General features: G+C 47.6%; 1 protein-coding gene across 1 annotated transcript; it reads left to right on the top strand.

Annotated features, from left to right (window-relative positions):
- The first annotated feature begins 27,457 nt into the window (after positions 1 to 27,457).
- Positions 27,458 to 60,400, top strand: GYPC (glycophorin C (Gerbich blood group)). The gene is made up of 3 exons (XM_072962081.1): positions 27,458 to 27,652; positions 58,457 to 58,528; positions 60,068 to 60,400. The coding sequence occupies exons 1-3, from the start codon at positions 27,616 to 27,618 to the stop codon at positions 60,262 to 60,264; spliced, it is 306 nt and encodes a 101-aa protein (XP_072818182.1). The 5' UTR covers positions 27,458 to 27,615; the 3' UTR covers positions 60,265 to 60,400.
- The last annotated feature ends 11,689 nt before the right edge of the window (positions 60,401 to 72,089 follow it).

Raw genomic sequence — 72,089 nt, 5'->3', positions numbered from 1 at the left:
CTTTTAAATAATGCCTGCAGAGAGATGCGAAGGCGTCAGCAACCTCCCTCACCCGCCTCCAAGTTGTAATTCCTCCTCATTGTCACCAAAATCCTAAGTTCTGCAGGGATTTCATTTAACTTTATGGCCTGGCTCCTCCAGCCTTCCGAGTCCGATAAGCAGGTTTGGCAGCACTGGGGACAACACAGCAATGATTTGCAGTGTTGGGAGCAGTGTATAAACCAGCCATTTCCACAGTGTAGGTGAGTGGAGGGAATCAATTTACCTCTAGAGATGAGGGCCAGACCTCCTTCCAAGTGACATGAGCAGGTGGGTGTGGTTGAGGCCCGCCAGATGGGGATGGATGCTGCGTTCATACGGACAGGCGTATGGACAGGCTCCAGGTTATCTCAGGCACAGAGAAGGACAGCAGCATCCAGGGAGAACCATGGACCAGTTCCTCCCTGGGAGAGCCCCACGGTGCCCGAGCCCAAGAGCAGGGAAGGGTAGGGCAGTGAGGGGCGGCGTAGGGGATGGTCAGTGATGACCATTATGTGTGGAAGGAGGCTTCCACTTCCTTGGGCAAGTTACTTGACTTCCTTGAGCCCAGTTTCCCACCAAGGAGGAGGGGACAATAGTAACAATCACCAGGGTTGTCATCAGTGTGATATTGCTACCAAGTCCAAACTCGTTCTGCTCACTGCACGACAGGCCAGTAAATTAGGAGACAAGGTGTTAGGACAAGCAATGATGACTTTATTCAAAAAGCAAGAAGACTGAGAAGACGGGGGACTAATGTCCTGGAGAACCACCTTCCTCAAGTCAGAATTCAGGCTCCGTTTATACTAAAAGGGGGAGAGGGTGCAGTTGGTTGTTGCAAACGTCTTGGTGTAGGAATTCTTTCTTCTTGGAATCCTTTGTTCTTGCAGCTGTCCACGTGGGTCAGGTCATGGTGTTCCTGTAAACCTTCAGCAAGACAAATGTTACTCTGTGTTCTGCAACTCTTTATGTCTCTGTGACTGGAAATATGCTATACCCTTAAAGATCAGAGCCTTGAGAATGCTCTCTCCTGTATATTCCAGGCCCTAGGCAACATTCTTTTACAAAAGATGTAGAACCAACATGACTGAGCCCAGGAAACAAAGCACAGGGTCAGAGCCAAAGGAGCAGATCTCATATGCAGTCAGATGCATCCCTCTCTTTTACACTATTCGTGTGGAAGGGCAGTGCTACACCCAGCACGGTAGCAGTGCACATGAGACAGCATCCTCAGCCCAGATCCCAGACGTTTGGCCAGCAGAGGAGGCCTCCTGGTTGAGCTGTGTGTTCATCTTGTCTGTGAGTTTCCTGTGGGCAAACATCATGTATGTCTTACTTTGCCTTGTATCTCCAGTGTAGAGCAAAGGGCCTGACCAGGAAGGCCCAGGGCACATTTGAGGGGGCTGGGGGTGCCCATGGCACCAGGGGGTCCCAGAAGCACTGCAGACCGGGAGTGGGAAGGAGGCACCCAGATCCCCTAAGAGACCCAGCCCACAGAGGCTCTCAAGCGATTCAGTGCCAACCTGCCCTGCTCCCATCAAGCTGGATTCTAAAGGGGAGTTAATCAGTGGGTCAAGGTTAAACTCATAGAAGTCCAACTCCAACTGGCCAGGTGAGTTTGAAATGCAAATTGTGGGACAGAGGAAAGAGGATATTCAGAGGGTGTTGCAGACACAGGCAGCATGACTGGGGTGCAGCGGAGTGGCTGTTGTGTGGAGAATGGTCAGAGGGACTTGAAGACCCTAAACTCCACCTGGGGCTTCACTCTGGGTCCAGCAAACAGTCACTGACCCCCTGCCCACCAGGCATTGTTCTAAGCTCTTTGCATGCATTAACTCATTTCATCCCCACAGCAGCCAGGACGTAGGTGCTCTTGAGAACCATGTCATAGACAAAGATGTCAGCACAGAGAAGGTAAGAAACCTGCTTGGGGTGCATAACTCGTAAACAGAGAGGAGCAGATTGATCACAGAGGTCCTCCACTTCTGCACTACTGGCATTTGGGGCCAGATCGTCCCTGGTTGCAGGGCTGTGTTTCGTGTTATAGGATACTCAGCAGCATTCCTGGCCTCCACCTATTGGATGCCAGTAGCACCCCTTTCCCAGCTGCGACAGCCAGAATGTCACCAGACACCATCAGATGTCCCATGAGGTGCAGAATGGCCCCCAGTGGAGAACCACTGTCCTAGAAAGTGGCCGAGATCAACAAAGAAACAGGTGATTTCAATGTCCAGTTTATCACCTGCTGAGATGGAAACTAGAATTTGAGGTTGGGGTGCCTCACTGAAAGAGCACAGAGCAAGGACACAGAGCTCAATCCAGCAGTCAGCTGGAGCGGGGAGCCAACCTGGGGATGAGGAGGAATCAGCGGGGGCAAGGGAGTGTTGGGAAGTGTCCCGGACAGAAGGAAAATGTTGGGAGTGGGAACAGGTGGTATTTGAGAGCATCTCATAGATACAGTTATCCAGAGATGCCCAGACCCCATGCCCACTGGGTCAGATGCCTCAGGGTGGGGCCCTGGAATTTCCATGTTAAGGGGCATCCCAGGTAATCTGTGTGCATCCAGCCAGTCCTGAGGTTTGGGAATCACACACATTTGTTACAGCTGATGCTTAAAGTGTGAGCAGGGGCTTTGAGGAGCCTCAGAGGACGCTGTGAGTGGACACTCAGTAGGATCAGGATGGAGGGGCCCTGAGCTGTGGGCGGGGCCCTGATCTACTCCTGTTACCCCTGTGCAACAGGCTGCCCCTTACCTGAAACCTAGTTAAACCTGGGCTCACTCCTCTGACCAGGCAGCTTTATCACAGCCTTTGCATGGTGTAGGAAAAAAAGCATAGATTTTGGAGTGAGACAGAACTGAGTTGGAATCCACTATTTAAAGTTTATCACCGTTGGCCTTTTCGAGACTCAGTTTTCTCATCTGTAATATAAAGCATAATACATGCTGTTTTTTAGCTGATTCTGTAATTTGAGAAAGAGCCCGTCAAGAATGTGAAAGAAAAGGCAGTATTTGAGGCAGCTTTGAAAATGACACCAGTAGGTTTACTTTCCAATGTAAACCCATTTGGGAGACGAAGAAGCAGAATCGAGGAGTTGATTGTCTGTTCCAAGCCCAGTAAATCTCTCCTTCCACAATCATGAGTAGAAAGGTTCTCCTCAAAATGGAGAGGGATGGGAGACAGAACTGATCTTGAAGATGAAGGATGTGGAGGTTGGGAAGGTAGCGACACTGACACCATTGAACAGGTGCCCAGACAGGGCACTGCGGGAAGACCTGGAACACATGCTAGTCGATGCCTGCTGCAGCCTCTCTCGACCGAGATGACTTTACACCCCAGGGGACAGCTGCCAATCCCTGAAGATAGTTTAGTTGTCACAATTCAGGGCAAGCGGGGTGTGCTTCTGGCATTTAATGGGTAGACACCAGGGACACTGCTAAACATTCTACAGAGGAACATGCCCCCACACACACCGCCCCACTGCCCACAAGAAAGAATTATCCAGTCCAAATATCAATAATGTCAAGATGGAGAAAATCTGGCTTGCAAAGTATCCTTGTTTTCTAGATGGGGAAACTGAGGCTCAGAGAGACTGAATCACGTCCTGAAGATCAGTAGGCGAAGGAAGCAGGATTCCATCTGAGGTCAATGTGACCTCACAGCTTCATAGGCACTGTTTTAGCACAGGGGATTCCTGCATCCAACAAAAAGATGTTTACATGGCCTTTTCCAGCACTTTCTCAAGCTGTGAAATTAACCACACACTGGAGGAAAACACAAATGAACAAATGGGCACATGGACACACACGGTATTTAAAGCTAAGAAGCACTGGTTACACAGCTCTGTTATCAAATTGTCAAGTGGCATTAGTCAAATCACTTAACTTCTCTAAACTGCACTTTCCTCATTTAAAGAAAACGAATCACAGGGAAGTTATAATTACTGAGAACTACTTAGTATTGCCACGGTTGTCTGCAATTTCTCCAGCCAGTTAATCAATGTGAAAGTATATGAGTCCAATCTAAATTTTTGATCTGCATGCTAAGAAGGAACCACACCTTAACCCAAAGCAATGAAAGGTAAATGATGGCATTTCAGGAAATATAGCAAAATGGCAATAGAGATATTGTTGAGTGGAAGATACCCTGTATATTTGTCCTGGAACCACTTCATCCATCCCTGGGTCAATTGGAAACCAGCGCGAGGACAACGCTGATGCAGTTGAAGAAAGCAGAGTTTCCCAAGACAGAGGTAAACCTCAGGACCTAGACCTTGGTCAGTAGTCAGCTTCACTTCTGCACCTGCTCCAGGGGCAACACACTGTAACAGGGCATCTTACTCTGTGGATTCTTCTCTTTCTGATATGGAGGCCAATGCTGCCAGGCCAAAGAGTTCGGGCTTACTTAGATAGGCAACAGAAGGCTCTTGAGGTCTTGTGTGTGGAGGGCTGACATTGTCACTTTGTTTTAGAATGAAATTATTTAGAACCTATTTGAGGCACATAACACAAACCCCCTTCTATCTATGGTGGGACATTTAGAAGAACTGGGGAAGGCTATAAGCAGACAGATGGGGGCCTACCCAAAGAGCAAACTTCATTTTCAGAATTGTGTGAAGAGGAAGTTGGCTTCTTCAGTCATTCATAAGTTTCCCATCACCAGCGAGGTTCAAACAGAAGGTAGAGGGTTTCTCACCTTGTATCTACTAGCTCCTGCCCTCCCTTCTTGTGTACTAACTGAGTTGTAGCTGTAGATATGGCCATCTGGCCAGTGACCACTTTTCTCAGGCCCCCTTGTAGCTGGATGTGGGCATAGGATTGGGACCCACCAACAGAAGGTGGGTGTTTGCCACTTGATGGCAAGTGCCCTCTCCTGCCTTTGCCCCCCTTCCTGTGAGCAGGAACCTGGAGGCACCAAGACCCAGATCACCATGAGGATAATAGTGATGGAATAAAGAGGGAAGACCTAAATGGTTGTTTCAATAGGTGCAGAAAAACTTGACCAAATTCAACTTCCATTCCTGAGAAAAACTCAAAAACTATGAAGAGAACTTCTAACTTTAATCAAGAACTTCTAAAAACCAATAGCCAACATCATACTCAGTTGTGAAGGGCTCCATGCTTTCTGTCTAATGTCAGGATGAAGCAAATATATTAGTTCCCATCTTAACACTTTAACACTTTGCTGGAGCTCCTAGCCAGTGCAATAAGGCACTAAAAAGGAATAAGAGCCATATAACTGGAAAGAAAAAAGTTAAACTGCCCTTATTTACAGATAACATGACTGTTTATGTAGAAAACCCCAATGAAACCACAAAATAAAAGCTATAACACATTTGCATCCATCAGAAATGAATTTGAGAGTGATGCAAGATAAAAGCTCATATGCAAAAAGAAGTTTCTATAATTAACAATAAAAAAAGAAAAAATTTAAACTTCATTTACAACAGCATCAAAATTATTTAAATACTTAAAGATAAAAGATGTTTAAGACCTCTCCACTGGAAACTGCAGAACGATCTTGAGAGATATTAAATACTCACTAAATAAATGGAGAGATGTACCATGTTAATGGATGAAAAGTTTCAATATTTTAATTTAATTCCTCTCAAACCAATCTACAGATTTCAAACCACCTCAAAAAAATTCTAACAAACGCTTTGAAGAAATTGGTTAGCTGATTCTAAAACATATGAAAATGCAAAGAACCTAGAATATCCAAAGCAATATTGTAAAAGAAGAAAAGATTCAGAGCATTAGCATTTCTTGATGTCGAGACTTTCTATTAAAAAAAAACCAACAATGTTCAAGAAAGCATGGTGTCTCCATAGGGACTGAGGGCTAAGTCAATGAAACAGAATAAAGGACCAGGAATAAACCCCTATTTATAAGGACATCTGATTTTCTACAACACTGTGAAAAAACTAGTACTGTAATACTTTATTAGTAGAAGTGTAAAATGTTCAACCAATTTGGGAAAAGTTTCAACCATTTCTTACAAAACTAAATATATTCCTACACTACAACCCACTAATTTCAATTCTAGTTATACCAATTCCTATGATTTGGGTGACATTGTTCAGAGCAGCTTTATTCATATTTACAAAAACTGGAAAACACATATCCATTGATAGAAGAATAGAAACATAAAATGTGGCATATTCATGCAGTGTATTATTATTCACGTGTAAAAATGAATGAGCTACTGCTATACAAAATGACACAGGTAAATCTCACGGCATTATACTGTGTGAGAGAAGCTTTACACAAAAGAGAACATGTATTATTTTAGTCATAAGAATTCTAGAATAGAAAAATCTAATCTATATGAGGGAAAGTCAGAGCAGTGGTTTCCTCTGGAAGGCTGGAGAGGAGGGTAAATGTGAAAGGATCACAGGAAATTTTCATGATAATGGTCTATGTCTCAGTAGGTGTTTGAGCTACACAGACTATATGGGTAGACATTTATCAAAACTCAGAGAATATACTGTACACTGAAATTACGTGCAGCTCATTGTATATAAATTGTCTATCAAAAGAAAAATAACAGTTTGGGATTAGCAGATACACACTACTATATATAAAATAGACAAACAATAAGTACCTACTGTACATCACAGGGAACTATATTCAGTTTCTTGTAATAAGCTATAGTAGAAAAGAATACATATATATGTGTGTGTGTGTGTATATATAATATATATGTATATATATATGAATTGCTTTGCTATACACCTTAAACTAACATTGTAAATCAACTATATGTCAATAAAAAATAAGAATTTAAATATAAAATTAAGAAAAATATCAGATAAAATATTGAACTCTAATGATATGCATGCTGAAGCATTTAGGATGAAGTGCAATTTACTTTGAAGTGCATCAAAAAACTAAAACAGAATGATGAATGGATCAAAGAATGGATAATGATTACATTTTGATAGAGCAAGTATCGTAAAATATTAAGGGTAGCTCCATTCTATATGGTAGATATACAGGTGTTTACTGTAAAGTACTTCAATATTTGTTTCAATATTGTCAATAAGAACCTTATTACAAAATCATGCCTGTGCAACTTCAATGCCCCTCCTTCTCAACATTTCCTAGAATAAGGAAAGTTTTCTATGGTGGATTTCTATTATTATTATTATTACCATTATTATTATTATTATTATTATTACTATTATTATTATTATTATTATTATTATTATTATTATTATTTTGCCTAACCCTCTGCTTATTCCTTTCACTAACAGGTGGTCATATACTTCAAGGAAAATGAGGTCCCTTTCCAGAGACAGAGAGTGATATTTTATTAATCTGGTCCAGTCTATAAGGTTCCATTCTTCTCATCACTAATTAGTTAAGAGCTTCTAGACAAAGGTATACAAAGAAAAGCCTTGTTTAGGGGTTCGAGGAAAATGTTCCATATTCCAAAAGGGGAACTGGGGAAGGAGCATTCTTTTTTCTGGTCTGTGAACATTGATGCTTGACCTGAGAGTCTTGGAGCTGCTGCTGCCGTCTTTCAACCATGAGGGGACAAGCTTAAGGTCAAAGGCGAACACCCTGAAAAGGTAGAGCAGATAGAAGAACACAAGCTGGGTTCATGATGACATCAACCAGCCCAGACCCACCTTTCCTCGGGATATCTAATAAGGAATGCACGGGGATTGACAGGCACTGCATGACTTGTCTTGCCATGAGGTGATAAGCAAGAAAACAAAAAGCAAATATGCAAAGGATAGTAGAGCAAAGAGATAAAAGAGCTTGGCTTTTCCATATCACTATCGAGATGCTTACACTCCCACCTGACTACCTCCAGACCTCTTGTTAAATAAACAATAAACCTCTGTGTGACTTAATTCTGTATTATGTTACTTGCAGCTGAGAGCATTTTGAGTATATCCAGCCTTGAGAACACGCTTAAAGCCACGAGAAAATGGTGTACAAGTTTATCATTTGAAGCTATCTTGTCTGCTGCAATTCTGCAGTGACTTCATAAGGACAGTTTGTAGTCATCTGGAGTCATAAGGAAAAACTTTGCAAGGTGAGGAATCCGACTGAAGATCTGAGGAAGGAGTAGAATCTCATAGTTGGGAGAAGTCAGCAATGAGGAAAGGCCGAAATAGAGGTCAAGATATCAGGATTCAGGTCAAGTGACCAGTTGAAATCCCTGCCTTACCTTCTCTTCAGAGACAACTCAAAGTGGTTTCTCAGGGTAGAGGAAATCTCCCCACTAAGTATCTGAAGGAAGAAAATGCTCTTACTAAACGAAATGGTCACATAGAATGATAACAACTCTATTTGAATAGTAACAGGGAGGTTGCTATAGTCTCTAAGTAATTGGGAAAACCCAAGAAAAATACCTTACTGAATGAAGAAACTTATTAGCTTATAAAACAGGAAGTCCATTGATAGGATAAGTTTCAGGATGAATTGGCCATCTCAGGTGTCTGCAAGAAGTCAAAAATTTTTCCATTTTTCTATTCTCTATTCTTGGTGTATTGATTTTCTCATCAGGCAGGATCCCCCTCATGATTTCAAGGTGGCTGCAGGGTGGCTCTGGTGTTCAGTCATTTCACTTTCCCTCCCTCCTCTTGAGTTATCACAACTGTGTCAGTCTCCCTTTCAGCATGCAAGTTCCGCCTGCTGCCCAATTTTCCCAGTGAAATGTGGCAGAACAGCATTTCTAGGTTCCCTATTGCCAGTTCTGCATTGCTTACTCTCTCATGGTCCCAACACATTTCCTGAAGAGGAGCTCTAACTGGGAGACATTGGATGTTGTGGCCAGTAGACTGCTCAGGGCTGAGGAAAGAATCAGTGAACTTGAAGATATGTTAGAGGAACTTCTAAAACTGATATGCAAAGAGAATCGGGAAAAAGGAAGCAGAATATCAAGAACTGTGAGACAATCACAAAAGGTAGGGATACCAGAAGCAGAAGGAAGAGAGACAAGCAGAAAAAATGTTTGAATTAATACTGGCATAGAATCTTCCAAAATTAATGACAGGCAGAAAATCACAGATTTGGGAATCTCTGAGAACATGAAGCCGAAAAAAATTAACAAAATCCAAACATACCTAGACCATCATGTTCCAACTGGAGAAAACCAAGACAAAGAGAAACATTTTAAATAAGCCAGGGTGGGAGAGTTGCCTTCAGAGGGTCAAGAATAAGAATTACATAAGAATCCTCTTCAGAAACCATGCAAGCAAGAAGAGGATGGAGTGAAATATTTAAAGCACTGAAAGAGGAAACCCACCAACCTAGACTTCTGAATCCAGTGAAATTATCCTTCAAACGTGAAGAATAAATGAACATTATTTAAGAAAAATAAAAACTGAGACAAGACAATATGTCACCAGTAGTCCTGCCTTGCAAAAAAAAAAAAAATATTAAAAGAAGTCCTTTGGAAAGAAGGAAAATTTCAAAGGTCAGAAGTGTGGGATTTATATATAGGAAGGAAGAGTTTCAGAGAAGGAGTAAAAGAGGTAAATAAAAATAAAATATTTTGTTTTTCCTATTCTTAATTGATCTAATAGAAAGCTGTTTGTTCAAAGTAACAGCAACAATGTATTGGGTTATATAGCTTATGAATAAGTGAAGTAAATGGCAGAAATATAGGGGAAAGGAGAGAAGAACTGGGAATATTCTGTCATAAGTTACCTGTACGAACCAGGAAGCAGATTAGTATTATTTGAAAATGAACTTGAACTAGTTGTAAATCTAATTACAAACCTCAGGGGAACCACTTTAAAAGTTTTTGAGACGTTTAATTGATACTGTAAGAGAAGAAAATGATGGAATAATATAAAATATTCAATTAAAACCAGAGAAGGCAGAAAAAGAGTACAAGGCAAAAATAAGAACAGAGAACAAGGGCAACAAATAGAAAACAATCACAAATCTGGTAGATATTTATGAACTAGATCAATAATCACCTTAAATATGAATGGCCTAAACATACAAATTAAAAAACATAGACTTTCAGAGAGAATTCTTTTCAAAAACTCAATTATATGTCATCTACAAGAAACATACATTAAATATAAAGACATAGATCAAAAGTAAAGGGATAGAGACAGACATACTAATCTAACACTAATCAAAAGAATGCTACAGTAGCTATATTAATTTCAGACTAAGCAGACTTCCGGACAGAAAGTTATCACGGATAAAGAGAAGCATCACAGAATGATTAAAAGCTTAATTTTCCAAGAATACATAAAAATCTTTAACAGATATACACCTGATTACGGAGCATCAAAATACAGAGACAAAAAACTGATAAAACTGCAAAGAGAAAATTCACTATCATAGCTTAAGAGCTCAATACCTCTCCAACATTAATGGACAAATCTAACAGGCAGAAAATCAATAAGAACAGCACCATGAATCTACTGTATCTAATAGACATTCATACAATACTTCTTCCAACAACAGCAAAATATACATGCTTCTAAAGCTCAAGTGGAATATTCATAAAGGTGAATCACATTTGGGGACATAAAACATAGACTGTAACAAATTTAAAAGAATAAGAAATCATATGACGTCTGTTCTCAGACCATTATGGAATTAAACTAGAAACTGATCATCATAGAGAGCTGGAAAATCTCACAATACTTGGAGGTTAAAGAACATACTTCTAAATAACACACGGGTTAAAATACAAGTCCCAAGAGAAATTGTTAAATATTTTGAAATAAATGAAAATTAAAATATAGCTTATCAAAATTTGTGGAAAGCAATGCTTAGAAGGAAATGTATAGTATTGAATGTATCTGTTAGAAAAGAAGATATACCTCAAATCAATAAGCTAACCTTTCACATTAGAAAAATAGATTTTGAAAAGAGCAATGTAAACCTAAAGCAAGGGAAAGAAAGTAAATAATAAAATTAGGGCAGAAACCAATAGAATGGAAAATAGGAAATACTAGAGAAAAAACAAAAAAAATCAAAGTCCGGTTTTTCAATAAACCTGATAAACTTCTAACCAGGATAACTAAGAAAAAAAAGAGAGAATACCTAAATTGGTCATATTTAGCATATTTAATATTTATGAAAGAGGGACTATCACTACTGATCCCATGGATATTTAAAGGATAATAAAGAAAATTCTGAACATCTGTGTTCCCACAAATTTGATAGCTTGTATGACATGAACCAATTCCTTGAAAGATATAACCTACCCATACTCAGGAAAGAAAATACATATGATCTGAATTACCCTATATCTATTAAATAAATTGAATAAATAATTAACAAACTTCCAAAAAAGGAAGTATCAGGCCCAGGTGGTTTCCCTGGTGAGTTCTACCAAACATTTAAAGGTTATCTTCCAGAAAATATCTTCTACAATATATTCCAGAAAATAGAAGATATGGGGTCATCATTATTGTAATGTTGAAACCAGGTACAGACCTTGCAAGAAATGAAAAATTCAGGCCAATATCTCTCATGAACAAAGAAATCCTCAACAGAATATTAACAAATCAAATTTAACAATATATAAACAAAATTATACACCACAGCCAAGTAGGTTTTATTTTAAGTATGGAAAGATGGTTCAACATTCAAAAAATATCAACTAATATAATCCATCACATCAATAGGCTAAAGAAGAAAAATCATGATTATATAAATAGAAGCAGGAAAAGATTTTTTAAAGATCCAACACCCTTTCATGATGGGGAAAAATAATCTCTCAGCATACTTAGAGGGAACTTCTTCAACTTCATAAAGAACATCTACCAAAAAACTACTCATAACATTATATTTAATGTTGAGAAGCTAGAGGCTTTCCCCTTGAGAATGGGAAAAAGATAAAAAAAGAGGGGAAAAGATTTCCCTCTCCCTACTTGTATTAAACAATGTACTGGTAGCTAATGCAATGAGACAAGAAAATTAAATGAAAGGTATACAAATTGAGAAGAAATAAAATTGTCTTTGTTTGCAGATGACATGATTACTTATGTAGAAAATCTCAAAAATCAACCAAAAACTCTTGAAACTAAGTGAAGATAGTAAGTTTTCAGATACAGAGTTAATATACAAGTCAATTATTTTCCTGTATATCAGCATTGAACAATTGGATTTGAAATAAAAAAACATAATACTATTTATATTAGCCTCTAAAATTGAAATGTTTAGATATAAATGTTATACACACACACAGACACACACAGACACACACACACACAAAATCTATATGAGGAAACCTACAAAATTCAGATGAGACAAATCAAAGAAAATCTACATGGAGAGGCTTAGTATTATTAGGGTGTTACGTCTTCCCAACTTGATCTATAAATTCAGTGCAATCCCAATAAAAATCCCGGCAAGTTATTTTGTAGATATTGACCAACTGATCCTAAAGTTTCTTTGGAGAGACATAAGACCCAGAATAGCCAACACAATACTGAAGGAAAAGGGCAAAGCTGGAGAACTGATATTACCCAACTTCAAATAGTGTCTATTGGTGAAAAGTAGACAAACTGATCAATGGAACAGAATAAGGAGCCCAGAAATAGAGCCACACAAATATGGTCATTGATCTTTGATGAAAAACGAAAGACAATTAGGTGGAGAAAAGAGAGTCTATTCAACAAGTAGTGCTGGAACTACTGGACATCCAAATACAAAAAAAAAATCAAGGTTCAGACCTTACATTTTTCATTTAAAAAGTAAAAATGGATCATAAACCTATTTAAAATATATCAAATGTATTTAAAATATACAAAATGTATTTAAAACACAAAACCATAAAACTTCTAGATGATAAGATAGAAGAAATTCATAGTTTCCTTGTTTTGGCAATGAGATTTTAGATACAACACTAGTCATGACTCATGAAAGTAAAAACTGCTAAGTTGGACTTTACTAAAATGAAAAACTTATGCTCTGTGGCACTTACTAAAAAATAATAAAATAATACCATTTGCAGCAACATGGATGGACCTGGAGATTGTCATTCTAAGTGAAGTAAGCCAGAAAGAGAAAGAAAAATACCATATGATATGACTCATATATGGAATCTAAAAAAAAAAAAAGACAAACAAACTTACTTACGAAACAGAAACAGACTCACAGACATAGAAAACAAACTTATGACTACTGGCAGAGTAGGTAAAGCGGGTCGGAAGGGATAAATTGGGAGTTCAAGATTTGTGGATACTAACTAATATATATACAATAGCTAAACAAGTTCATATTGTATAGCACAGGGAACTATATTAAATATCTTCTAGTAACTTATGGTGAAAAAGAATATGAAAATGAATATATGTGTGTTCATGTATGACTGAAGCATTGTGCTGTGCACCAGAAATCAACACAACATTGTAAACTGACTATACTTCAATAAAAAAAATACATATAGATGCTAAAAAATAAAACTTACAGTCTGTGAAACACACTGTGAAAATAGCAAAAAGATAAACCACAGATTGGGAGAAAATCTTTGCAAAACATGTCTGATAAAGGACTTGTATCCAAAATACAAAAAACTCTTAAAACTCAACAATAATAAAACAAACAACCCAATTAAAAAGTGAGCAAAGCATGTGATGATGTCTCATCAATGAAACTCTGCAGGTATCACATTTGTATATAAACAGATACTCAACATCCTATATTATTAATGAATTGTAACTTAGAACAATGATGAAATACCACTATGCAACCTTTTAAGACATTGTTTTGAAACAACAATGAAATATCACTTTTAGTGAAATAATCAAACAATCTTTTAAGATTGCTAAAATTAAAAAAAAACTTGACAGTAACAAATGCTGGTAAAAAAAATGGAGCAAAGCAATTCTCATCCTCTTCTGCTGGAAATGTAAAATCCTATAGCCAGTTTAGAAGACAGTTTAGCCAGTTTAGCAGTTTCTTACAAAACTAAACATAGCCTTACCATATAATCTCACTCTCCTAGTACTGACCATTTGAGTTTGAAAACTCATACCCACACAAACTGCACACAAGTGTTTATAGCATCGTATTCTTAACTGCCAAAATTAAGAAGCAACTAAGATACTCTTCAATAGGAGCATGGATACCCAGGTACATCCATACAATGGAGTATTACTCAACAAGAAAAAGGAATGAGCTATCAAGCCACAGAAAGACATGGTAGGGGCTTAAGTGCATTTTGCCAAGAGAAAGAAGCCAATCGGAAAAGGCTACCTGCTGTATGATTCTAACCATATGACATCCTGGAAAAGAGAAAACTACAGAGACGAAAAATTACCAGTAGTTGCCAGGAATTCATGGGTGATGATTAGGTGGACAACAGGATTTTTAGGGCAGTGAAACTATTCTGTATGATAATGTAATGGTGGGCAGAACATTACTCATTTGTCAAAACCCATAGAACTGTAAAACACAGAGTGAAATTTTATGTAAACTATGGACTTCGTTAATTAAAATGCATCAATATTGGTTCACTGATTGTATCAAATGTACCACACTAAGGCAAGAGGTGAATAATAGGGGAAACTGTGTGTGTAGGGGAAGTGTTTCTAGAACTCCCTCTACTATCTGCTTAACTTCTCTGTAAATCTGTAACTGCTTTAAAAAATAAAGTCTATTAATTTTTAAATGACTTTTTAAAATTGAAGTACAGTCAGTTAAAATATGTCGATCTTTGATGTACAGCACAATGTCCCAGTCATACACATACATGCATATATTCGAAAAATCACTTTTTCTTATCTCACATTATAAAATTTATGTCCAAATAAGCAAATTTTTTTCCTTTAAAAGAGTTGCCTGTGAAGCTCGACACTTACACTCATGTTCCCATGAGCTGCTGTCAGACTAAACGGGGCGTCCTGTCACTTCTGGCGTTTACATGTCTCCTGGGAGGCTTTTTCTTTACAGAGCAGCAGCCAGTTTTTCTGAATCAATACTAACAAATAGCATGGATCATCACATACATTTGCTTTTTTAATAAAGAAAAAGAGGCTTGATTTTCTTAGGTGACTTAGATATAAATTAAATCTACAGAAAATCTGCGAAGTTGAGATGACATGGAAAATCATTTCCAAGAAGAGCCTGGAATACATGTCACTGCAATATGGGTCTAGCCTCTATACTTGGATTTTCCCCTAAATAGTAGCTTTGTGTTACCTTCTGTTGATCATTTCAAATGTATGCAGACAAAAAGAAAATCTAGTTTAATCCCACTGCCAAAGGAAAAAAAAGGCAGTTTTCAGTCTACTCATTGCTCAGTTGAAGGTAACATGTTCTTTTTCTCTAGTGGCCTTTAGAATTCTCTTTTGTTCTTACCAGTCTTCCTGTGATGTGTGTAGAAATAGGTTTATTTAGTGCATTTATTTTGCTTAAGATTTATAGCACTTCTTGAAATTGTGACTTGCTGTCTTTTGTTATTTGGGGAAAATTATCAGCCATGATTTTTAAAGTACATCTTCTATACCATTTAATTTTCTTATCTCTCTAGGACTCCAGTTATAATTCTGTTATATATTTTCACCATGTCTCATATTCTTTTTATGGTTTTTGCATCTTTTTTTTTCTGTCCATGCCTCAGACTATTCATTTTCTACTGACCTAATTTCCAGCCTACTAATTCTATTGTAAGTTTATCCAATTTGCTGTGAAACTCATCTGTTGAGTTCTTTAATATAGGTTACTGTATTTTTATTTGTAATGTTCATTTAGTCTTTTTTTATGGTTTCCTGATAAAAATCGCCATTTCAGCTGATTCCTTGAACATATTATTATTGATTTCATGCCTAACAAACCCAATACCTGAGTTTTCTGCAGGTCTATTTCTGTCTGATTTTCTATCTTAAAAATGTTTAAGTGGATTATGACTAACATACAGTAAAGTGCACAAATCTTAAGTGTACATCTCTTTGGGTGCTTACATATGTATACTTTCCTGTAACCCCCACCATATATCAAGATATAACAGTTGTTAACAAATATAAAGAGTTCTAACAAATCAGTAAGAATAGAATCACCACAAAGGAAAAATGGACAAAGGATCTAAACAGACAATTCATAAAGAACACAAATAGGCTACACAAGAGTAGATCTGAAAGACGTGCAGGCTTGCTTTTAATCAAGAAAATGCACATTAAAGCAGCAATGAGATGCTATGTTACCAATTAATACACCACTGATCTATGGTGGTGAAACTGGGACTTTCATATCCCAAGGACATGGGGATGAAAAATGTTAATTGGTAGGTATCTCTCTGGATTCCAAACTTATTCTTTGCTTCAGCAATTCCATTCTTAAGACTGTGTCATTCAGAAAGTTTTGTAAAAGCACACAGAAAAATTAGCTAATAATAACATCAACATTTTTGAGAGCTGTTTGCCAGATTCCCTTCTTAGTGCTTTGCATGTATTAACTCATATAGGTCTCAAAATGACATAGAGGCAATAGATCTATCTCAGTCTGGATGGGAGTTGAAGTAGGAAACTAAAGCTAAAAAAAGGAATACACTGCTTGCTTTTGCCTCAAATAGTAGGTAAAAGAGGCAAATATTTTTTAAAAAATGGCTAAAGGGAGGAGACCAAGCATAGACCAGAAAGCGTTGCCCTGGGGGAGGGTATAGCTCAGTGATAGAATGCATGCTTAGTATGCACAAGCTGCTGGATTTAAGCCCCAGTACCTCCACTGAAAAACCAAATAAGTAAACCTAATTACCTCCCCCTCCAAAAAACAAATTTTTCTTAATTCAAAAAAGGAAAAAAAAAAAAAAAAGAAAGCATTGCCCAGGTGAGTCAAGGGTCGTTAACATGGAACCAGGTAGATAAAACCAGGTGGGCTGTGCTCGTCGATCTAATATTTGATAACTGTGGGAGAGGATTTCACCATGTTCACACCAAAGGTCTTCAGTCACCTGCCATCTCTGAGTGCTCCAATGTGCCAGTTGCCCTGGGGCTGAGGGAAGGATGACAAGGCTTCGTTTCTGGGGGTCTGGACATGGTGTGGAAACTCTGTCCATTCTGCTCTGGCCTCGCAAAGATGGAGCCCTGCTCAGCTGTCTAGGCAGCCTCTACACCACGTTGTGGGAACTTCCTGTCTAGTGTTTCTCTCTGCTTTTATCCTTGCTTTTCTCAACAACTCCTCAGAGTCATCTATGTAGCCTCCACCCCCAGTATGGTGTCTGACACACCATGGACAACCAGGGGATGGCTGCAGAATAAATGAAGTGTTGACTCCATAGATGAACACGAGACTGGGTAGGGAGATGTGTGAATGGCTGGCTCTGGTATTAACCCTTTCCTCATTATACGCAGAGGAGAGGGTTGCACTAGCTGATGTCTAGAGCTCGCTGTTCTGCAAGTGCTCCTATGCTCTAATCTAGCTTATTTCCATCCTTTAAGAGTTTAGTTTTGTGGAACTTACTTCTACTCCATCAGCTTCACCAGGACTGAGAAAACGATCACTAAAATGGTGCTGTTTACTTCAGCTGTGCTTTTTCTCTGTCCTAAGCAGACAGATCATTTGTACTTATTGTTTCATGTCTCTGAGAAAACTAGCATGACCAGCTTCAGACGTAAATGTCAGAGTAGCTGTCCACTGTCATATTAATTTCTATCTGTAAGGAGAATTTCATTTGTGTTCATTATTTTTTATTATTGCCAAATACAATGAAGTCCTGGTATGTTTCCGACTGCCATCATTGCCAGCAATTCCCAGTAATCCTACACAGCCGCATCAAGGCATTGAGGCGGCATAGTAAGAGCTAGTTAGATTTCTAGAAGCATGGCTCAGAGCAAAGAAAAGGCAGCTGCCCGGAGCATTCCAGCCTCTGCCGGGATGTGACTGAGGTCATGTTCACTCACACACCATTGGCCTAGAAACCTCACAGCCATGCCCAGTATGCATAGGTCAGGGCAACACCCTGCTTGTGCTGGGGAAGGGATAACAGTGCAGGCTATCCTGGGGTCATTCAGAAGTTAACTCTGAAGGCCCCTGTGCCTCCTCACAGCCCCTTCCCTGCTGCCTGCTTTTTATGTGTCAGTGGCTTTTATCACCCAATGAGTAATGACAATTAAAAAAAAGGAGTCATCATTTACTGAAAACCTAAAGTCCCAGCCACTTTATATAGATGGATTGTTTTCAGTTCTCACCACAGGTCTGTCAGGTAGGAGTTGTTAGGCCCACAGGACAGACAAGAAAGCTACAGATCAAAGGAGAAAGTATCTAGTCCAGTGTCATGAAGTCCATGCCAGAGATGGAGGTCAAGTCCTGTTCCAGCATCTCATTTATGCCCACGAGTCCCTTCCAGCTTCTAAGGATACTCAGATTCACTGGTCATCTTATCTGAGTGACTGATTGATTGATTGATTGATGCCAATTGAGACCACAATGGAACACTCCTACCCACCAAACTGAATAACTAAATTTGAAAGACTCAAAATACAAGTGTTTAGAAGAACTCAAGAACTCTACATAGTGATGGTGGCAATAGAAATTGGCACTTTGGAAAGCACTCCTCTTAAGTAGAGGTGACACATAAAGATGGAGATGGAGATGATGTAGATACAGATATAGGTACAATCCTGACTTGAGGGGAAAGCCAGGCTCCTGAAAGACCAAGAACATAAAGGTAACATTTAACAAAACGTTACACAATACAGGGAATTTTGCTGGTGGAACTGTGAGGCTTGAGAGAATCTGGAAGAATGGACAATAGAGCCCATTAAAGATTAAGAGCTGGGATTCCTTAAAAAACTAAAAATGATCCAGCACTCCCACTCCTGGACATCTATTCAGAGAAAGCTATAATTTGAAAAGACACATGCACCCCAGTGTTCACAGAAGCCCTATTTACAATAGCCAAGACATGGAAGCAACCTAAATGTCCATTGACAGATGACTGGATAAGGGAGATGTGGTAGATACATACAATGGAATACTACTCAACCATAAAAAAGAATGAAATAATGCCATTTGCAGCAACATGGATGGACCTACTGATTATCACAGTAAGTGAAGTAAGTTAGACAGAGAAAGACAAATATCATAGGATATCAGTTACATGTGGAATCTAAAAAAAAAAAGGACACAAATAAACTTAGTTAGAAAACATACCACAGACATAGAAAACAAACTTATGGTTATCAAAGGGGAAAGAGGTTGGGGGGATAAATTGGGAGTTTGGAATTAGCAGATATAAACTACTATATACAAAATAGATAAACAACAAAGTTCTGCTGTATAGCACAGGGAACTACATTCAATAGCTTGTGGTAACCCAAAATGGAAAAGAATATGAAAAAGAATATATGTATATGTATAACTAAATCACTCTGTTGCACACCAGAAAGTAACAGAACGTTGTAAATCGACTACACTTCAATTAAATAAATAAATAAGTAAAAATAACATACTCAAATATTATTACTAAACAAAAAAAGCTGGATGGGATGGAGAGCCCGGGAAGCTTGACCTCTGGGTGATGACTCAGGTAAGCAGGCGTGACAGTGGTATTAATCTGGATGGTACACTTGGAGAAGTTGGGTTACCGTTTCTACTCCGAGCTTCAGTTGGAATTGCTTAGGGGGCAGGGAGACTCAGGACCAGTCCTTCAAGGAGATCCCAGAGACTGAGACCCCTCCCTTGTCACACACTCCTTAAATCATACAGCATGGAGGCTGGAGGCTAAGCTAAGCCTTGCCTCCTTGGTCTCCTTGTGCATTTTCTAGCAACAAGTTCAGGGCTTCAAACTGCTGCAAAGTTTCATCTGGCTAAATCACGCCCATCCTCTCAGCCCGCTGAAGCATTTTTATGATATTTTAGATTTTCCCAAGTGCTCTTCAAAAAGAACAAGAAAAAGGAAAACATAGTTCAGATTGTAAGAGGGCTCTTGTTTTAAAAGCAACCCTCTCCCACCACACACGCCCCCACCCACAGGCCTGCTCTCAAGAGGCTCTTTTTACCAGCTCTGGTGGGAGGTCTGCAGGGGATTCTTCATTTTTCTAGAGAATATGCTAATTATCTGAGTTTTTGACTTGCCAACTTCAGACAACGTGAATTGATATCTCACGCCAGGTTCTTCTCATACACCCCTGTCCCAGATTCATTCTCCCCTGCTCATGTCCAGAGGAAGGAGACGGCTGGTAAGGCGCCACAAGTGGAGAGTCCACATAGGTCAGGCCAAGGAAGGCCCCCATACGGGGAAGGTGGAGAGAGATGTGGGGTGACCACGTAGGGCTGGATACCTCTGAAGCAACCAGGGATGGCAGGCCCCCCACACGAGGCCCCTGCCCAGGCCCCTCTCTCACAATGTTGCAGAAACTCGGCCTCTGTTCCCTGCTTGCCGAATTGAGACTCGAGGACAGAGTTTTGGATGAAGCGGAAAAGGTAGCTTTATTTCTTTGCCAGGCCAAGGAGGTCACAGTGGGCTAAGCCTCTAAGACTGTGAGCCTGCTGGGGAGGGAAGGCAGAGAGTTTTATAGTAAAAGTTCAAGAATTCAAGGGGCGGAGCTGGTGTCCATAGAGGTCACACACAAGGTAACAAACTGTTGCAAAGTTCTTCCTGTTCTTGCAGATGCAGTGGTCCCCTTCTCTCCGCTGGGTATGAAGTTCACCTCTGGCCTCGGGACTCTCTTAATATTCTTGTACCTGGAACAAAGGATGCCTAGGCAGGGGCCCCATGGAAAAGAGCTGTAAAGAAGAACTTGTGCAGTTTAAAGTTGGGTGGATGAATGCTTTTTCCCCACCACCCACTGGTCTCTGAAGCTTTTAAGAGTCTTCTCTTCATCACTGGTGCTCTGAAATGATATAATGTAGAGATATGTGCATTTTTTTTGAAATTCAGCCCTTCCAGCTGGAAGACCTATATTCTTTTTTAGCTCTTGAACTACTTCTCCCTCCTCCTTTCTCTCCTTCATGTAATTGATGTGTAACCTTCCTCCCTTCCTTGTTCTCTGTTCTCTCTTTGAGAAATTCATACTAATTGGACCTCCGACATCATCTCTCATCTTTTCTCTTTTGTTCTGCTCCGAGTCCTTAGCTTGAACTCTCAACCCGTATACTGAATGTTTACTTTGGCCATTGTGCTGTCAATTTTGGAGAATTCTTTGTGATGATTTGCTTTCCCTTTTTCAGAGCACACTGCTCTTACTGGGTGGTTTTAATTTTTTCCCAAATCTCTGAGTATATTAACAATCTGCCTCGTTTCTTCATTTTAAGTTCTTTCCTTATTTGTATCTGTTTCTTTAACTGAGATTAGTTGTGTTTTTTTTTTCTTTTTGTTCAACTTGGACTTCTTCTTCCATGTTCTGGTTGTTGTATATAACCTGGCTGTCACATGTAATTGTCTACCAACATTTCAAAGTGAACAACCAGGCTGATTCTTCCAAAAGTTATTAAGAACTTCCTCTTCTGTTGTCTGAATCCATCTGTTTCCTGATCACCCTTTTTTGAGGGGAGGAAAAATCTGGCCGGAAAGCCTATGTTTCTGAATTATATGGTCTCTGCTTTAGGGGGTGTGGAGGAGGAGCTATGGGCCCCCAAATCCCCCAAAAAGGAGGGTTTTACTGAAAAAAGCTCCTTCCCACACTAGCAGCCTTGGTTCACTTACACCTTAAGTTTCTTAATTTTCTTAAATGCATCCACACATTTTTAGCCCTGGGGCAGACTTTTGTGGAGGAACTGACAGTTTGCACCCAAAGGTCAGGAGGAGGGAGGAGTTGCCTCCACCTGAAACAGACCTTCAACAAACCCCTTTGTCTCTATCCCCACTTCCAACCTGCCAGCTCTGAGCCCAGCCCCTGTGTCTCCGAAGGCATATGTACCCCAACGCCCACCCCACCACAGCCACCCTGAAGTCCATCTCCCTCCTTCCTCCCCTCAACATGCTTCACACCCCATCCACCTTCCCAGAATTCTTGAAATCTCATACACCCTGAAGGGTCCTCTGAAAAGCCCTTCACTTTGGAAGAAAACCTCTTTGATTATCCCTTTAATATGATTGTGATGGGCCACCGCAAGTGAGAGGTACAAGATACAATGTTCCTTGTCGTGAGCCATCCACCTGGAGAAACTTACAAAGGGGAGAAAGTGATGAGCAGGTGCCCACGTCCCCGCGGCCTCGCCGTGACCATTCCCATCTGGAGGTGGACGGGTTACATCTCACTGTGATCCTGGGCCACTGACGTCAGTGTGTGTGCATTTCCCAGGATATGTTCAAACGTTTTCTGCTGTGCTGTGAAGCCTCTGTCTTACTCATCTGGAGCCAGCACCAGCCCCTTCAGAGCACATCAGGTGGAGGCATCAACCACATTTTGCACCTGAGATTTGGAGGCAGAGTCACTTAGCAAAGTGGCCAGTGGTAAGCCATGAATGAGAATCCATGTCTGCCACCTTCCCAGTCCTGGATTTTCCTTACTTATGAGATTGCCCTGGGGATCAAATGAGATGAAATATGGAGCGTTCCCAGCAAAAGTTTGGCAAATATAATTACCATTCCAGTTCCCCCTTTCCAGACACAGACCTACACGCCCAGAATTCCTCCCTCTCCTTGGCCCAGGACAAGCCTCAACAGAAGGTCAAAAGAGGAAGCTGCCTCCTCCCTTTGGGGGCCCGAGAGCTTAGCTGGGAGCAGATGGAGAAGCAATGTTTTAGCTCAGTTTCATACCAACAACTTATACCCAGAGGGAAAGGGCTGTGACCCAAACAGGGCTCCTTGCAAGCTGGTAATTCACTCTCGAATTGCTGGAAGATTCCCATTTCCCTGTGTTCTGATGGAAACCACTGGAAACTCAGCCAGCAACTGCCTGCCTCTCTCCTTGCATCTCAGGGCCTCCAGGATGAATAGCCTGTGAGGCTGAGCAGTAACACAAGGGAATCATCAGGGACACCAGGTGGAGCAGGAAGGGTGCTGGGGAGAGTGAGCTTACAGCACATCCCCCTACCAGCAGAGCTTTGGGGTTGGACAGACCTGGTTCCAGGTCCAGCCATCGCTGAGTAGCTGTGTGAGCATGACTGGTTTCTTCACCTCTCTGGTCCCCAGTTTCCTCTTCTGTCAAAAGAAGAAGATGGAAAAGGCAAAACAAATAAAAACAAAGCACCACCTGCTTGGCGAGGACACTTGCGACATTAGCAATAACCACATGTGGGAAGTCAGGCTCGGAACATCCTAGGTCCAATCCTGAGTCTGTTAGGATATATTTTCCTGGAAAATCACACCTCCCCTAAAGTGTGGGGATCACGCAGGCTGACCTACAGGCTGGGTCCTTTCCCTGACTCCTCTGTTCTGAGATTCAAGCCAGCTTCCCCCAACACACATACTTATCTGTGCTCTTTCTCTTTCTTTCTTTCTTTCCTTCTTTCTTTTTCCTTCTTTCTTTCTTTCCTTTTCTTTTTTCTTTTTTGTTTTTGTGTTTTATTTTTGTTTTTGTTGCCAGCCAGAAGCTCCAAGCTTCCCTCAACCCTAACAGCCCATAACAGATTGGCTTTAGAGCTGTTACAAGGCATGAGATTGTGCCCAAAGTCACTTCCTGCTGGGCTTCTGTGCTGCTCCTCTTCGAGGTATGGTTTGGAAGCTTCCAGAGACAGGCCATATGGATGCTTAGAGATCTATCCTTGAAGGAGGTGAGTCAGGGCCGTGGGCTGTAGCTCGGAGTCTCACAACCTCACCAACATGAGGCATCCTCTTCTCTGCCTGGTAAGCTGAAAGCCAGCCTTCGCCAAAGTCTAGACCAAAGGGGGATGGCAGCTCAGTGAGAGCAAGCCTTAAAATCTGCTCACCTAAGGGTTCTCCCCTAAAAGACCTGTGTGCTGCTGGGGGAGTGGAGAGTTTCCTGGCAGGAGCTGCAGACTCTGCCATGTTAGTTTCTCTGCTTCTCCCCAGGCTCATCACTCCTCACTCGTGACAGTGTCAGTGAACCAAACCCATGTTTCTCCTCTCCACTCCTCTTAAATTATACAGAGCCACAGTTTGGTTTTCTTAAAAGCCGCCAGCCTGCCCATCAGATAAGTCGAACCGTTTCTCTGCCAATGGGAAAGAACCAGGAAAAAAAAAAAAAGCCTCAGGAGAAAATGTTTGCAATCTACACGAAAAGGTATTGTTGCCTTTTGTGGGTAAAGAGTTCAAATACATCAGTAAGAAAAACATGAACCTCTTCCCTGAACAGCATGAACAAAATTTTCACCTAAAAAACCATGTAATTTATAAATTCACATACGGTGTCATACTCAACTGCATTAGTAATCAAGAGAACGCAAACTCCAATAACTCCATGTTTCTCAGCTACAGAACCTACAGAATGAATTAAAATCTCATGCTTAATTCTGGGATGAGCGCTGGCACTCTTGATTGAGGAGAATACAAACTGTTACAGTGACAAATCATGAATGTATCAAAAGCCTTAAACACACCCCTAACCTTTGATCCGGTAACACCATTTGTTGGAATATAAGCCAAGGGAAGAAAATATATGAAATGCAGGTATTTGTGTTCACACAGTTTAGTACAGCAGTGTTTAGCAAAGAAAAGAACAACAGTAATTAAAACAAATTAAAATGCGTTTATTCTTTTATAGGAAAAAATGGTCGTGACATAAATTTGGTAACGACAACTCAGCACTCAAGATCACATATTCAGGAAAATCTCAGTAGTATAAAACAAAGGTCCACAAGTGCATTAAAAAGACTAGAAATAAATATGCCTTCATGTGCTAGAGATTATGAGCCATTGTTGGGGTTTGGGTTTTTTTTCTCCATTTAAATTTTTTTGTACAAAGAGCATCTACTTCTTTAATGAAGGACAAACTTTTAATTAGAAATTTTAAAGGACTCACATAAAACCTGTCCACCACTGCCTGTAAGAACTCACAGCCAGAAGACAGTGACCCCAGCAGGGGGACTTCCGAGCCCCTTCCCCAGAAGGTGGCCAGCACTGAGTGTTAGTTTGGGGAGGGGAGAAAGCCGACAGGGACACACCTCCTGTGGGCAGATCCCGCCCTAAATAGTGCCAGGAGGGAAGGGAAAACTCTCATCCATCACACCCTCTACCCCCTGGAGGGCTTAGAGCTGATACCAGCCATGTCCTACGTGCATTACAGAGCATTGAAGAGCTTTCTCAAACCTGGTTCCACTGCCTTGAACTAGTTCTTGTCACTGCTCCCAGCCTCAGTTTTCTCACCTTTAAAATGGGCCCTTGGCAATATCCTCTTTGAGGGTACTTATGGGAATGAAGTGGGATAAGAGCTGTTTTATTGTTACAAGAATAACAGTTCTTTCTACTTCAATAATAAACATTCAACACGTGAAAACATGGTAATAATGCATTTCTGTGATTCAGTGTCAGACTCTCGCCATGTCATTTAGTTTTCACATAAGTATTTTTAAAAATTTTAAAACAGCTTTCATTTCTTTAAAATTAGACACGTCTGTGGTTAAATCTCCTAACATATATCAAATGTTTACCTGCTAGCTAAACTATTCACTATTAAATACTATTCACTTTCTTTTCAGAATGGCCTGGGATCCTTACTATAAACCCAGCGTGCCTGTGAGGGGACAAGGGACCAATATCTTTAACTCCTATGTGCTGAGTAAGACACTGTATTATCCCATGAGTGATTAACAGTCTAATGTATTACTCACAACAACCAGACTCAGCAGATCGCTTCAATTTCATAGGTAAGAAAAAGTGAAGCTCAGAGAAATTGAGCACAATGCTGGAAGTTCCCTGGCTAGAAGGCAGTAAAGACTCAAATTCAGATGGAGTCCCAGAGCCTTAGCTCGGTCAGACCACGGTGCAGACGCATCCTCCACTTGATGGAACTGAGATGTTTTGGTTCCATAACAAACACTACTTTGCTCTTGTACCTGAACTTCATAGTTTGTCGGGCTTTCTACCTTTGTTGTTTAGCTGTTGAGTTAGTTAGTTCATTTTTGGCTTCTTCTCTATGAGGAATTCTTGTTACTCTTTGGTGCTTTTTACCTGTCCTACCCTGAGAAATCAGTTACGGAAGCCTCTTAACACTTATGTGAAACGGCCAGTTGGCTGTAAGTGAGCCTCTGAGAAGTCCTCCCCTGAGTGAGGTGCAGTGACCTAGGGACTTGTTCTTCCGCTCTTCCTGCCAGGTCCCCAGCTGCATTTCAGGTCACTGGAGTTGTTTATTTATGAACTCTGAACCCAGGAGATACTATTATCCAACATGGACCTACCTGTATGACCAAACAAAATGTTAAACTATTACAGTCATCATTGCTAGCGTCTTTAAGTACCTTTCCTCTGCCACTTATTTTATAAACATTGTCTGTCTAAAACCCCGGGAAGAAAGTGGGTTTGTCTCTGTTTCAAAGATGAGGAAATGAGACACAGAAGTTTCCACAACTGGCCAGAGACATTTCCTTCACATTAGCGTGTACACGTTGAGCATGGAAATGTGGCTAAAGATCTAGCAGCATTATCTAACTAAAGAGAATGAGGAATATTTTCACATTATGTCAAGCAGGCAGCTCTAACAAAGATGCCTGGAGTGGTCCAGCCTGGGCGGGGCTTCCCCATCGCACACCTCCAGGGGGCAGCCTCCCTGGTGTGTTCAACCTGGATGGTACCCTCAAATGCACACAGCTGAATGGTGCCCTGGGACTGTGGCAGACTGACCTTACTGAGAAAAGGTGGGGCCGGGAGCAGGATAAGGCAGGGTGGGGCTGGGGTGTCACAGGGCAGTGCATGGAGAACCACAGGCAAACAGCATGGGAAAGTCCCACAGAAAGGTTCAGACATCAGACGTTAGAAGTACAGGTGTTTCCTGAGGCTGGGATTTAAAACCAGGGTGACATGATCTCAAGCTCTCTGTGGTATATGGGGGATTTAATGCTAAGTATAACGTGACATTCTTCAGGGATGTGGCCAAAGAGCATTTAACTAACCAGAGTGTCTAAATCCATACTGAGTCTTTAATTGCCTAAGTAAAGTAACTTCTCCACGAACTCCATTATGTCTGGAAACCTCAAGCAAAGGGATCCAAGTAAATTCCATGACCTTCGTCCAGCAATTTGTTTCTAACACCCTTTCCCCAGCGTGAGCCCACAGACTGGGACAGCGCCCCTAAAAAGAGAGGCAAGCTGGGAGCCCTTTGCAGGTCACAAAAGCCCTGCAGCTCTGAGAGGCCCCGCAACTATCAGCCAAGACGCAGACGCAGGGCTGGCCCTATTTGGTCACCGTCCCTGAGGGTCCCCGGAAGGCCCTGATGTCACATCGGGGAGTTTTTCAGCCGCAAACAGGGCAATTCTCAGCCTCTGTATCTGGCAGCTGCAGATGGAAACAGAAACCTAGTTAGAAGAATGTGACGCTCGCGCAGAAAGTTGGAGCACAGCTGAGTTCGGAGAGTTCAGAAGTGGGCGGGTGTGTGTGTTGGAAAAAAAAACCGAGGGTGGAAACCCCGCCAGCCGAGTCTGCAGGAAAAACTAAATGAAGTCTGCCTATCTCCGGGCCGGAGCCCCTCCCCTCGGGCCCGCCGCGCGAGAGTGACACAGGTGCCGCTTCCTCCCGGCTGTGGAGGGTCGGAGCGGGCGACCGCGACCCTCGCCACCGTCCCGCCGGTTCCCGCGGCCTCTCTCCGGGCCGCGCCCCGCACCGGCCGGCGATGAGCCGCCACCAGGTCACGCCGCTGCCCCGCCACGGTGAGTACCCGCGGGGGTCGGGGCGCGGGGGCCGGGCCGCCGCCCAGAAGCCCGGGGTCCCGGCCGGCGCCCGGACACCGGCCGCGTCCCCGGGCGTCGCGGGGCCCCGCTCCGGGGCCCCGACCTTGTCGCGCAGGCTCTGCGCCCCCGGGGCCCGGAGAGGCCGCCGGCCGCCTCCGCCCCCGCGGCCCAGCGCCCTCCCGCCTCGGTTTCTTTGTGTGGTGGTCTGGTCGGGAGGCGCCTGGGGCCAGAACTCTGCCCCTGAGGGAATAAACGGGCCTCCGGGGAGCGAGGGCAAGAGCGCTAAGCCGCAGCCCTAGGGAGCCTCCCAGGTTGTTTTCCGAACTCCCGGGCGGGACGATTCTGAGAAACTCGGGGTTAGCTCTGCCAGCTCCCGAGGCAGCCAGCCACCGCAGATGCGGCCGGCCGGCTGGCTGGGCTCGCCGGCCCCTCGCGGTGTGATTCTTCAGGGCCTGCTTGCTTGCTTTCTCAAACAGCCACATGCTTTCTTGCTGACGGGAAGTGGCCCTGAGAGTTTTGGTGAGGATGTTGGGAAACTGCGCTGGGCCTCCCCTGCCATGGGGCGTTTGCAATTAACAAACTAAAATTTTATTAAACAAAAAGAGAGAGGAATGTTGTTCCCTCCTGTCCCCAGCCTGGCCTGGTCTGATCATTACGAAGTATCAGAGAGGAGGCCTTCGGAGTCTCCAGCGTAATCAGGCTAAGTAATCAGCCCAGGATGATGGTGTGGGTATAGGAGACGCACACTCGTAGCAAGTCCTTAAGGGCCAGGTGGTTGTGTGGCCTTCGGTCGCAAACTTGAGCATGGGTGACTGTGGCTGGGTCTGTGTTTGTGTACCGTGTGCCTCGGCGTGTCCCTGGCCACGTGTGTGCCGGTGAGGGTGCCCAGTGCCGTCTGGGTGTGCACAGACAAGGGCCAGGGGAGTGAAGGCCTCGCAGCCTGTGCTGGGACGTGTGTGTCACTTGTTAGCCAAGGACCTGGGGCAAGCCAACCTGTCAGCTCCAGTTTCATCGTCCGCAAAACGGGAACAGTGCGGCAGTTTTTCTCTTGGGATTGTGAGAACTCAGTGCATGTAAATGGCTCAGCATGGAGAGGAACACACGTCGAGCACTCAATACGTGTCTAGCATCCTTATTTTCATCTTAAATGAGGTGGTGGATGCGTGAGGTCCTGTGCATTAGTGTTTAGGTGTGCGTATGTGTCTGTGAGTGTGCGTCAGATGCTAGTGAGCGTGCCTGCGTGTGTGTGTGTGTGTGTGTGTGATGTGTCAGGGCCAGGGTGGAGGGGACTGAGCCACTGTCATCATTCCAAGTCAGACACAGAGGAAGTGCAGCTTTCTAACCCTGCCTCCACTCCCCACCCCCTCACACACATATCCTCCCACAGCAGTTCCCTAGGATTCAAGTTTCAGGCCTTGACCGATGGCTGCAAATATTTCCCATCCGGAACTGATGGCAATGCAGCCTTGACTCGCATGCCAGTCCAGATTACGCCTGGATTTACTTTATGGCGGGATCTCTGCTGTGGGAGAACCAGGGGCACTGTTTCTCACTGCAAACTCAGGCAGGATGTGTCTGTATCCTGTCTCGGTTTACACCACTGCTTCTCAGAACCAGAGGTTATAGTGGAGAGGACCCGCTGCTCCCACCTGCCCAGGCTGGGCTCAGCCAACTCTCATAAGCCCAAAGGCTTCATGGGATGATTGCGAAGGAGTCATGTGCAGAAATCCACTGCTGGTCCTTCTCTGGAAGGGGGTCAGTGTTCAGTGGGGAGATAGCCAGGTTTGGCAGCTTTATATAGAATTTGCCGCCTCTGGCAAAAGCAGAAAGGATGGCATTAAGTGCCAAATGAAATTCCATCTCGGTCATTGCTCAAGCGCTCCCGATATCCGTGGCTGCGGGAGTCACATGGCGCTGGCTCAGCCAGCGGCTGGACCTTTCCAAGGGTGCCCATAGTTGGGCAGTTATTTCTGGAGACTCGCAGGGCCCCCTGGGAAACAGAGAGGTATGGGGTCAGAGGCATTGTGTGTTTGCAGGGGGAGCAGACCCGCCCATCCCAGCGAGGAGGGAGAGACCCTTCACCAGCAGTGAGAGGCTGGCAAGTCCACTCGGTGTGCCTCTCTGGGTGGCAGGCCTATAGCATATCAGACGCCCCTCAGAGCCCCCGACCGAAAAGCTGCCCGGGGACTGAGCAAGCACAATCTGCACGCAGATCACAAGCTGGAAACAAAACAAATTTGAACAATGAATGAAGAGTTAACAATAAAAAAGAAAAGGACACTTTCTTCCCACCTCAAGGACAGTAACCTTATTGATTTATGAGAATCCTTCCAAGGGTATTACATGTATATATACTATATATAATATTATAACACATATGTATGTTATATATACTATATATAATATATATAACATATAATACATGTATGGTATGTATAATATATAACATAATATGTATTATATGTTATATGCATAATATATACAATTATTTTTTATTTTACAAAATGAAACATTCTACTTCATCTCTTTTTATAAGAAAGTTTATTACAGCTTATACGTTATTACCATATATAGATTCACCTTTCTTGGGGGCCGCATAGTGTAAACTGTATTAATATATGAATGAATTGGTTGTTTTATTTAACCGATTCGTCCATGAATGGACATTTAGGTTGTGTACAGTCTGATTTCTTTTTTTTGACCAGACACAGTGCTGCAGTAGCAACCCTTGTCAACAGGGTTTTCATGCATATGTTTGTCTACTTTTAGGATAAACTCCCCCCAGAATTTAATTTCTGGGACAAAGGGTATGTACCTTTAAAATGTTGGTAGGTCCTGAAGCCTTGCCCTCTGAAAGGTCACATGAATGCCTGACACTCACCAGCAGCCCCTGTAAGCTGCTGTTTTCCCACATCCTCATTCACACTGTGTAGTTTTTATCTTGACCAGTCTGGTGAGTAAAAAGCGTCGTCACTTTTGAGTGTGCCTCCATCACTGGCTTTGAGGAGCCTCAGTCTTCTGGTCTGTAAGTGGGAGTAGTAACAGCTACTTCACAGGGGTCATGTGATGAAGAGGAGCAGGCGGGCCTGGCCCGGTGCCCGGGGTAGCAGTGGCTGTGGCCCTGGCTGTTAACAGAACTTATCAAAGCCAGCCTGGCCTGCAGGTGCTGGGAATCCCCGCAGTCTCCCTTGCAGACGGCTGCTGATGTTGCTGTTGATAATGCACCGACAAGAGCAGCGGTACCTACATGCCAAGCTCACTCCCCACAACCTCATCTCACACCCACACTCTTACCTGTTTGCAGATGAAACGCTGGAGGCTGGGGGATGACCAACCCCAGGGCCCCCGGGTTCTGAGGACACAGCTGGGCTGTGGACACAGGCTTTCAGGCCCCAGAGCCAACAGAGGCCACCCTGAGGGGGACATTAGGGCCCAGGTGTGCAGGGCGGGGCCTTGTGCGGCCTGCACACCCACCATGAGAGCCATGCTCAGGAAGTCACAGCTGTGGCTTTGCATTCAGAGCGACTGCATGCAACACAGACCCTCAGAACCTGCCAGCCAGCCCTCAGCTTCTCAGCCAGGCCTGTGGTCCAGCCTCGGTCCACAGCTGTCCACATCACCCCCTGCTCTTGGTCAGGCCTGGGCCGCCCTGGGCAAGCTGCCGGCCCCGCCCTGCCCCCCACAGCCAGCTCGGCTGACCACCAGGGCCCCCGTCGTGCCTGGGCGCCCCTGCCTCACCAGCTTTGCCTCAAAGCTGCCCACTTCAGACCCCTGGGGTCTCTGGGCACCCCCACCCCAAACACACACCTCCCTGAGCCCGCCCGACACTAATGCACCGCCCACCAAGGCCCTGCGGACACCTCGCAACCCCGACAGATTTCTGGGTCTGTCACCTTCTGGGAAATCGGACCCCCAGGAAGCTCTGTGACCCCCTACCTGCCCGCCACCACTCGGGGCCCAGCACAGAGAGGTGCTCTGCCAGCCACTTGGACACGAACGGGTGACTGCGCTGACCAACCAGCCCCAGCGTGCCCAGGCCTGTGTCACTCCAGAGGCCGAAAGCACCTTTTAAAAGTCACCCGCCCCAGAGCTCGTAGTCCAGAACTGGGAGGTCAGTAAATAATAAATTGAAATGGACAGAAAGTCAAACCAAAATAAATTCTAAGAACATGCTGACAAGCCGCAGCCGTCACCACCTCAATCTCCCAGATGCGTGCTTCATCCTCCCCCCGCCTTCCCCCACCCTCCCTACCTGATCTTTGCTTAAGGTTTCCTTCAGATCATCATGTCATCTGAAATTCTACGGGAACACTGGCTCCTGCCCTTAGAAATATTATAAATTTTCATTTTTGTACATTTTTCCAGAACAAATGTTAGAGTGCAGAATCTTAGCCGATGGCAGATACTGACAAGGGCCAATTTTCTCCTGTCCAGTGAGAGCCGGATCCCATGACATGAGGCTCTGTCCCAGCTGGGGCCTTACACGACTCCGCCCATCCTGGTTCGAGCCACCTCAGAGCCTGTGCCCTGTGCCCGGCGGTCACAGACAGCAGCGGGCTCAGCCACCGGCCTGCCCTACCCGGGGAACGGTGTCCCAGCAGCACGGGCTGCCCACCTGCCTGGCTCTGAGGCCTTGCCCCTCCTCCAGGCCCCACATCATCTCCACCTCTCGTGACTGACTCCTCAAGGTTGACAAACTGCTGGAGACTTGGTGTGGACAACTCTGGGAGTTCAAAGCTCCCAGGGGGACCTAGTTGTCCCAGGGGATCCCCCTACAATCTTGTGAGATCCACCTCCCGGTGTTTGACCAGGTTCCCACAGGTTTGATATCCTTTCCAGCAGGAACTGTTTTGAAAGACACCAGTGCACCTTAACAAGGCTGGGCCGCAGGGGTACTAGTTAACCAGAGCCTGACCCACTGCAATTCTATCAGAGCCTGACTGACACAGGGGAAGGGAAACATCCAACTCCGGCCCCCTCTAGCCATCCTGTCCCACCCCGGAGGAGAGAAAAACCCTGAGGACCACAGTCCAGGGGGATGGCCTCGGAAAGACATCACATGACCAGAGGGCACATCCCCACCCCTCCCCCGCTCCCCCACATCACGACCTGTGATTCAGCCTTACACCTTCTATGCCAAGAAGAATTACAAGACACACCAGAAGGCAAAAAATACCACTGAAAGAGACAGAGCGAGCATCAGACATGGCAGAGATGTTGGAATTATCAGACTCTGGGAATTTAAAATAACTGTGATTAATAGCTCTTTGTGACACTTTTATTATATTCTCCACTGTATCTGTTCCCCTTGTGGACTCATCCTATAAGTTAAAGGCACACGTCTCTTCTATTATTGCCAAAACTTTGTGGCCAGCGTACTCTTTGGGGTTCAGTCGACACCCTCATGACCCCTGCCAAGCCCCGAGGGAAGGAGGCTGGAGCTTGGGGGGTCATTTGTGAGGGACAAGCCCCAGGCAGGGATGCCCCATTAACCCAGTGTACCCACCACACCCTGATGGAGGCGTCTTGTCCCCACTTTGAGTGTCACAGACGGACGAGCCCATCACTTGCAGGGGCACAGCTGGGACCCCCTGCCCCTTCTCCTTCACATGCCGCATGCTTCTATGACAGTCCAAGCATGCAGCTGGCCCTGGGCCCCAGGACAGCTCGTCCTCCCCCGGGACCCTAGAGGGAGCGTGTTCACATCTCACCAGCAGCTTTGGGCACGTGCGTTCCCATCAGTGTCAGAAAGTGAAGGGAAGGGTAGTTTGCCAGGTCAAAGCCAGGTAAAGCCACGTTTCCTGCCTGCCTTTTGTGTTGGGTCCCGATCTGGGACCTCTGTGTCCACAGGGCAGCAAAGTCCACTTCCCTTGAGATGCTGGCCAGTTCCCCTCAACAGAACCACATGCACAGCCTGCGGTGAGTGGGGGCCTCGATCTCAGGTTCCTCTGCTGTACTCTTTTTTGTTTTCTGCTGTACTTTTTTTAATCCATTTTTTTAACTGAAGCATAGTGAATTTATAGTGATTACATGTATATATATTTCACATATATTATGTATACTTATATATATTTATTATATATAAATATATTTTTATACATTTTGGGTTATTTTCATATATATTTCAGATCATTATATATGTAATATATTTTATATATATTATTTAAATATATTTTTATTTACTTATTTATTTAAATACATTTTATGTGTTTATTTATATTTTACATATATTGTATATTCAGATTATTTATATATATATTTCAGATTATTTTCCACTATAGGTTACGACAGGATATTGAATATAGTTCCCTGTACTATATAGTAGGACCTTGTTGTTTAACTAATTTATAAATAATAGTATCTACAACTCCCTAACTCCTGATTTATCCTTCCCCACTCCCCCACCCCTGGTAACCATAAGATTGTTTTCTATGTCTGTGAGTCTCTTTCTGTTTTGTGAGTAAGTTCATGTGTATCGTTTTTTCAGATTTCACCTATAAGTGATATTATATGACATTTGTCTTTCTCTTACTTTACTTAGCATGATGTGATGATCTCTAGGTCCATCCATGTTGCTACAAATGACATTATTTCATTCTTTTTTTAGATTGAATATAGTTGATTTACAACTAAAAATAGACTTACCATATGATCCAGCAATCCCACTGCTGGGCATATGTCCAGAGAAGACTCTAATTGAAAAAGATACCTACACCCCAATGTTCACAGCAGCATATTTACAATAGCCAAGACATGGAAACAACCTAAATGTCCGTCGACAGATGACTAGATAAAGATGATGTGGTGTATTTAGATAATGGAATACTGCTCAGCCTCTGCTGTACTGTTTTAAGCTATTTAGTGCCCATACACTTTGCATTAATTTGCTAGTGACAGGAGGTTAGAATGCCAGCTTTAGAGTTCGGGATTTGGATTTGAAGGTGGACAGGCTTGAACATGGCCCTCTGTGTCTCAGCTCATCAGCAGAGCTAGTACAGTGCCGGGTGCACATTAATCAAGTATGCAGTGGTAGCCTGCCCTGCTGGGCGCCGGTGGCCTGTGACCCCTTGCCTTTCGCTTAGATCCAGTGCCGAGCGCTTGCCGGTGTCCTCAGCTAGTCCTGGCTACCTGCCCTGCCCAGCTCCCTCCATGTTCCCCACTCCCGTCCCTGTTTGCTCACTTGCCACTGAAAATAGGGCCCCAGGACAGGATGCACCATCTGCCCAGTCCTAGGACCACGGCGGGGCCCTCAGTCCCAGCCTTTGCAGTAGCTCTGGGACGCTGTTCCCTGCTGAGCCAGGACCCCCTGCCTTCAAGCCGTCTGCTCTATGGAGGTGAGGTGGTTAGAGGGGAGGGCTCGTGCAGGCCTGGCCCTGTTCTTTGCCACCAGCTGTGACTCTGAGCAAAACTTCCACCCTCTGCCACTCAGTCTCCTTCCCTTGTGCCCAAGGAAGAGCATCCTTGCTCCCCCGCCTCAGCTGAACACTTAGCATTGGAGGTCTCAGCTGTCTTGTTCTCCATGGGAAAGAGAAGTCTCCTTAAAAACACTCACAAATGAATGAACAGATGGATGTGTAGGTCCACCTCGTGTAGACATGCCCAGTCTACACAGAGTGCTGTGATCTCATGCTCACCCACATGCTCTCCCAGTCCTGAGTCAGGCTTGCCTGCTTGGTGGCCCGCAGTTGCCTCTTGGCTTGGCTCAGCCCGCTGACCTGTCCCCATCCAGGGCTCCTGTGCACCTGACCTGTGTGCACACTCTGCCCGCCAAACCTGGGCGCAGCCGCTCCGCCTTCCAGCATCTTCGCTCCCCAGCATCTCTCTCTTTCCGCCAGTGCTGCCACTGCAGCGTGAGCCTCCCTGGGGTGCTCCTTAAAGTGTGGGCTCCCCTCCCTCCTGGGAGGGCCCCTTTCTCACCCCTTTGTGCTTGAACTCCAGCGAGGAAGCTGGCCTTCCCTCCTTCGGTCCTGCCTGGGGTCTGACACTGAGTGGCCCTCCTGCAGCTCCTGCCAGAGTGCTCATCTCAGTGGATCAATTTCAGCATCAGCTGAAAGTCCTGTGTAGTCATTTTTTTTTAAACTTTACGATCTCGTTTTTTTTTTCCTTTCCTACACATTGTATAAATGATCCTCACCCACTCCCCTCTTTTGATGACTGTCTTCCTGACTCAGAGCCTAGAAAGTCAGCTGCCCCTGCAGGAGCTATCTCATTTCACCCTCCAGCAGCCCTCCGGCAAGTATTTTTATCTCCATTTTGCATGTGATGAGAGGGAAACTCTAGAGGCAGCGTGCCTTGCCCGGAGCCATGGCCGGCCAACCTCTCTCCCTCCCACTCAGGCGTGGCAGGTGTTTCTGGCGGGGCTCAGCCGGGGCCCACATGCGCAGTAGGCCTGGCACTTAGAGCTTTAGAAATCCACAGAAAGGTTTGTTTCTTTTAAAATCAAAAGGAAAAGAATGAGCCTTGAAGACTATACATGGCATTTGTGTATCTATGCCATTATAAAGTAGTGTGGCTAATATTTGGTGGTGGGGTGGGGGCGGGGAGGGACCCTTGAAGACAGAGCACCCAGGTCCACGAAGTCTGCAATGGGGCCCTGGCTCGGCTCATCCAGGCTCGGGGCCGGGTGCCCACTGGTCTCTGCACCTCCACTGCCCCTGCCCAGATCTGCCCTGACCCTCGTCAGCATGGCTTCAGCTTCACTGATCCTTGCTCCCCCTGGCAGTCCTGCCCACCCTGGCAGGGCCCTGGGCTGGGGGCTGCAGTGGCCTCCTCTGTACCTGCTCTTTACCTGTGCCCTGGGGGGATCGAGAGACTCAAAAGTAAATACTTGATTCCCAGGACTCACTCCCTCTCTCTCTCTCTTATTCTCTTGGCTTTTTAAGCCATGCAATTAGGCTGTTCGTCACTTAAAAGTATAAAAGTAAATTTTCTTCACTCTGTTTCATAGTTCCGGAAGCAATTCACGTTGATCATAGAATTACATGTACCAGACTGATAAGAAGGCTACAGGAAGATTCTCTCTAGAGCAGAGGGACTTTCAGATGCCCGTGGGACAGCCAGGCGACAGCTAGAAGGCAGTTCGGAAAGAGGCCTGGACAGAAAGAAAGCTGGAGGACCTCAGGGTAAAGAGACCACACAGCGAGGGTCCCAGAGGGGAGCCACAAAGAGCCTGCTGGAGTCGCATGATTGCTCTGGACTATGGATCTTAGCATCAGTCCAGGCGTGGGGTGGTGAGTGAACTTGGCCGCACCCGGAGCACGTACACATGGTACCTTGTTCAACTAGATGTTCCAAGGGTATAGATATATTAATCCCAGTTTAGAAATACGGAGACTAGTGTTCAAAGAGGTTATTTCCCCCAGAGCCCCACCACGCATCACTGGCCCAGTCCAGCCTGGCGCCAGGTGTGTCCTTCCACCTTGGGGATGCGGTAGACCGCCCTGCTGGCAGCAAGTGGCCTGTGACCCCTTGCCTTTTGCTCAGCTCCAGGCAGCCCTGAGGTCATTCTCTTGCCTCAGAAGAGAAGATCTTTCTTTATCCACCCGACCCCGGGCCACTGGTGCTGGCTCCGCCCCCACTCCGCCGGACCCCACCTGGCAGCCCAGCAGCTGCTAACGACACTCGCATAGGAGCCCACAAGGGCTGGGTTGTGACCACGCAAGTCCTGCCAGCTGAGGCCAACCCCCACACAGTTCCCACATTTCCCCAGGGAAGGAGTGGGCAGCTGCCTCTCAAGGTCACTGCAAGGGGAGCAGGAGGGAATCATGCCCCCGCCAAATGCTGGCCAATTCCTGGAGTGCCTGGACCACAGAACCCATCCTGGGCGGGCAGCTCTGTCTTTCATTGGAATTTCACAAGCCATGGGACCATTCCTGCATTGTGTGCTGTTCTCTGCTAGGCACTTGCAAATGTTTCCTTTCTTCATTCAGGAGGCACTGCTCTCCTGCTCCGATAGGTAAATAAAGTGGAGCTCAAAGAAGTTAGGTTGAGTTCACAAAGCCAGATGTATCCATGGATGCAGGTCTCTGATTCCTCGGGGTGAGCACTGTCTTTGCCTCAGAAACTCATTCATCGGGTTCGAAAGTGGGGGCAGGATCAGGTGATGTTGAGGATCTGAGGCTGGGCCTGCAGGGTCACCAAAAGGAATGATGGCCACCCCTCCCCAAATCTCCAAAACAAGTAGCTTCCTACCTGGGGTCCCCCCACCCCAAAAAACACACACATAAAAAATGATGTCACTGCTATAAACCTCCACTGCAATTATTTTCAGCAGAAGCAGCAATTCTACCAAAGAAATTCTTAGAGTCTGAAAATCTAAGACATAAAAGCGCATCCATGGCAGTGGATCTGGGGATAAGAAGACACCTGGGACCCCACTTCAGGGCCCCCTTGTGTTGGTCACTTTCAAGTCACCACCGGACACTGAGGGCATGACATAACCCAGTTTGCAGCCTCCAGCTGGGGCCTTCCAGGACGGTCACTTGATGTCCAGTCACTCTTTGTTGTCAGCGATGGTGCTTTCAGGCATGGGTCTCAGAGGAGCCTTCTCTAAGAGACACTTCCATCACATGAAGCCGTGATACCCTCTCACCATGATTAAATCTTTGCTTACGGCCAGACCTCAGTGCACACCCAGCTGTCAATCACTTTAACAACTAATTCCACGAGAAAGGCTCTTGTCAAACTTCGAGACCCAGGAAGAGAGGTGGAAAAGTTAGAAAGGGAGCTAGATGGATAACTCCATTGTGAAAGCAGTTTATCCACAAATGTTTATTAACCACTATATACATCCCTGGTTCATCAATAGAAACTCACAGGGTTACGATGTGTGCATCCTGTCATCTGTCCCAGGGATTCAGGAGGAGACAGAAAATCTAAGATACAATCCCTGCCCTCAAAGCATTGTTGGGCTTCTTGGGGCAGCAGGACCCACATCATGACAGGGATGAAAAACATCCAGTCCTCCTGGCGAGAAATTTCTTATCACACGAATTCAGGTTTCAAATCGAATTGTCCACGTCTTCTGGTGATTCTTCATCGAACTAACCAAGTGGCTATCTAGATATTTAATATATTTTTATTGAAGTGCTGTCAGTTTACAATGTTGGGTCAACTTCTGGTGTACAGCATGATACTTGAGTCACATAGGAACGTACATAACATTAGTTCTCATATTCTTCTTCACTGTAGTTTACTACAAGATACTGAATGTGGTTCCCTGTGCTGCACAGTAGAAACTTATTGTTCATCTATTTTTATATATATATTAGTTAGTATCTGCAAATCTCAAACTCCCAATTTCTCCTTTCCCACCCCCTTCCCCCTCTGTTAACCATAAATTTTTCTATGTCTCTGAGTCTGTTTCTGTTTTGTAAATAAGTTGGTCTTTTTTTTTTTTTTTTAGATTCTACATATAAGTGATATCATGTGATATTTTTCTTTCTCTGTCTGGCTTACCTCACTTAGAATGGCAATCTCCAGGTTCATCTATGTTGCTGCAAATGGCATTACTCTGTTTTCTGGCTGAGTAGTAGTCCACTGTATAAATACACCACAGCTTCTTTATCCAGTCATAGGTCCATGGACGTTTAGGTTGTTTCCATGTCTTGGCTATTGTAAGTAGTGCTGCTGTGAACACTGGGGTGCATGTGTCTTTTTGAATTAAGGTTCCCTCTGGAGTGGGATTTGCTGGATATTATTAGATATTTAAAGAATAGCTTAAAGTAACAAGACTTTTCAAATATAAATTGAAATCTAAAGTTAGCTAAACTATCTAATACTGACAGCTGATATTAAATTATGGGGACTTTTTACTTGACTAGTTATAGGTTTATCATGTTGAATTGAGACCTTGGGCTGGAAGAAATTGTCAGTGATCAATGTTGACTGTTGAGAATGTTCTAAGTAAAGATAAGTCCAAGGTTGTAAAAATACAAAAAGGAGGGCAAGTGCGCAGGGTACCTGCCATCGGCAGGGATGGTCAGGCCTGTCATGCAGAGGGAATGTTGTTTAGAAGTGTTCATTCATCAGAGCCCTCATCCCTCACTGCGAGGTGGGTCTGTGGTGAGCACCTCCATCAACACGGCTGTGGGTGGCAGGACTGTGATTTGAAACTGTGTGCTCCAACCCCTGGGCCTTCTTTGAAGCCCTGCCCACCACCACCATTTGTGTTGGAAGTGGGGAGTTTCAAAAGGAGAATACCATTTTCTTTCACAGGAGTGAAAGAAAGTTGGTTCCAATGGGCTTTTCAACTGCATTTCTTTCTATCCGGCTGGATAATTACCCCCAGGTCATTCCCTATTTAAGACTCTTGGAGCTTCTGAAAAGACCTTCTGGAACAGACTATTTTTAAACAACTCATTTGAGTGACATGATGTGGGTTGCTCCCTGAGAAGACGGGCAATGTTCGAGAAAGTCAGACCGCATCTTTGAGGCCGCAGCAGTCAAAGGCAGGTAAAATCCACGGTTTTCCTTCAAAGTTCAGACGCCCCACGAGGCTGGGTCTCCCCCTCATGGGCACATCCAGGCCTTTTGTTTCCTGAGGCCTTAGTTTCTGACCACCACTTCTTCACTGTCCTCAGCTCCTTCCATTTCCAGGGCGGTGCTTTTGGTAAAAGCCATCCCTGAGGTCACATGGCCTCGGAGGCACCGTTGTCTGAATGCCCGCCCTCCTTGCCCTGGGGCTGTGGGAACAGAGGCCTGACTGTCTGCGCAGATAAAAGGCTGACCTCTCACTGCCCTGCCTCCTGCCCAAGGGTCGCTTTTGAGCTTCCTTGAGTGGGGCCCTCCCCAAGGAGAAACGAGCAGAGGGTGGACCTTCTCCTCTGCCTCAGTTCCTGATGCCTCCTGGGCCAACGGGCTCCCCTCAGGGACCCTCCTACCCCAGCAGGACGCTGCCCAGGCCTCCCTGGGGCAAGCCCTACCCACTTGGATAGGCCATTTGTCCTGTTTTGGGACCTGACACTCCAGGGCTCAGGGCTCCCTGAAGAGTCCTTCTGTGACAGGGCCTCGCCAGTCAGTGTGGTGGGCCAGAGATGGTGCACACAGCCCAGTCGGAGAGGCCCGGGCCACAGCCTTCACCAGCAGAGACGGCCTTGACCCTGGGCAAGGTTGAAGTCAGAGGCAGGACCACCACCGCCCCCAAGCCACCTCGCCAGCATGTCTGAACCCCGCCACTAACCAATGCAGGGGAACTTGGGACAGTGGCTTCACCCTCTTGGGCCTCCACTAGCCTGGGGCCCCTGCCCTCTCAACCTCATGGGGTGTTCAGGATTCAGGGAGCCCTGGGTGTGGCTGGACCCTGCCATCTGTCCACAGTGGCCACAGCCGTGCACACGGCCCGCATTCTGACAGCTGAGCATCACACGGGTTGAAAGACAGGCTTCAAGCGTGACAGACCTGGGTTCATGGTGCAGCTCAGCCACTCGATGGCTCGGTCCCCGTGGGCACCTTGAATGAGAAGATGTAGATAAAGGCGCAGACCTCGTCTGGGGCAAGCTCAACACACTTATTAGCCTGAGAGGGAGAAGAGAGACTCAGAGACCCGGACTCGAGCCAGGAGCCTGCAAACCAAGGCCCACAGGCCGAATCCACTTTGCTGCCTATTTTTATAAATAAAGTTTTATTGGACCACAACTGCACCCATTTATGTACAGGGTCCCATGGGGGCTTTCAAGTGACAATGGCAGAGTTGTCCAGAGACCCAGTGGCCCAACAAAGCCTAAGCTATTTACTTTGTGGTGCTTTATCCAAAAAATTTTGCCAACCACTGTCTTCAACCAATAGGAGTGTATCCAATGGCTCAACCTCTAGGCCTCGAGGCCACCGGGCCCCAGTGCACCTCTCTCTAGGGGACACCTCAGCCTCATGGGTGGACTAGAAGCCCAGACCAAAGACCTTCAGCCAAGGGCAGGGACCAGGCTGCAGCCAGGAGGCCCATGGGGGCCAGGCCGCCCACCTGGGCACACAGGGGGCATCTCATCCCACAACCTGGCTGCCCTCGTGATCTACACCTTTCCTTGCCCTCTCGTCACCCACTCTGTGAACACAGGCAGCCGGGCTGTGCTGCTGGCCTGCAGAAAACCGTCGTCTCAGCGTAGGAAACAGGCCCTCCCCGGACTAGCCAGCTCCCTGCACCCCTACCTTCGGAAAGCAGGGCTTCGCACCAGGGCCCAGGCAGAGGGGGGCTGTCTGTCCACGTGGCAAATGCTGGGCCAGAAGCGTTTTCCTGGACTGCCTGGGGCCTCTCCCCATCCCTGGAGGTTATCATATCGCCTCCTTTTTCAGGTTGGACTTGGAGACTTGAGGCAGGTGGGAAGTGTGTCCACAATGCACCAGCTGTACTGTGGTGGATCCTGAGCTCAGTCATAGTCTCCCCGAGTCTACACCCACGTCCTTTGCCTCTGCCATCTGTATCCTCCAGCTCTGAGGCCGGGAGTCACAGTCCATGAATGTGTTTTAAGCACCAGCTGTATGGCAGGCCCTGGTCGAGGCCCTGGGGACAGGACAGTGAACAAACCAGCAGTAATCCCAGAAGGGAGCCTACATTCTTGTAGGGACAGACAGATGGACATAAGATACATGGGAATAATGCTCAGGATGTCAGAAGGTGCTAAGTGCCGGGGATACTGTGGGGGTGCCGTTTTGAAGAGTGTGGTTGGAGAGGTCTTCACTGGGAAGGTAAGGTTTAAGAAAAGGAAGCCAGGGAGCAAGATGCAGGAATATGAGAGAGAAAGCATAAGAGGCAGCGGACACAGCACGTGCAAAGGCCCTGGGGTGAGAGGAGGCCTGACCTGAAGCAGAAACTGTCAGGAAAGCAGTGTGGTGGGAAGCAGTCACCAGGAGATGGAGTCAGACAGGTATGGTGGCAGGGGGTGATGGGAGTATCTCCCCACAGCTGTTGTAGCAGCTAGATTCTAGCATCCTCTTGAGTCTTGGGGCCTCCAAGCCTCCTGGCAGGATGCTTCTGCCCTGACAACAGAGCCCTCGGTGTCTCAGCTAACGCTCTAGCTAGAGACTGAGCAAGCTGGAGTGTGGTGGCAGCTGAGAGATAGGGAAGAGGCCAGCAGGTGAGTCCTAAGGAATGCCTGAGGTGCCAGGGGAGTGGCATGGGGCTTCACCAAGTGCCCTGTTTGCTCTCAGCTGCAATGAAAGATGCCCTTAGTTGCAAACGCACGCATGCATGCACACATGGAGGGGACCTGACTGCCTGACCGCAGCATTCTCGGGGAGCTGGCCTCTGAATTCAGCTCAGGTCGGGGACGCACCCACAAAGTGCAGAGCTTGGCCCATGGTCATGGCTGGCTTGGCTGTGTCTGTGAGCGAAAGCCTTGTATTTCTTCCTGCCTTTTTTTTTTCCCTCCTTTTATTCACACTGATGGAAACGGCTCCTTCAGCCAGGCCGGCCTCTGATAAGGCTCCAGGCGGTTTGGAGAAAGCAGAGCTGAGCCTCTTATCAGGCCAAGGCATAGGGTCTGATGCCGGCACTGGGCGGGCCTGGTGCTGATGAATTGGGCCCGGGCCACGCTCACCAGCTGCTTTCTCAACCCGTTCCCTGGGCCCCACCATCAGAAGTTGGGGCAGGGAGACCCGGGAAGCCTCTTGACTCTCTTAAACACCAGTGTAGGCTTCCGGGGCCACCACAACAGAATCTGATGAACTGCCAATAGGGAGAAAGGTTTGGCCAGGAGGCCGATAGGGGAGAGGACCCCAGGGGGCCTTAGGGCTCGGAACAGGGCACATGGGGATGAAATGTGTGGTTGGAGCCCTCTCAGAACTCCTGGGGGGCAAGCACCGCTGTTCCCATTGTCTGGATGAGACCCTGAGGCTGGGACAGGGAAGATGTTAAGGTATTTGATCTGCTGTGGAGCGGTCAGGCCTGCAGGAGGTTTGCCCCAAAGCTCAGGCTGCCTAACCCCTCCTGGGGGTTCTGATCTGAAGATCAAAGAGCTCACCCCCCACACACACCCCATTTGAAGACAGAAATTCTACCCTCAAATGTTAACTTCTTTTCCTTTAAGATCAGGTCACTGTTAAACTTCCTGTCTTTAGGGTAGAATGGATGACGTTTGCCTACTGTTTCTTTTTCGGGGTTTTTGGTTTTTTTTTTTTTTGGTTTTGGGTTTTTTTTTTTTTTGCTTTTTTATTGCAGTACAGTTGATTTACAATGTTGTGTTATTTTCTGGTGTATGGCTTAGTGATTCAGTTATACATATATATACATATTCTTTTTCATTATAGGTTATTACAAGGTATTCATTGTAGTTCCCTGTGCTATATTGTTTATCTATTTTATATACAGTAGTGTGTATCTGCCAATTCCAAACTCCCAGTGTACCCCTCCCCCCACCTTTCCCCTTTGGTAACCTTAAGTTTGTTTTCTATGTCTGTGAATTTATTTCTGTTCTGTAAATAAGTTCATTTGTATCATTTTTTTAGATTCCACATGTAAGTGATGACACATATTTGTCTTTCTCTGTCTGACTTACTTCACTTAGTATGATCATCTCTAGGTCCATCCATAGCTGATTTTTTTTGCTAAGTGACTTGGCCTCTCTGACCTTAATTGTCCCGTCTATAAAATGGGCTCACCCCTGCCTCACAGAGCCCTGTGTCCAGTGCCTTGCCAGGAGCATGCAGGGCTCCACAGATGGAGGGCATGTCGCCACCACCACCAAGCAGGGCCCCATCACCAAGCTTCACTGACACAGGGCCAGGCCCGTGGTGGGATCAGCAGTTGACTCTCGGGCTGGGGCCTAGGTTTGAATCCTAGCTGCATCCTTGGTGATGGATGCTGTCTCTGAACTTCAGTCTTTTCATTCATAAAGCAGGGGTATAAATGCCTGCTGACAAGGTTGTTTGGGGGAGTTGAGCTAATGAGAGGTACTGCTGATTTGTGGCTGTCCCAGGAGAGCAGGTTTTGAATGAACAGCATCTTGAGTGTAAGATGTTATGCGTGAAGACCCAGCACAGAGCAGACCCATAAAGAGCAGCTGATGGGAGCCCAGCTGACCTCTTGGCTGCCCCTGCTCCAGGCCATCATGCCCATGGATGTGTATAAGGCCCAGGTTCCCTGCAAGCAGCCTTCCATGCAGGGCAGGTCAGGCAGGGCCACCTGGCACCCTGGCCCAGTGGCAGGAGCCTTCCCTGGAAGGTGCAGCCACCAGGGGGCGCAGAGGAGTGTGGCCTGCCTTGAGATGGCCTGCAGGAGCCCCAAGGCGGTGCCGTCAGAACAGACCTTGTGGGAGGAGTTGAAGACGCAGCCAGGAGGAGCAGCTCCTGACTCTCAAGTCCCAGAGCAGGAGCACATGGATAGTCTGCCCTGTGATGGAGACTGAGCTGAAGGCCTGGGATTATAGCTGAGATATCAAGAAATGAGCCTTCCCCAGAGGCTGAAGGCCAGAGAAAGGGTGGACTGAGGGGTAGGGCAGGAGGGCCAGCCGGGGTGCTGATCACATGAGCTGGTGTCTGGGGAAAGATTGGTCCATTGTGGGGTGGAAGAGGGGGTTCCTCCTGGAATCAGTCAGAGCATCACTGGAGATCATTAGACCCAAAGGTCTGGTGTGTGTAAGTGTTCTCTGCAGTGTGGGGAGGTAAATGCAAGAGTTGGTCTTGTCACCTAGTGCCTAGAGGTGCTCAGTTCCATTGGTTTAGAAATCACCGCAAACCCTGGCCTCCATCACTGCTGGTCTGGATGATTTTTTCCTGCTGCACTTCACTGGGCTACTGGGAGGAGACCTCACCCAGTGAGATTTGATGACCAACCACCAAATGCTAGCCACCTCTCGAAATTCCAGGACACCAAGAGGAAGACGCCACAGCCTTTCCTGCACTCCCAAGTTATTTTGATGTGTTTGATGAGTCTGTTCATAGAAACGGGGGTTGCCTCCTCCTGGAAGGTCAGAGCAGATGCCCTCCATGGATGGAGTTGGACCAGTGTGGGTTGATGTGTGGATATTCACCAGGTCGACCAGGTGGAGTGGACCTTTCAGACAAAGGGCATAGCATGAGGCAGAACCTGGAAGTGTGAAATAGAGCTCGTGTGATCCAAGGGGCTCACATGTAAATACGTGAGATGACAGTGTGGGAATTCAGGCTGGCTGGTGCGCATGGCTCTGGGCTCAGGCTTGGGACATTCCAGGGTTCTCCTCTGAGTGTATTCCCACTGGAAAACTCACAGTGTGTCTGGTGGGTCAACAAAGAACCGAACAGTCTGTGGAATTGGCATGCAATATTCGGGATCTACTTATACAAAAAAAAAAAAAAGTTGTTATTTATCCAAAAGTCAAATTTAACTGGCATCCTGCATTTTACCTGGCAATGCTAGGAAGATGAGACCTGGATATGGATGTTTTTGGAAGGGTCCCACTAGATTCTAATGTACGGCCAGAGTTAAGAACCATGAGCAAAAGAGCCCTGCTGCTGTGAGCAAGCCCACTGTCTCGAGTCCCAGGCAAGGTCCCAAACTGCAGAGACTTCTGAGTAGGAGGAGTATTCTCAGTCTTAAAAAACACCTTCAGGAAGCTTTCAAGATTCCCTTCTTCCTCATCCTTTCCATCCATCTCACAGATGCCTCTCACAGTAGTTAAAAACCTATTTTTTTATGTGAACTTGAAAATCTGAAGCCCATCTTAATTTTTTATTCTTTAAATAATGTAATTGTGGAAGTGAGTCAATAACTGGATATATTTAAATACAAAACAATAAATCCTCATTCATAACACTCTTACCAGCCCAACACACTGATGTCTCCTCCGTTAACTTGTTACCACACTCCTTCCAGAAGCCCAAACTCTCTAACTCTCAAGACTCCCAGCTTTGTCAGGTGTGCCTTTCTGGAGCCCCCACCTCACACCCATACCTCCCTCTCCACGTCCGCTACTCTCAGCCCTATTGATCTCTTGTTGAATCATGCTGATCCTCTCCTTGTAGCTCCCAAGTGCTCTTTTAAACTTGGAAAAGAGAAAGCTCTCCTTCTAACCATCCCTGTACCTCTTGAAAATTTCTAGAGATTCCCTTTTTTCTATAATCTCTCACCTGTTCATTGCTTACAAGAGAAAGCCTAACCTTTAAGACTCTTCATTGCTCATTACTCACCAAAAAGATGAATAACAAAGTTTATTAATGATATTGAATGTGGTAGTGATGGTAGAAGAAGTAATAAGACAAGGAAAAGGATGAAAAGGAATTAAACTCGACATGTACTGAATTTAGTCATTCATATTTTCCCTTCCTTCTCCTCTTCCCAATAGTTATTTAAAAGGAGTAAAATTAAAAATTGCATTTGTTCCAATGTAAAATCATCCATACTGAAAAAGATAAAATTATTTGAAATCGGTATTGCCTTAGACCATCTGGCTTATCTGGGAGTCCCTCCCTAATCCTGATCACTCAAACAGATCCAACCCTATAATTGGTTAATGTCTTTTTTGGTAACTCTGTTTTTGCTCTTTTACCTGGTTTGCTTAAGAAATTAGCACACCAGTCCAACAGAATTGTAAATTGTGTTTGTGCTTAGCCTTCTCCACCTAAGATGTGTTAGACTTCAAATCCAGTTCCAGGGTGCTAAGATCTCTAATGAGGAAAGATGGGCAACACATCCTGTTTACATCAGCTGCAAGAGGGTGCAATTCACCATTCCTGTTGGTCATTAGACACTGACCAGTTGTCAGACTTGAAACAGACCAGCTACAAAATTCTGAAGTAAAACAAAGTCTAAGTCTGTAGGCTTTCTTTGGTTAGTCTCCAGGGTGTTTATCACTTTCTATGAAAGAAACATTTAATTTAGATGGCAGCTGATTTGTGTCATGGGATTTCAACTGACAGGAGGAAGAGTTATGTGTGTGTTTATGGCTTCTTTGCTTTTGAAAGATTAATGTTGGCGAGTTATAAATCACAAGACCTTAAGGGGAGAGAGGTGCTGGGAAGACGGAGTGGGACTGTGCCAGGGTGATAGATTAAGACATATTATAGAGTCTCTTTGTCAGCCAGGAAAGCAGTGGGAGGACGGGACAGTGCAGGGGGAGGGGGTGGCAGGAACAGTGACGAGAAACACCTTTTCCTCCCCAAGCACAGAGACAGCACAAGGGGCAGGCAACTTCCAGCTCCACTGTCTGATGCAAAATGAGGAGGCGCATTGGTCCCCGAGGACAAAAGAGGGTTCACAGCATAGAGGGAAGTATTCAAAAAGCCTAATTATTCCAGGAGATAACTAAGCACCTGCTGTTGCTCCGCAAGTCACAGGAACTGGTCCCCTGCACCTGCCCCCAGAGACCTGCACCCAGAGGCCGTGTGTGTGGGGGATGAGGGGAGAAAGAGAGAGAGAGAGAGAGCTTTTCTCAAGTGAATGGGGATGATAAGAAAAGCCATCATGCATTGCCCACTGCCTCCCCTCCGGGAGCCAGGCAGGTGCACCATTCCCTACAGATGGGTGAGCTGAGAGCTGGAGACGGTCACACGGAGCAGGGACTCCCAGGAGCCAGAACCACCGGCCGTGTCTCTCTGGCGTTACTGCCCAGGCTCCCTTCGCCTGCATCAGGACGCCCCCTTAATGCAGCTTCAGACAATCTTTGTAAAGAGAGGTTTGTCGACGTGCACCCATCCTTTGCTTTACCACCACCCCAAGCAATCCGTTCCCAGGGTTTAGATCAGAATGCACCTCTCTTTCCCAGCACCCTCTTCCAACATTATTCCAGCAAGAAAACAAATCACGTTTATCACTCACAATGTCAGCGGACATGTATTATGTACAGACCCATCCCAGGACCACACACGTATCATCTGAAGTCATCCTCACAACCATCCCCGGAGCTGCTCACGACCCCATTGCACACGTACGAATAGGGAGGCTCCCCACGCCCTGCCCAGGGTGGGGTGAAGGCAGTGTCTTCTGCTGCAGCCCCTTCCCCAGCCTCAGAGGAGGAAACGGAGGAGGAACAACGCAAGCCTCCTGCTTCTGTGGCTTCCCGTCCTTCGAGAATCCTTCATTACATCTTCTCCTTTTCAATCCATAAACTGAGTCTTGCCTTCTCTGGGTCGCTCTGGCCTCCCCTTAGCAAGTCCTGCAGGGAGGTGCTGGGGTCTGTCTGCAGAATGCCCGCACTGCATACCCTCCTCTGGCAGACCCCACCAGAGGCTTTGACCGAGACCCCAGGGCAGTGCAAGTCCCCGGCTCCTCCCGCCGCCCTCACCACGCCGCTCACGTTCCAGACACGACACAGAGCTCTGCCCATCCTGCCTGCCAAACCCCGTGAAGGGAGGAGAAAACCATTTTCTCCCTCCTGGTCCACCAATTCATGAGCCTTCTGGAAACCCAGTAACAAAGCGTGGCTAACTGAATCATCATTATGTACACATGCAGCCCAATTGAGGACATTTAGTCGTGTAATTAGGTACCCAATTACGCTGAAAATGCAATTATATGATTTTTTTAAGTGAATTAAGTCCTCAGAGAAGTGATAAGGATTCGTGCATGTGACCCAGCTGGAGCTCAGGCACCATGGAGGGCACGTCCGTGTGACCGTGGGCTGCATGGAGGCTGAGTGGTCTGTACCTGAATCATGTATGTGGGCGCACGCGTGTATATGCACACGCACACACACACACACAGAGGATGCTGGCTTCACCTCTGTGTCCCCGGGACTCTACAAGGGGCTGCTGCAAACCAGGAACTTAATAAATGGCACCCATTAATATCACTGGAAGCGCCGTGTACATCTGTGCAGGGGCTGTTTAATAGCGACTTGGAGACACTTCGGGGGGTTATTTATTTAGCACGTGAGAGGCAGGTGTGTAGAAAAACTAATGATGAAAGACACAGTTGGGACGCGTCAGAGGATGCTTTATGCAGCATCACTTACTCATCCACCCAGCGCTGTGTCGGATGTTCAGGTATAAAATACCACCGCCACCCTCTAGTAGCTCAAAACTTCGTGCAGAGACAGACAACCGCAAAGCATTTTAATGGTGATTTGAACAAGTTGTTCAGCAAACGGCAGCCTGAGCGCTAAATCCAGCCTGTGGACTGTTTTGGTACAGTGAACTAGCTAAGAGTGGTTCTCACGTTTTTAAAGGGTTGTAAAAAAGTAGACAAACAAACCAACCAAGAAAACAAAGAAGAATATGCAACTGAGGCCATATGTGGGCTGCAAAGCATGAAATATTTAGGAGAAAGGTTGCTAGCCCTGCAGGGACAGAGGGAAGTGCGCGCAAGCCCTGGGCAGAAAGCAGGGAGGGCTTCTCAGAGGAGGTGATGGGACGTGACACCAAAGATGCCTGGACGCTAGGCTTCCAGTCATCCCCGTGCCCGGACTCCTCATCTCCCTGACATCTCAGCCCATGGTGACCACGGGCGCACCACCCAGCCCCCACCCCAGCCCCACTGAGCACGTCTCCCCTCTCCTGCAGCGGGCACCTGGCTCCCCAGGGACACTGCTGATCCTCTCAGGTGGTGGCCTTTTCCCTTCTGCTCTTGTACCACTGGGCGCAGAGGAAAGATAGGAGCCATCTGGAGACCCTGTTGTCCCTTCCTCCTGGGCCGTCATCTGCCTGCTCTCTCAAGCACCACTTCCACCCACATCCCAGCGCCAACCACACACACACACCTGTCTTACCTCACTTCCCCTTCGCATCCGCTCCTGCTCCTGCTTCCATAACCAGAACGGGATGCTCTCGGTACCTCCGGAGTCTTCATTTCAACTGTCCTCTCTGACAGCCCCCCGCATGGCTGGTCCGTGGCCCTGTTGATTCCACATCTCCACTCCAGCAACTCGTCAGCCCCAAGGGCGCCTCTGATCCAGTACCTGACCGCCGCCCGCTACCCACCACCCACCCGCCTCCTGCATTTCGTCACTTCCTCCCCCTGTGCATCTTGGCATCCACGCCCAATCATTGTAGTCCCTAGAAAGCACATTCAAACTCCATCTCTTCTCACCTCTCCCCCTGAAATCCAAGTCACCGTCCTCTCTCCTCTGGACCAGCCATGGCCCTCAGCGGTCCCCCTCCTCCGCACAGCAGCCAGAGCAGCCCCTTCAGCATGTCGTTCAATTCACATCACTCTTCTGCTCCAAATCCTTCCATGGCTCCCGTCCACCTCAGAGGAAGGGCCAAAGCTCGTCCAGTGCTCCCATGGCCCTGCACGATCCAGCCTGTCAATTCTCTGACTGTCCTCTACGGCTCATCCATGCTCACCTCACTCCAGCCACATCAGCCTTCTGACTGTTCCTTTTTCTTTCCGGGCAGGCAATGCAGGAAAGACACCACTTTTTTTTTTTTTTTTTTTTGGAGGGGGATGGATGCAATTAGGTTTGTTTTTTTGTTTGTTTATTATTATTTTAAATGGAGGTACTGGGGATTGAACCCAGGACCGCGTGCTAGCACTGGGGTGGGGGGAGGCACAAGTATTCAGTCTAGCACTGCCCACAAGTTGCCTCCTCTGGGGGGCCTCCGTGATCACCCCCCCCGATCACCCTCTGCCCCCTTCTCCCTTCTTTATGTCTTCAGGATTCATCATCCCCTGGCCTTACATCCTTACATCCACATTTTAACTCCCTGTTGCCAGCTCCCTCAGTGAGAATGGGAACCCGGGGGCCAGTCTCTACCCCGTTCACTGTTAGAGCCTCAGGCTGTAAAACAGAGAATGCAGTAGGCCCGCAGTGAACCTTCTTTGAAAGGATGATTCTGGAATGAACTTTGGAGTCAGACAGATCTGTTTCCAGTCCCTCCTGTAACTGTCATGTGACCTCGGGCAAGTTATAGTTTCCCCCACTGTCAAGTAACAGGCTTTATAACATCCACCTCGGTGGTTCTGAGAAATTGCAATCATCCGTGAAATTAGAAAATGAGCCCCCAAAACGGTGGCAGTTACATCATTATCCAGTCAGGAAAGGAAGGTTTCAAGTGGAGTCACTGACCAAGTGGAGCCCAGGGTGGGCAGGGGGCCTGGCCTCAGGGTATGAACAGGACAGCAAACCAAGGCCACACAGGCCGGCCAGGGGGCGATCCTGCTTTCACAGGGTCTGGGGAGGTGACAGTCTCTTCAGATGAAGCCTCAGAGCAGCCAGATGTCCAGTTTCCCCTGCCCCAGGAGAGGCTTTATAACCTTGGCCTCTGCGCTTCCCTAAGCTGGAGGGGTCAGGTCCTTGGTCCCAACACTCCTGCCACGCCTGAAGTCAGAACTGGGGAGAGTTTCCTGGCCTGTTTCCTGGGGGAGACGCCAGCCGCTGCTCAACGGCCGCCTTCCTGCCCGCCATCCACGTGCCTGACCCTGTGCTGGCACATAGCAGTCACCAGCCTGAGATGCTCACAGTCCCGCCACGGAGAGCTGGGGACCGTGCCCTAGAGAAACACCTGCGTCAGCCCAGGGGTTCACTGCCAGGGCTGCAATCACCACGGGAGGCCGGCCGTGTGTGCGCTCGGCTGCCTGGGTGGGTATGTGAAAACTCTGTTAGAAAAGCAAGACCCCCACAACCTAAACCCCACCCATAGCCACCCAAAGCCACCATCTCAGGAAGTCTATTTCCTTTCATTCCTTTTTTTAAGAATTCTTTTTGAACATTTAATGTAATTTATCTTTACAGAGCCCTGTTCCTTTCCACTCAGTCGTACTGTAAGCGTTGCCTCCTGTCACTGAGAATTCTCATGCGTCACTTCGGGAACTGCAAACATCCTGTTCTGTGGGTGCATCGTCATTTACAGAGCCAGTTTCTCAACGCGCAACATTCACATGGTCCTCTCTTTTAGTCTTCTGTTTTAAACGAAATTGCAATGCACTTGGCTGAGCTTGAGTTCCTGTTTCTGTTCCAGATTATTTCTCTAGGATTCAGCCTAGGGTGATGCATTTGCCAAATAGCATACCAGAGAATTAAAGGGGCCTTTTTCTTTTAACTGAAGTATAGTCAGTTACAATGTGTCAGTTTCTGGTGTACAGCACAATGTCCCAGTCTTGCATATACATACATATATTCTTTTTCATTAAAGGTCATTACAAGATGTGGAATATAGCTCCCTGTGCTGTATAGAAGATGTTTGTTTTTTTATCTATTTTTATATGTAGTAGTTAACATTTGCGAATCTCATACTCCCAAATTTATCCCTTCCCATCCCCTTTCTCCTGGTGACCATAAAATTGTTTACTATGTCCGTGAGTCTGTTTCTGTTTTGTAGATGAGTTCTTTAGTGGTCTGGCTTTTCTTTTCTTTTTTAGATTTCACATACGAGCAATATCATATGGTATTTTTCTTTCTCTTTCTGGCTTACTTCACTTAGAATGACAATCTCCAGGCCCATCCACGTTGCTGCTTTGTTCTTGGCTGAATAGTATTCCGTTGTATTAATATACTACATCATCTTTATCCAGTCATCTGTTGATGGCCATTTAGGTTGCTTCCATGGCTTGGTTACTGTAAATAGTGCTGCTATGAACATTGTGGTGCATGAATCTTTTCAAATTAAAGTTCCCTCTGGATATATGCCCAGGAGTGGGATTGCTGAGAAAACGGGTAGCATCTGGGTAGAAGCTGGGAGGGGAAAATGTGGCCGGATCATTCTGGGGGGTTTCCGAGCAATACCATTGCATTGCACAGCACTTTGGCCACCCTGGGACCGGAGAGGTGGTTCAGAATGTGACACACAGGGACTATGAGGGCAATCATTTTGACCTTGAGACTGGCCAGCACATTCTGACCACAGGGGTCAGATTCACACTGGTCTCGCCTGGCCGGGTGCTTTGTCCTGAAAATTTGGTCTGCCAGCCCAGGTCGGTGGACACGTGCTCCCTGCAAGGATGGGAAGGGTGACCGTGCTGGAGAATGCAGACAGGGAATCCCCTCCCCCAGCACCCAACCTGACATGTGATGACACGGCATGCCCGTCACCAAGCCACGTGGAGGTCCTCCTGCCTCACCTCCATGTCCTTCTCTCCCCACTGCTGCCAGCCACTCAGCAGGCCAGCCTGGGGACCTCCTCCTCCAGGAAGCCTTTCCTGAGAACCCACACAGCCACCCTTTCTGAATTTAGTCTTAGACATGGTTGTCATCTGCTACATTGTGCACTCCTTGAAGGCAGGGGCCTGGCCTTAACTAGTGAGCACTTCTGGAAGGTAGTAGGTGCTAGAGAAAGTTTGCCAAAGGAAAGAATGAATAAAACAAAACCGTGATCTTCCCCACTGTCGTGGAATCTGGGAGCCCTGGAGCTGAGTCTGAATGCGGAGTTCCCCCGACAGCAGCCCCGAGCACGTCTTTAGTGCTCATTTGGACACGTGCTCACACAGAGGGTTGGCGGTCTAACTTTTCACCTAAATGCATTGCATCTACTTAATCAAGCCACACCCCTTTCAGCCTAGGGCCGGGCAGGTCCTCAATGCTCAGCCAGCGTCCACTGGCTTGCAAGTGAGATGGACAGTGGTTAACAAGCGATTCGTTTCTTTTGGGGGGGCCCTTATATTCTGAGACCAATTCTTTCCCAGTGGTAGCTTGAAAGCTACACCTTTCCAGGGTGTGGTAACAACCAGCCATCAAAGGGAAGCAGACACCTCTGACTCTTCTCCTACCCAAAAGGCAAGTTAGTAAACGTCCACTGTTGACAGATTTCTGCATCAGGACTTTGAAGCCAGAGTCTAGAGCAGGAAGAAGAAACTCCAGTGTGAGCCAAGGAGAACCGTGACCACACAGAGGGTTCCTGTTCTCTGCAAACCCGATTCAGACTCACGCAAAGCCATCCCCACCTCCAAGAGCCCCAGGTAAAGTGACTTTTCTGACCCGATCTGTGGGCTCCCTGAAATAGAACGCACTTGGTGTACACAGCACGGAGCAGATCATCCAGCGGCAGATGTGGCGGCCACTGCCTCGCCGGCATCCACACCGTTGTCATGGTGCCGCCTCTCCAAGGACTTCACAACAAACCTGCGCTTCCCTTTGTGACTCTGTGGCTAAAATAACCTTCCTCTCCCAGAGTCCTCTGCCTCCTGCCTGAATTCTTCCCCTTTGCTGGACCAGGAAAACGATGGGAAACAGGAAGTGGGGTGCTCCCTCCAGGACCCCTGAGGCAGGAGGAAAAACCGTTAGAGTTGAATGGGGAAGTGTGAGAACAAAGCCTCGCAGGAAAGATGACAGCTTCCTGGCACAGCATCATCTGAAAACGCAAGAGAAGTCCGGCTCTCGTGGCGACAGGAGGGTGGACTTGTGTCCCTGGGGCCAGCGCCTGCCCACCACTCCCTGTCGGCATCTGAGAAACACCACCGGACCCTCAAGGATCCAGCTGTTGCTGGAGTTCTGTGCTCTGTTAACTGGGCCCAAGAGGCCGGCTGGAGCAGAGAGTGTTCCCTGTCGGGAAGGGCAGTCCCTCTGCACTCTGCGACACCCCCAACCAGGCGACTGGCCACCTAGCAGACCTGCAGAATCAGCAGGAGGTTGGCTGCAACCCAGGTGCAGATGCCACAGAGCAAGGCCATTGCCAACCATGGCAACTGGTCGCAGGGTTAGAACGCCCGCTCTGCCCTTACTGGCCACGAGATTTTGACGACTTCCTTGATCTCTCTGGGCATGCATTTATTACTTGTAACTTAAAAAGGGGGAGAAACCTCCCTTTTGCTGCTTTGCTGTAGGGTTAAATGAGACAGAGTAAGTGACAAGGTCCCCCCGTGCCTGCCGCCTCTAAGTCCTCCTCCTGCCCCCTCCTCCAGCTGCGGCTGAGCCCCCAGGACCTCCCAGGATACTATTCCCACACCTGGAATTTGAAGGCATCACCCACCTCCCTGGTCCCTACCTTCCCATCACTCCGTGGGAGGTGATGACTTCCCGAATTGGGAGCGGGAACAGCCCCTCCCTTTCCTCTCCCTCCCTGCATCCACCAGCTCACAGGAAGCATCTGTGGTCCCTGCACCTGGCCGTGTGGCCTTAGCCCTGACCTGGTGGCAAGGCCTGCAGTGGGGTGGCCACGTAGGGGGATCGGAAGCCCCAAGTTGTCAGCCCTTGAGCCTTCTGCTGCCATCGCCCACATCAGCTCTCAAAAGATCAAAACCCAGGTTTTAGACAGTGTCGCAGATGTAAGCAGGCATCTGGAGAGAAAGCAGAACCAGAGAGAAGTGAGCACTGCTGGGCGGACCGAGCTCTCTGCCTGGAACGCTTGTACTCTTATCTGTGCAGCAAACTCCTATGCATCCTTCAAGGGCCAATCCTCATACACCCTCCCTGGGAAGCCTTCTCTTACACCAGCAGTTCTCAACCCTGAACGTGCATCAGAGTCACCTGCAGGCCCAAACCCACCGGCTGCTGGACCCCAGCCCTGGCGATTCTGATATAGGAGGTCAGGGGTGAAGCCCCAGAGTGTGCATTTCTAACAGGCTCCCAGGAAACACTGTGGTTCCAGGGACCGCACTTTGAGAACCTTGGTCTTGCAACATCCCCACCTTCCTCAATATGCCCAACCTTCTCCTCTGTGCCAGTTCTGACCTGGGTGGTGGTTCTGGCCATGCTGAAGGCTCCCTACCCTGGAGTCAGTCACATGATGCGACCTGAACAAATTCAGCTCCACACATCTGGATGGGGCGGGGCATAGACCTTCCCCGTCCACCATGCCCCTTGGTGGACTTGAACTTGAGGGAAGCCTGTGCTGGGAGGCTCAGTTGGTGAAGGCTTGGGGGGTCTTGCCCCTCTGCCCGGCTGGCCTGACAGGACTGCTTGCAGGGCTCCAGGTGTGTCGGTTTGGGGATAGGGTCCCTACACACAAGCCAAGAAACTCACCCCAAGTGATTTGCGTCCAATACCTCCTGTACCGACCCAGCTCGCCCAGGCTCCCCACTGGGCAGGGCCCTGCAGGGTGACAAGCGCCAGCTCCAGGCTCCCCAGGCTGGGACAAAAGAGACTCTTGACCCTCACGTTAGCTGTCCAACGCTGGGAAACCAACAGCACTTTTCTGAGACTCAGTTTCCAAATCTGGAAAAGGAGACTCATAATAACTGCTACCAAATGGACTGTCACAGGGACTCCTTGAGTCAAAAATACATTAAGTGCTAAGAACAGTATCTGGCACGGGGTAAGCGATTACTAACTGTTCTTAAAAGAAGACATAGCTGTCCCTTCTCAGCCCGGCTGCGTGGGACAGGCTGACTTCTTAGGAGATGCTGTCTTCCCCTGGAAGATTCCTGGCACCAGTCCTAGGGCTCCTGGCGACCATCCACGCCGGCGTAAGCCAGATGCTGCTCCATCTTACAGAGCTGTGAGGCACTCAGTGATGGCATGAAGTTCAGAACGCCAGTCTCTGGATGCACTCATTCGCATGCGCACATTACTCCTGCAACCACGCGTACAGTCAGTGTTTACTGAGTACCTACTGTGTGCAAGATACCAAGTCACAGGCTGCACTTCACCCCCTGAACTGCAGAGTCCAGCACCCCTGACCCCCTCCTCCTGCTCCTGCCACAGCCTCCCTCCCCCTGTCCTGACGCCTGGGGGGTCCTGCTCTGTCTCTTGAGACTTGAGACCTTGTTTCCTCCTGTCACCCACCTCCAGGCTCTGTGCAGGCTGCGTAGCCCCAGCCCAGTTCCCCTCCTCCTGGCCTCAAGCTCAGGGCCCCTGCTTCCTCTCCTCGAGGTCCTTCCTCGCTTGACAGCCAGCTTCTTATCAGAAAGAGGCATCTGGCAGGTGCTCTGGGGAGAATGACCTCATCGCAGGATAATTAAAGTGATTATCTGAGCGGAAATGACTATTATGAGGCAGACTTCTCTGTTTTAATATGCGTGGCTGCCGAAATGGGGACGTGAGATTTCCATGTTAACACGAATATTTCCATGTTCTAATCAATCCTTCCTCTCACACCACCCCCCAGGGAAGAGAGGAGACGTTCTGTGCTGTTTCCTGCTCTCTCGGACATCCTAGCCTTCTGGCCAGACCACTGAGCTGTGGAAAAATTGACTTAGTAACTTGGATAGCGCCACAGGGCAGGCCTTCCCGCAGAGGAAGGATGCAGAGGCCTGTGGAGGGTCTCAGGGAGGGGTCTCTGGACAGGAGCCCTACTGGGCAGGGTGTCGTCCGGGGAGAAGAGAGAAAGTACCCCTAGAGGTGAGAGCACAGGGTTAAGACCCAGCCTTGAGCTCGGCCACTGGGCCAGCCTTGTGACTGTGGGCACGTCACGCTCTGAGCCTCCATGTCCTACCTGTGAAATGGTCTAATACTACCAGGCACCTTGTGGGATTGTTGTGAAGGCTACTTGATATACTAGATGGAAGCAACTAAACCAACACCCGACACCGGCAGACACCCCACAGATGGTCTGTTTTTACCATCAATGTGAGAAAAGCTGAGGCCCAAAGAGGACGGTGACATTGTACTAAACACAGCTGTGCCCACCACCATCAGGGCCCCCTAACAGGTGTCTAGTGAGCATCTTCAGGTGCAGGTAGGGCTGTTGGTCAGGGATGCAGCAGAGATGGATGTAGCAGGGATGCAGCAGGGATGTAGCAGGGATGCAGCGGGGATGCAGGAGGGATGCAGGAGGGATGCAGGAGGGATGCAGGAGGGATGCAGCGAGATCTCTCATGCAGTCATGGTCCTGGAGATGCCATAATGGTGTCTGACAGCCATCACGGGGATTCACGTGATGCTCTCCACCAATGCTCAGTGGCCAAGCAGAGCCTGGCCTGCTCTGTGCACCCCCGCCAGAGGGCTGTCTGTGCACCAGGCTGTTTCCTGTCTACCCTGGGCCGGTGCGCTGAGCTGCTCTCAAGTGATCAGAGGTGCAAGCTCTGCTGAGACACTTCGCGGTATGAGCAGCTGTCCTCTCTCCCCTCAGGCTCTCCTGCCCCGTTCACAGAGCCCAGCCCCGGGCTCGCCTCCAGTGAGACGGACATCGCCATCATTGCAGGTACACTGTCCTGGGGCCCCTCAAGCAGCCGGGAGGGTCAGAGGAAATGCTCAGGGGAGAAACCGCTAGGGCCCGTGCTCTCCTTCCTCCAAAGGTGGTTTAAATGTGGACTGGAGGACTCTGGCTCTGTAAGAAGATGTCCATCACGGTGTCCTGGTGGGTAGGAAGCCAAGGCACCCACATCCAGGCCTGTCAGGGCCCTAGACCCACAGGGATCAGGGGCTGGAGGGAGAGCCGCTCAGGTGCAGGAGGGGTGGGTTGAGGTCGGGGCAGGGGAGCTGACCCAGGCTCCCTGACTTCTCCTCCGTCCCCCTCCTGCCACGTTACTCCTGCCCTACATCTCACGCCCCTGTGCCTCCAGCCTTAAGGAAATCTGCCCCTGCCCTAGTCTTGCTTCGAACCCTGTCCTGGGGCCCACTGATCACGGCTGTGACCCCAAACTGTGTTTCAGGAACGACTAAGTCTGGGGATGTCACCTGCTGCTTCCTTCAGAGAGCCACACTTCCCACTAGCTCATTAACAGCCCGGAGAGATTTACAATTAAACATAGATTTTAAAAAGCAGTCGGTCACAAACCCCTGTTTGGTTCTACTTCACCTGACATTCTTCAGATCGCTGGACTGCTGAACCTTCTTTTCCTCAGACAGATTATGATCATGCAGACAGAAGTGTTCCCCTGACGCGGGAAGTTTAGGAGACTGTCCCACAAAGCTGGGACTTGGGAGCAGCTATCACCTCTGCGTGCTCTCCGCAGCCGCTCCCCGAGCGAACCAACTTCCTAAGTCAAGGCTGTGGGTTTGCTCTATGGCTTCAAAGCAAGCACCTGAATTTTAAGCCCCCCACGATGAGAGTCCTACCGAGACTCTTCCGCCCCCTCACCCTGCGCCCCGTCACTCCCAGGCCCTGAGCGACCCGGTTCTGCTGACTGCCTGCCCCGCAGACCCGCCCTCCCAGGAGCGCGGGGAGCCCAGGCCGGGCGCACACACAGCCGCACGTCACCTGGCCTCTCAGCACTGCGGACAGCGCTCGCTTCCTCCCCCTGCGAAGTGCCCACAGGGCGGCCAGCTCAGCCCAGTCTTCCCAGCAGCCCTTTCCCTGTTTTAGCTCTTCAAGTCCCCTGCCTCCCCCAGGAGACCCCTCAGCTGCGATGGTCCTGGTTTCCAAACTGAAAGTTCCCGTCCCGCTCACCCCTCACTTTTAGGCGAGCCCGTGAGCTGCACCTTGTGGATTGTGCTTGCAGGTCTGCCTTCTTTGGTGGACCACGAGGACCTGGGAGCAGGAGTCAGTTCTGGGGCGCTCTTCCAGCCTGTCTGGGGCAGCTGAGTCAAGGGAGGGAGGGGAGGCAGGAGAGGGGAACCTGGACAGGCACAGGTGAGGGGTGGGCACACACTGGGCAGGAGAAGAGGAAGGCAGAGCGCAGCCCGCCTGTCCAGGCTTGCTGGCTTCTCCGCCCTGGCAGGGCCCTGGGGGTCCCGACCCCTGGCCCGTCCTGGCGCCTGCCCCGCACAGAGCCCCACGCTTGCTCCCTCCCTCCTGCAGGAGTGATCGCGGCCGTGGCCTTCGTGCTGATCTGCCTCCTCCTCCTCATGCTGCACTACCTGTACCGGCACCAGGGCACCTACCACACCAACGAGGCCAAGGGCACCGAGTTTGCCGAGAGCGCAGACGCAGCCCTGCAGGACGACCCCTCCCTCCAGGACCATGGTGACAGCAGCAAGAAGGAGTACTTCATCTGAGGGACTTGACCAGGACGCACATCCCCCGGTGTCTCCTCCTCCTCCGACCCCAGCACCCGCCCCACCTGCAGCACCAGGCAGCCCGCGGGCACCCACCACACCCTAAGACATGCATCTCGCCTGGGACATTGGGTGCCACCCAGGGGAGTGGGGAGGGAGGGAACCCAAGGATGTTCTGGCCACCCTGGAGGCCGGTCCTGGCTCTGCGGGGGGAGGAGGTCTGGGTCCTCCCAGGCAGCACAGGTGGTCACCGGCATGTGTGAAAGTCCTCACTGGGTGTGAGCTGTGGGGGGCCAAGGGGCAGGGGGGTGAGGAAGTGAGTCATCAGGACGCCAACTGGGGATAATGGCATCCCATCCTTGTCATCTGGGAGACAGCAGCTGCTGGAGCTAAAAGGCACCTTTGTCTCCCCCTGATGGGACTCTGAGTGATTGGAAATAAATCTGAAATGTAATGGAGACTTCAGAGTCAGCGGCATTTCTGTGATCATCTGGGGAAGATAAAAGCCACCAGGATTTACTCCCCACCCACCTATGCACCCCAAAGTGATTTTGTGACCACGTGCCCAGTGTTAGGACGGCCACCACCAGCTCCACTGGGCAGTGTTCAGACAGCCAGACAGCTCCTGGGAGGGAGAGAGGGACAAGTAACCAGCATGCGTCTTCCCACACAAGGACAGCCTCAGGAAACAAATGTACAGGTGCAGGGTCCCTCTAGAAACAGATAGTCCCAACCCCCTGGGCACTGGCCACTGGCTGAAGTGTTGATTCCCAAATGCCTGATATTAGAAAGAATGGATCTGTTTTTAACAGTATGAGTGAACTCCGTCAGAAAAGGGTTCCCAAGCCCAGTTCCAACTTGGGTGTGGAGGCATCGCCACATCAACAAGCAATTAAACCCAGTTCTGACCCTATGTTCCCAGAAATGGGATCAGATTCCACAGGTAAAGGGCTCAGTCCCATGGGACCACCCTCCACTTCGAACATCAGACACAGCCCAGGTTATCACATATGCTTCTGACCAACCAGCTACAAACTGGAGGTTCCAAGGAACCCCTTCCTGGGTTCGATTAATTTGCTAGTGTTACTGAATTCAGGTTTGCCTGCTGGCTGCTCAAAAGCTAATAACTCAAGAGGCAAGTGTTAGCAGAAAGGAAAAATGGTTTAATCAGACAAGCCAACAATCTGGGGAGAAGGTGGACTCACATCCAGAGACCAACCCCCAAGATTCTGCTCAGTCATGGCAGTTTTTAAAGGGAAAAAGGGGGAGAGTCTGAGTGAATCATCGGGGCAGAAGGTTGGGTTCTGCCTCATCTCCATTGTGTGCAGACTGGCTGACTCTCTCTTCAGAGGTTATCCTGCCCACGCGATCTGCTTGCAGGACTGCTAAGGGGCCACTGGGGGTCAAGAGCTAGTCATTCTTTAACTGCTTGATTCTTCGTTCTCCTTTCTTTTTATCAAGGAAAATAATCAACACTTTAGGCGAGGTATGGTGTGCGTTCAGGAGACATAAGTCAGGAGGTAGTTTCAATTGCCTAATGATCTTGTTCCTATAATTAGGTCCTTTCGAGGTTAGGGGGGAACAGGAAAGGGGCAAAACAGCTGCTTTCACTAGAAGGGCTCAGAGAACCCAAGAGACCCGACTGACTCACTAGATCACCGATTTATTATAAAAAGACAGTAAAGGAAAGGGATTGACAGCCAGAGGAAGGCGGGCACAGGGCGAGGTCCTGGACAGTGGGCCCAGCACTGCGGCACACAGAAGCATTCCGGTTCCCTCTGCAAGGAAGCTGTCTGAAAAAGTGCCAAAAGCTGTCCCTTCGAGTTTCTGTGGAGGCTTCAGTACATAGTCATGACTGGCTAAATGATTGGTCAATGGTGACTGACATAACCTCCAAACCCTCCCTGGAAATCAGGATGGGGAACTGAAAGTAACAAACCCTTGGTCCTGTTTGGTTTTCCAGGCAACCAGCCTCCAACGTTAGGTGCTTCCAAAAGTCTTTTCATTCAAATAAAAAAAGACACATTTATGATTCTCAACACTTAGAATATTCCAAGGGTTTTGGGAGTCATGCGCCAGGAACTGTGGACTGAAGACCCAATATATAGGAGAAATATATTTTGGTCATCTGAGTGATCAAATGTATGTTTCTTACAAATCACACATCAGATTGCACCATCCTTCCCATGGGGACGGTTAGTGACCATGGCCATAGAGGTTGGAGTGCAGACTACAGAGCCCCACTCCCTGGATTTGGGCCCCAGTCCCCCCTTTCCTGGTCCTGTGACCTTGGGCAACTCACTTGACCTCTCTGACCTCTGGCCTCAATGTCTTGGTCCCTCAAATGGACATGGCTCGATGGTACCAACTCAAAGTGTCCATGGCAGAAACACACATGTCAAGGGCTCAGCCCTGTCTTCCAATGTTGATGATCATCCTCTTTCAGGAGAGCCTTTAGAAAACTCCCAGCAGCTCAGCAATTGCCCATTTGGAGACCAGCAGCTCCAAGATTAAAGACTGAAGCCCCGGCTCCCGGGAACCCCCAGGACTCAAGGTTCTGGAGGCTGTGACATCTCCACCAGGGCATCGGCAAAAGGGTCTCCATGACTCTCCTTAGGGGAACAACAGGACCCAAGTTCAGGCAGGAGTGACCACCGGCTCAAGGAGCTGGACATCACAAGGCTGTGATGGGGGGAGAGAAACAGAGGGAAGGAAAGACACTGGAGGTGGAAGAGACTTGTTCGGAAGCTGAGGCCTTCCCCTGGGTGACCCACGCTTGCTGGTCCTCCGTGTTTTCATCCAGAAAATAAAGGGTTTGGCTACATCCGTGTTCCCAGATGCTGTAGAACACCAGCTTGGCAAAATGATGATAAATAGCGCAAACAAAAATGATGTCCCGTGTGCAAGTAAGTTTGGAAAATGGCTTCCTCAGGGAAGTGAAACCAGTCCAAGTGTTCCCAGCATCTGCAGGGCCCCACTGTGTGCATGGCAGCCAGGGGGACTCTGGCAGCCCTTCCCAAATGCATTTAGCTGGAGTCCCCATTTCTTCCCAAAACACCTGTGACAGACAAGTGGGTCCAGAGTTCCGTGGACCACATTTGGGAGACACAAAACAACTTCTCACATTCCTTTCTGTTGTGCCGTCACTTCAGGTTGTTGAGAATATGTGAGCCTATGGCCCCGCCTTCAAGGAGAGTGAACCCAGATCATTGTCTAGGGACACAGAAGGAAACACTCAGAACCCACACACAGACATGCTGTCCTTTAAAAAAGGTTCCAGAGAGCACAGTCAGTTGCAATGGGTCAATTTCTGCACAATGTCCCAGTCATGCATATACATACATATATTCATTTTCAAATTATTTTTCATTAAAGGTTATTACAAGATATTGAATATAGTTATTGACACATTGTAACTGACTGTACTTCAATAAAAAAATAAATTCGTTTTTTAAATTTGGATGTTTACCAGTGATTAAAAAAAAAAGAAGGCTGCAGGAAGAGGATGAGCCCCTGGGCCTCCCTGAGGGTGGTGCCCGTTGTGGAGGAGAGATGTGGCCAGCCCTCTTTACCCCCTTCCTCCGTCGGCTTCTCCCTCCCTCTGCAGATCCAGGACCATCTGTACTGACTGAGGTCTCAGAACTGGCCCATGGGAGCTGGGCTCCAGCCCCTCCCTCCCTCCCTCACCTCCCCTCGGCCATTTCTCCTGGCCCACCCAGTGTGCAGGAAAACTGTATGGAAGCACAGCCAGGCCCCCAGCCCCCAGGTGGAGAAGACAAGCGTGTAAGTATACATGGCCCTAAAGTGTTACAGATGCTGTGAAAGAAATGATACAGAGGGGAGGGGATCACTCAGTGATAGAGCGTTTGCTTAGCATGCACAAGGTCCTGGGTTCAATCCCCAGTACTTCCATTTCAAAAAAAACAAAAAAACAAAAAAACAAAAAAATTTTAAAAAAAAAGAAGTGATACAGATAATGTGGAACCCAAGCAGGGAGGGGCCAGTCCCACCTGAGGGTGGCAGGGGCTTAGGAAAGGCTTCAGAGGGGAAGGGAGGCTCGGGTCAGTAGCACAGGAGAAGACGGCTGGACCAGTGAGTGTCTTGGGCCCTAGTCTAAGAATTTTGGCCTTTGTCCCTTGGGCAATTGGCAGCCACTGAAGGAATAGGTCAGCCTCCATCATAAGGATGTGGCTGTGATCCAGTTCGGTGGGACACAAGGTAACAGTGAGCAGTGGAAATGCACAGGGTCTGCACGCGGCCCGGGGGCTGACACATCTCTCGCCCGGAACTCACCCATCACTCCAGCTACCCCGCTGTGCAGTTTGGATGTCACATGACGCATCCCACCCTGCTCGGTGGGAAACACATCCCATCCACTCACTAGAAGAAAGGGCATCAGGTCAGGGCTTTGAGCCAACTGCTATGGAAATATTAGAGAATTTTCTTCAGTGGCAGGAACTCGTGATGGTTTTATCTTGTTTATGTTCCTTTGGAGGAGAGGCTGTTCCATTGTTTGCCATTCCTTGCTGAGCATTTTTATCCCTGTGGCAATGGGGGTGATTTAGGGGCCAACAGGATTTTAACTGGCCCAGTGCCACCTTGGACCTATGGGCACATTAGTGTTGGCAATTCACGTGTTACAGAGAGAGAGTCATTCTGGAATCAGACTGAGTTGAACAAAAATCTCCCCTCTGCGCTGTGACCCAGGAAGAGTTATTTAACTTCTCTGGTTCAGATCTAACAAACAAAATGGAGATTAAACTATTTGAATTTTAGGATGTTTTGAATGTAAAATTCAAGAGGGAGATAAGCTTGTCGAGCACTGTGAAGTCTCTGAGATTGTCCCCGCTTTCAAGTTAACAAATCAGCCTGTAACACTTCCGAGGGTGCGGACAGAAGGCGCAGGGCACCTCGGTCAGAGGTCGAGGGTTTCAGAGATCACTCACAGCACAGCGAGGACATGAACCCCAGTCCTCTTTGTCCTCAGGTCCCACGGGGCAGTGTGGATGGCCCCAGGCAGCTGCGTGCCCACACAGCGGGTTAAGTTCCGGGAGGGAAGGGCTGGGCTCGGGAAAGCTGGGTCTCTTATAAGGGGCATGCCCGCCCTCGGCTCTGGAGGGAGGCACAATCCCCGTCTTCCAAGGCTGCTTGTCGGACACACATCCTTGAAAAAGGAAGTCCAGAACAAAGGGCAGCCGGTGCCTCACTCATAAGATGTGAGGGATACAGGAGACCCAAGAAGAACCGTCTCTGAACAAGGCAGGCGCTGCCAGACACAGTGCCTGGGACCGTGAGCGCTCAGTCAACACCTGCACACACGCGAAACCCGAGCGCCGAGCCAAGTACCTGTGTGCCCACCTGCTCACCTGCAACTCAGGAAGCATCTTTGCTCCGTGAGGCACATGAGGGGGTTTCAAGCTGAAGACTTTTCTGCATCTGTTTGCTAGTGATTGAGCAAGACAGTTGCAGCTTTGATGGATTTTGTTGGTTTTCTATCACAGGAGCAAATAAAGGGGGACACTGAGGGAAGCCCTAGTTCATGGGTGAATTCACAAATCAGAGCCCTGGCGCTGAGGTCGGACGGAAATGGCCAGCATCTGTGTCTGAGGTCGTCCCGTGATCGCGCGGTCTCTCTCACCCACAACACAGATCCCCAAGGACGCGGAAGGCAGGCAGACCTCCCATGTGTAACTTCAAACCAAACACTCGGGCCAACTCTTACTTTCCAAATAGCTGAAATTCTTCCTTTTCTCTCTGTGTCAAAAGGTTCTTGGGAAGAGTTCTACTTCCATGCTCAGTGAGGTAAAGCCCCCGGGGGCCCTTCGATGCAGGGAAAGCACCCTTTCGTCCAGGGAAGGACCATTTAGCTCCCAGCTGTTGCTCATCAGACGCTGTCCTCTAAAGGTGACCAGTGACGATGTTAGCACAAAATGATGGTCAGCGTCCAGGCAGTGACACCCCTTCATTCGTTCCACAAGCGTTCTCTGGGTTTTCACTACACGGCGGGCATTGACTCCGGAGATTGAGAGGTGAGCAAGGTGTCTGGAGGACACCCACCACGACAGGTGAATCAGCTCCGGTTGTGACGAGCCCACCGGGCAAGGTTATCGAGAGCTCTGCCGGGGGTCAGGGAAGGCTTCCTGGAGGAGGAATTCTGAGCCTGGCTCTGAAGGTGTCACCCAGACACAGGGATGAGAGGTGCAGAGGAGCAGAGGTGAGTTCGGAAATTCCAAGGATCCTGCTGTTTTGGAGCAAGAGACACCTGCGGCAGTGACAGAGGATGAGGCTGCACCAGGTAACGAAGGGCCTGGCCGCCATACTCTGGAGCGCGGATGCTGCTCCAAAGGTGGTGGAAAGCCCTTGCGGGGACTGATAGGAGGGAACAGGGTGCAGATATGGTCGGATTTGCAAATCACTTTAGCAACCAGTGTGAAAGACGAGCTAGAGGTATATTCTGTGGAGAAAGACAGACTAGAAATTGTTGAGGCCTGACTGGGTAAAGGTACCTTATAGCAGATCCCTCAGGATGGAAGCCAATCCAGTTTTCACCCAGCTGTGAGTCTACCTGACTCTGCATTGCCTGTGGGACACCACAGGTACAGAGCCACAGCCTGCAGGAAAAAAGTTCCAAATACATCAGTTGGGTTTGTGGAAAAAGACTGTTCATCCACCTTTGTCACAAAAATCTGCCCAAAGTGCACCGAGGTATTCAGCTTCCTAGAGACGTATTTGCAGCTCCTCTGGGACAAAAGATACCTGGCTAGAACCCCAAAGGGGAAATAAGAACAAAATATTCAGAAGACTACTTCCTTTTGTTTGTTTGTTTTGTTTTTCAATGGCGATACTGGGGATTGAACCCAGGACTTCATGCATGCTAAGCATGAGCTCTACCACTAAGCTATACTCTCTCCACCTTAAATCTTTTTTTTTTTTAATGGAGGTACTGGGGGTTGAACCCAGGACCTCATGCATGCTAAGCGTGTGCTCTACCACTGAGCTGCACCCACCCCTCCACCCAGAAAGTCTACTTCTTAAAGCCTGTCTATGTGGCATTGAAATTTCCATGGAAGGCATTCCACGCAAACTTTCAACCTCAAGTAAGCCAGAAAGTCCATAATTCAAGCAGTACAAAGCTCTCTGCCACACACATCCTTCTAGTCACAGCCTGGGGGAAGCAGAGGGAGTAGGGACGCTCTGCTGTCCCTTCCAGGTATGAGAGCCTGGAGATGGGAGAGCAGAATGGGGTACAGAGGCCTGCTTGTGTGGAGGGCAGGGTAGGGACAGGAGGGCAGAGAAGGGAGATGTTCCTCATTTCATCAGTTTGCAAAGGCTCAGCTCGGAAGCCCTTCTCCGGTAAGAACCCCACCCCGGCTCACGCAGGACTGCGGAACAGAAAAGAGGCCATGCCTGAAGTCAGGCGTAATGACCAGACATGGTCCAGACCAGGTCACAGAAACCAGTAAGGATGCTTATGTCCACCCTTCTAATTTCTCTGGTAGAAGAAGAAATGGGGTCTGAGAGACTGCAGACGGGGACAGGCTCCACACATGCTGCAAATACCAGCACCTGGGCACTACTGGGCACTTGTGACAGTCTTCCAGCTCCCTGTGTCCCTGGCAGGCGTGGCCAGCTGAGGACGACGCTCTCCCACTGAAGCCAGGTGGGGCTCCCTGTCCCCCCAACCAGGTGCACACACTCCAGGGAACCTCTGCCAGACCGGCCGTGATCTGACAATGGAAGGGACCTGTTGGGTCTTACAGCTGCTGGTCACTGGCTGGAGAGGAGCAGCTGGTTCCCGGGAGATGACACAGAGCAGAGCCGGGTGGCTCCTCCTGGAGAGGACAGAGCGGGTGGAAAGTCCTCCCCTCCCTTCTTCATGAAACTGTTAGAATTAGCCAACACCCTAGGGCACAGAGGTGCTCAGGAAGATACTCTCCCACGGTCTCTTCCATACCCTGTTGAAATGGACCATCGCGGAGATATTTTTGGTTGTTGCTACGGAAAAATATTTTTCCCCCCACAGACATGTCTGATTCCAAAAAAAAAAAGGCTGGAGAGTGTAAACAGCCAAGCTGAGTTAGAATTCTTGGCAGCTGATGGCAGCTACGCCTCCAGGGAAGGAGAAGGAAGTTCTCTAACTTGTTTATTCCACGCGCTATTAATCACCTGTCATTAAAAAGGGGATTCTAAGAGGAAAACAATGTGCAGCTGTGTTACAAATCAAATATATACATACATTTACATATATGTGTGTGTATATATAAGTATAATTTAATGAATTAAGCACCTGACTTGGAAAGAATAATATATATATGTATATATATATACGTATATATATATATATGTGTGTGTGTGTGTATATATATGTGTGTGTGTGTGTATATATGTATATGTATATGTGTGTGTATATATGCACATACACACACACATATCACATTTTATCTGATTAATTCAGGTAGAGATTATCTAAAAGAAGCTTACCCACAGCCACTAAGATCCAGTGGACCCACACTGGTGAACACAGACCTGCCCATCACGTCTCTGGCAGCCCATTTGGTGGTGTACCAAGAATCTTGTAAATGTTCTCTTTCTTTGTCCTGGAAACTCTACCTCTAAAAGTTTATTCTGAGAAAAGGCCCTGAAATACAGACCAAGATTTCAGTAATTAAAAAAAAAAGTCCATAATAGCTCTATTTACAGTAAGGAAAATATAGGAGGGTTTAAGTGTTTATCATTAGGGGGCTGTGAAGAGAATTATGCAGACATGCAATTAGATATTCTGCAGCAATAAAATGGTGCTGCGGAGAATTTTTAATAAGCTGGGGAAACGCTGGTGATAGAACATTAAGTGAAAATTTTTAAATACACAATATACCCAGGGCAGAGGCAGGCACATGAAAAAGGTACAGAGAAGACTGGAAGGACCACCTGAACGTGGGCAGTAAGTACTCGGGGTGAAGACCAACGAGAGAAGTTTCAAAGGAAGCTCTTCTGAGACGCCTGGTCCTTTGGCCTGTGGATCTTCAACGGGGCCTCCTCCCTCTTTGCCCTCAGAATGGGTCCTTCACCCTGCTGTCTACCTCCTGTCAAATGGGTCCACGTGCGGCGTTGCAAGGCCCACTGGGTGTCTGGGAGTCGGCACACCATGAGTCTCCCTCCATCCCTGAGTTCTGCGAGATCTCGGCTCCTGGAGCAAGGCTTCTGCACTGACAGTAACAGGTAGAAGTCACTGTTTTCTGATATTTCCCTTTTATCGTGTACTTTTCCAAGTCTTCTACCAAAAATATGTAATCAGAAAAAAAAAGCGCTATAAACAAAATGAACTTCATCCAAGGAGTAGCACTGTTGTAAACACAGGCTATTTTCCAACCCACCCTCCCCGCTGAGCCCGGGGGCTGCGAATCCCTGTGTGAACTCCCCTAGTGAAGACTGTCTACCCATGAGGGGTCTTTAGTACCAAATGGAAACAGCCCCTGAGCATCACCCAAGCTACAAACAAGACCAGGCAAAAGTGACTTCATCCTATGCCTGGTTGCAGTGGTGGAAAAGCATACCATCCATGGGTGTGGGCTGGTGAGACGGGAGACAACCAGGGGGCCCAGGTGCTGGAAGACACAAGAGGTTACGCAGCCCAGCTTCCCACAAACAGGTGGGGAGACCGAGCAGAGACTGGGACAAGAGCTTGTCTGACGCCACCCAATGCACTGCAGGTGAGCGACGACTAATATTTCTAAATTTACTGAGCGTTACTACCTGCTAGGTGCTACCTCTTCACCTGTTTAATGCTCGCAAAGATCTTCAAGGTCAGCATGATTATTTTTCTCCCCATTTTACAGTTGAGGAAACTGAGGCACAGAGGCATTAGGAAGCTCATCCAGATTGTGGAGCACGATGCAGCAGAGTCAGGATTTGAACTTTGGCTTCAGAGCATGCATTGAATCACGACAGTTTTTTAGAAACTGGTGATTATGATACGGAAGAGCGCCAGTGAGTTTCTGGGAGCCTGGGGTTTATGGGCTTGAAGGAGAATTAGTGCCCAGAGAGCCTTCCCAGGGAGCACGAGGTGTGTGAGCTCATCTGCAAACCTGAACCAGCCACGTCAGCATCCCTGTCTGCTGAGCTGGTGTTTATTCCAACTGATGGAAGTGCTTTCCCAAGCAAACGCTCAGAGGCCAGGCAGGTACATTCTCAGAGAGACCCCAGGAGGAATCTGTTCCTTTACACTTTCCCTGCTTCACCAGGGATATGTGCATGGGAGGAAGCGATGGAGGAGGGGAAGGTCCTGCCTTCCAGAGACACGCTGCCTCAATGCAGACACTCAATTTGCAGGCTAATGGGAAATCCTGAGGGATGGTGGAGCCCAGGAGACAAGTTGGAGAGCTTTGTTCATTGGCCTGGGGCTCTGGGAGGGCAGAGTGCCGTGCTCACCTTGCAAGAGAATGTGTCTTCCTTCCAAGTCACAGAGCATGCGCAGAGAACCTCCTGTGTGTACGGGAGTCTCCAGAGATGAAGGTCTGCTCTCAAGCAGGTCACAGAGACAGAGATAGTGGCAGAAAGGGACCCAAAAATGCCAACACATCATGCTAAATACAGAGACAGAGGGGACCACAGGGTGTTTCCGTTTATGACCAGAGGGATGGGGGTGAGAAAGGAAGGGAAAGAAAGGGAGGGGGTGGAAAGGAAGAGAGGGGTTGGTCCAGCAAAGACTCTGGGAGGAAGAACTCCCCTGGTCAGTCTGCAAAAGTAAGTAGGAATGACTGAATCACCAACTACTTGAATTAACAAAAGAAATTCTAGATAGAGGTGGGTGAGCAGGCATCACTGGATCTGGCATGCCCAGGGTCCTGGGGAATGATAGGGGGACACTCACTGACGGCGTTGGGTGTCAAGCTATGAAGGGTGCTTGTCACCCTGTCACCAATGGGACTCCCTGGAGAATTCTGAGCAGGAAGTGGCCTGACCCTATGTGGGATTTAGAAACATCACTTTCAGTGTCATGAGAGATGGACCAGGTGGACACATCCCCCTCCATGGGCCAGAGTCGGGAAATTCCTGCCACTTTGTAGAATCTGTAATTGAGAAGAATGCACTGTCTCCGGAGAAGGAGTTAGCGTGCAAATACCTTCCCAGGGTATGTCACCTCATCTCCTTGGGTAATTCCTTCACACTCACCTGCTGGTACTTTAGCACCTACCAACGCAAAAGCACCTACAGCACACGAGCCTGATCCCCTCCTCAGATCAGGTGACAACGAAAATCTAGGCCCCAAGGTCATGCGGCATAGGGAAAGTCATTTATTTTCTTTTTAATGTCATTTTTATATAGTTAGAAGTAACGGCTCCAGTCAAGATGGTACAATTTCCCTCTTTAGGTGTAAAACTTCTATTCTAAGCCCATGGTAATATGAGAGGAAGCAGCCTCAAAAGCAAAGTTGACAATTCTATGGAGTCAGAGAAGAATCAGACATGCAGAGAGGGGCTGGCTGGCTTGCAAGGAAACAGCCCTGGCTGGGTAAGGTTAGTGTTACAGGTACAAAAAGAGCACGGCTAGCCAGACAAGCAGAGTTTAGCTGCATCTCTGCAGCATGCACAAATAAATTTAATATATATTTTTTTGGTATTACTTTACCTACATTGTATTAAATATCAAAAGCTCAAGACTGAACGAAGTATTTAATCAGGTTAAATTCTGAATATGTTTCTGTTTCAATTTGTCTTGTTTGTAAAAGTATATGCAAATACATCACACAGAGTAACTCTGGTTTCTGCACTTTTCATGTGTTTGTGGGTGGGAAAAAAATTCAGTGTGTTTTTTTTTTAAACAAA

The sequence above is a fragment of the Vicugna pacos genome, chromosome 5 (genome assembly GCF_048564905.1).
Source record: "Vicugna pacos chromosome 5, VicPac4, whole genome shotgun sequence".
NCBI lineage: Eukaryota > Metazoa > Chordata > Mammalia > Artiodactyla > Camelidae > Vicugna > Vicugna pacos.
Note: the sequence above shows the minus strand (reverse complement) of the source record. Positions and strands in the feature narration are given on the sequence as shown.

What these genes read in the sequence shown, in the direction of transcription:
- GYPC (XM_072962081.1), top strand. Translation starts at nt 27,616, where the DNA reads ATGAGCCGCCACCAGGTCACGCCGCTGCCCCGCCACG. An exon ending in CACGCCGCTGCCCCGCCACG is followed by an intron (nt 27,653 to 58,456) that starts GTGAGTACCCGC and finishes CTCTCCCCTCAG; the next exon opens with GCTCTCCTGCCCCGTTCACA. An exon ending in GGACATCGCCATCATTGCAG is followed by an intron (nt 58,529 to 60,067) that starts GTACACTGTCCT and finishes TCCCTCCTGCAG; the next exon opens with GAGTGATCGCGGCCGTGGCC.